The sequence below is a fragment of the Pelecanus crispus genome, chromosome 16 (assembly GCF_030463565.1).
Source record: "Pelecanus crispus isolate bPelCri1 chromosome 16, bPelCri1.pri, whole genome shotgun sequence".
Classification (NCBI taxonomy): Eukaryota; Metazoa; Chordata; class Aves; order Pelecaniformes; family Pelecanidae; genus Pelecanus; species Pelecanus crispus.
In genome coordinates, this window is record NC_134658.1 from 3,123,479 (window position 1) to 3,188,981 (window position 65,503).

Below are 65,503 nucleotides of genomic sequence, written 5' to 3' on the forward strand. Positions count from 1 at the left end.
GGGGTCCGTGCCCGCCCCACCGGGCACAGGTGGCTGCGGGGAGGGTCGGGGTGAGCAGCAGTCAGGCGCCGAGCAAGGCTTGTCCCTCTCGGGGTGGGCACTTCAGATCAACCCCCATGGTGGCACCTCTGTCTCATCCTGGCCCCCACCCCTGGCCCCCTCACCCCCTGCCCCCTCCTCCCCGGCAGCTCCTGGGGTCACCACTGGCCCCTGCACCCTCCGCCCTGCCCTGCCCCCACCTCACTACCTGGCCCCCCCGACCCCCCTGCTCCCCAAGGGAGCTCTCTCCCAAGGTGAGAGCTTCCCGGATGATTTCGGGCCTGGGGAGCTGGGGGTCCCAGGTAGCGAGAGCCCGGGGAGAGGCAGCGCGGGGCTGAGCACTGCTCCGTGCAGGAACCACGCTCATCCTGTGCCTCCTCCGGGCGGGCGGCATCCGCTCCGGAGGCAAGGGCTTCCCCAGGCACAACCCCTCCTCGCTGCCTTCAGGACAGTATTTTGGCAGGTTGCCCCTGCAGATGCTTGGATCGGGTCCCTTTGGTCCCCGGAGCTGGCTCCTGTCCCCTGGCTGGGTGGCAGTGCCACCGAGGGGGTGACAGAGGCAGGGTGTCCTGTGCACACCCTGAATACTCACAGCCCGTGACCTTGGGGCTGCCCACCAAGGGACACCTCAGCCCTTGCTGTCACGGGGGGCTGCCTGGACATCCCAGGATGTCCCCCCTTGTCACAGCCGGGCAGGAGAGGTGGGAGTTATAACCAGGAGCGGGGAATGGCCATGCCACTGTCTCCATCCTTTATCGTCTCAGCATCTCCCCCAAAAAGCAGGAGGTTTTGGAGGGGGAAGAGTGGTGGCAGAGCCAGCTTCTCCTCACTTTTTTAAACTGGGGGAGCCACAGCATTTCCTTCCAAGCTGGGCTGCCGAGGGGCTGTGCCCAGGCTGTCCCCCCCCGGGGGACCGTGCCGGGCTGGAGCAAGAGACCTCACAAGGGTCTAAACTGGACGTCGGGATTTGCAGCTCTAAAACTCTGCCATTCCCTGCCCTGCCCCTGCCAGCCACGCCAGGGGCTTCTGGGGTCTTTGGGGGCTCGCGGAGGGCTGTGCCCACCCCAGCCTGGGGACTGCGCCCGGTGTCCCCAAAGGCGGATGGCGAGCGGTGGGCCGGAGGGCAGAGGGGGAGGCGGAGGAGGTGGCTGGCAGCGGGGGATGCTTGGTGGGAGGCTGTCGATGCAGCCGCCCTCGGGGGAAGCCTCGGGGTTCAGATCCCGGTTCAGCCGGCGAAGCTCTGGTACCCGTTCCCGTCCCCGCGCTCCCTCCTGGGACGGGATGCTGCGGTGCCCGGCGGGGACATGGCACCACGAGGGATGGGGACGGGGCCGCAGCCCCGCTCCGACCTTGGGTCTTCGGGCAGGCTGTCCTAGCGCCTGGCTCAGCCAAGGGGCGATGGATCCGGCTCTGCTCCATCAGGGCTGGGGATTTCAAACCGTGCCTCTTATCCGAGGGTACCTGCACAGATTTCTTCCCTCCTCAGCTTAATGCCCCTTCCCTGCCAGCTCCCCAGGGGCTGGATGGGTGTCACTGGGTGGCAGGGAAGGTGCTGCAACACCTGCAACACATCGGGAATCCCGATGATGCTCCCAGCACCCGTGCAGGGATGGGGGAAAACATCTGGATCGCCTCCATGCAAGGCCTCGCCACGGGGGAGGGCCGTCGGTCCCTCCGAGGGGATGCTGCCCGGGGAGCAGGGCACCCTGGAAGATTTCCACCTCCCTTCTTGGATGAGTTGCAGTGGGAAGGAGAAAATCTGCCGGCTGCCGGGGAGCTGGGGGGAAGCAGATGCCGGGGGCTCCCTGGGGAGCCGGAGGTACCAGCTGCAGCACGTGGCCTGGGAAGCCGTCAGCTGGCTCCACTCCCCAAAATTAATTATCTGGGTGCCTGCACATGTCCTGCCGCTTTGGCAGAGCCGGGAGCCTCCTCCGAATTCAGTGCCACTTCCCCGGGGCACCCCGCTGCCCTCTCTGCCATACCCAGCTGGACGCGGGGCTGAGCTGGGCTCTCGGTGGTGCGACCGGTGCAGCCTTTGCGGTGGGACCAGTATCCCCCAGCATCGGTCTGCGGGGTCACCAGGCAGGTGGGGACCTGGAGGAAGGGGACCTGGAGGTGGCGAGCAGAGGGGTCCCTGCGTGGCCCCTGGATGTGGTGCAAGCACAAGCGCGGTGCCCCGGGACGGGCGGCACGGAGCGTCGCTCCCCCCGACCTGACTGCAGCAGCACAGGGTGGCAGGGAGCAGCCAAACACCCCCCAACACCGGGAGCTGGACCACGGTCCTCTCCTGGTGCCGACCAGTGGCAGACGGAGAAAAGGGACCTTGCACTGGGAGAAGAGGCTCCCACGCTGCGCGGCCGAGCCCGGGGCATTTCAGAAATGCCTGGTGCCTCCTGTCACCCAGCCCACGGCAATCCCGGCACGGCACAGCCCGGCATGCGCTTGGCAGCAGCCAGCCGGCACCCCGTGCGCCCGCACATCTCCCAGCCCTTGCCCCAGGCAGCCCAGGCCCGTGTCGCAGCATCCTCACGACTCCTCGGGTTTCCCCGCCACAAGTCCCCGTGCCACCCATGCGCTCCACACCCGCAGCCAGGAGAATCAAGGATGTCCCCGTCCCCATCCCCAGCGTCTCAGATCGGGTCCGTCGGCTCCCACCCAGGATGCTCAGGCTGGAGCAGCTGATGAAAAGCCATTTGGGGAGGGGGGAGCCTGAAACTGCTAAAGAATGAAACCAATTTAGATGTGGGTGACACATTTATTATGCAAAATTATAGTTTTTGCCGTCGTCGGAGCAGCTAACTAAAGGTTACGGTGGGAGCTGTATTACCCAGGGCTCAATCATCGTAATTGCCTCCCATTAGATCGCCTGCTTTGCAACTGAGACTCGTGGCAGGGGAAGCTCCTGTTTACCTCCCTTGGTTACGGAGCAAGCGCTGATTCACCCGCGGTGCCAGGTCCCTCTCCGTGGGGGCTGCGGGTAGGTTTCCATCATCCCCGTGTGAAAGGGGCTCTTGCGTTTGTCCCCTTGGACTCGAAAAGGACCCGAACGCAGCCGGTGGGACTGAGAGCAGACCCACGGGGTGAGGAGCGTGGTGGAGGTGGGCTCAGCCCTCCCACGCAGTGCCCAGCACCCGAACCCCCCGGGGAGATCCCTGTTCTCCTCCCACCGCACCAGCAATTAAAGGTAATAAACTGCCGGGGGTGTAGGCAGGGATGCTCAGGAGCACTGGAAGAGGTCAGAGCCCACAGGCTGGCAAACGCTGGGCTGGCCTGGGAGCAGCTGGAGCAGCCTCCATCCCTCCCAGGGATGCGGGGGGATCCCTCCCGGCGTCCCTCCCGGGGATGCCTCCATCCCTCCTGGGGATGCGGGAGATCCCTCCCGGCGTCCCTCCCAGGGATGCCTCCATCCCTCCCGGTGTCCCTCCCGGTGTCCCTCCCAGGGATGCCAGGGGATCCATCCCAGCGTCCCTCCCCGGGATGCCTCCATCCCTCCTGGGGACGTGGGGTGATCCCTCCCGGCGTCCCTCCCGGGGATGCCTCCATCCCTCCCGGGGTTGCCGGGGGATCCCTCCTGGTGTCCCTCCCGGGGATGCCTCCATCCCTCCTGCGGATGCCGGGGGATCCCTCCTGGTGTCCCTCCCGGGGATGCCTCCATCCCTCCTGGGGATGCCTCCATCCCTCCCGGGGATGCGGGGTGATCCCTCCCGGCGTCCCTCCCGGGGGTGCCTCCACCCCTCCCGGGGATGCGGGACAGCATCTCCCGTCTGGAAGGTTTGGGCAGGGGAGCACGAGCCCGTGGTCCAGGCTGCTCGTGCGTGGGCCGGGGGCCGGGTGTGAGCTGGGGGAGCTGCTGTTTAATGGCTGATCCCAATCTGCACCCACACCCACGTGCGGGCGAGGCTCTGGCTCGCTGCTGTGCTCGTGCTGGATGCGTCCTCCTGCGTGGCAGTGCCGGGCTGGGTCACGCAGCTGTCACCTCCCCGCTGTCACCAGGGAGCCAGGAGCTGCCAGCGCTGCCGGCCTGAAGGATTTGCCATGTTCCCGCAGTAAATAGCCACGACGGGAATATCACTGGTGATCTTTCGGGTGCTTTTCGTTTTCCTGATGCCAACGAGCGGGTGGGCTGGCCGGGCCGGCGGTGGCTGCAGTGCAGGGAGGGGACCTTGCTGCTGTCCCAGAGCTGCTCCCGCTCCCGTGCTTTGCCCAGCCCGTGAGTCAGACCCCAGCGAGGGAGCTGCCGGCTCCTTCCTCCAGGATGCCATATTGCAAAGCGGCTCCATCCCCGCCGGCAGCAGCTTTCCCCGAGCCCTGCCTGCATCTCTGCACAGGGACCTCGCATCTCCCAGCTGCCGGGGAACAGGAGCCCTGCTCTATAGAACGGTAAAAGCCAGAGGTTCTTGTTATTAGCACAAAGCAAAGGAAAAATTTTCCTCTCGTAATTTCCCAGGGGAGAATTGGGAACCCAGGGGAGATCAGGCGGGATGGGAAGCAGTGATGTGTGCTGGGCTGGGAGCCCCAAGCTCCAGGAGGGTGGAGAAGGGTCCTGGGATCTGGTTATTCCCTCTCCGGGTGAGCGGGGCCCGATGCACGCCCCACGGCCGGCGCAGCTGAGGTTACCCATCCCCCTCCCTCCTGCGCTGGGGTTTTGGGAGCTTTTGGGTACAGGGGAAGTCCCGGCCAAGGCTGGCAGCGATGCTGCACTGTCAGCCCAGGTCCTCGTGCCTCTGCCCGCTGAGCTTTTAGCGCTTTGCTCTTTAATAAGAGCAACTCAGGCTTGTCCAGGAATGGAATTAGGATGGTCCAGAGGCCATCGCACATTCAGGTTTCCCTGGTGCTTTCGGTATCTGCCCGGGATGCCCTGTGTGCTGCTCCCGGCGGAGAAGATGCCTCAATTTTATCCATTGATGGACTTTCAGGAGATGCTGGCTTGCAGGTGCTCAGCAGGGCTGTGTTGGGATTAAGCTGCCGAGTCCTCCGGAGCACTTTTTCCCGGCCCAATCCAGGTCTGCACGATCAAAAGGGGATTTTCTTTGTGGTCACTGCCCTTTGGGGAAGCCAAGCCATGATGTGGGGCATGGTGGTGAGCACCTCAAGGTCTGGAGGCACCCAGATTTGGGTTGGCAGCATTTGGGTTTGCCCTGCAGATGCTCGGGGAAAGATTGGGTTGGGATGTCAGCAAGCGCATGAGCTGGTTTCACTCTTACCCTCGAGCACGACTTGCTCTGATTTGTGTTTGCAGCGTTATAAACCAAAGTGACAGTTTATACAAATAGCCCAAAATCCTGTCTGGAGAGACTCAGGTTGGATTTTATTTTTTTCCTGGCTTTCGTGAGGGTATTAAACAGAGCTGAACTCGGCTGTCATCCCCGAGCACGATGCGACGGGGATTGATGCAGCAATAACGCACCCTTCCTTTGGATTTCAGCAGCAAAACCCACCTCTTGTGCTCATCTCCCTGTTGGCATCCAGGAATTATGGGGAATGAAGATTATCAGTGTCCCGTTTCGGAGTCCTTCATTCTCGCTCTTTGCCTTGAACGGGAATGTAGGTACCAATATCCGACAAGCCTGGACAAGCCCCACCGCAGAGCCAGTGCAGGGAAGCATTTGTGTTCAGTCTAGGCTGGCATTAGCTAGGACACATCTCAGGTTTCAGCGTAAAAAGAAATTTCTAAGTCCTACAGCTGGAGAACAAAAATCCTAAAAAAATAAGTCAGCCCTAAAGCATGCAAAAAGGAAACATTGGGTGAATAAAGGCAAGTGAAGAATGGTCTTTAAAAGCATCCTTGTAACCCAGGGAGAGGTTTGGGTGGAAGAATTCAGGACTGGGGTATGAGCAGGGATGGGACTGAGCCTAGACCTGGTCCTGCCCACCGGCAGGGCAGTGATGGGGACCAGGGAGGGAGAGAGCCATGGAAAGGGAGAAGAGGGATGTCAGGATGACGAGAGGGATGTCAGGATGAGGGAGTGGAAGACGAGGCACTTCAGCGTGCCCCAGGCGGATGGATGAGGCAATCCGAGTGCAAGCAGGAACTGTGGAGAAGATGGAAAGCAGGTCAGGCTGCGCGGGTGGGCGTGCAAGAGCGGGGAGGAAGGTCGAAGCGCAAAGCAGGACACAACGGGAAGGGGCTTAGAGGGTGACGAGAATTACTGCTGTAAGCACATTAGTCTAAGGAGGAAGATCCGGTGCTCAGCAACGAGGGAAGGTGGTGGGAGCCCACGTGTTGGATGCCTTTTGGGCAATGGTGTTTGCTGGAAAGCGTATCGCACGGAGGGGCCAACCCCACGGGTACCGGGATGCACTGCACCATCTCAGGCTGGGCCAGAGATCTGGGGAGCTGCCAGTGTAACCTCCTCTCTGAAAACCTGCTGGAATGATTCCTCAAAGCTCTGGGGAGGAGCCGAGGCCATGCGGTGAGGAGAAGCCAGGGGAAAATGGGAGAAAAAATAGCGTGAGACCTCGATGATGCTCTGAGCATCCAGGCGCAGGTTTGCTCGGGTCCCTGCACTGCTTCGCTCCGTGCTGCGTCGCCGTCACTTGAAAGGTGCCAGGCGGGATCTGAGCGGGCCCAGGCACCTTCCCAGCCTGCCTGGAAACCTGGCAATTTAGGGACAGAGGTACCATCCATGGTCGGAGAGGTTTTGCTGCCGAGGGCAGGCAGCAGGGTGCCAGCATCCCCCCGGGGCAGGCGCTGGCAGCTGCTTCCCTCCCAGCACCGCTTCCAGGAGGGACTGGCAGCTCCAGGCGCTCGGGCTGCGGCTTCTCCATGCTCTGGGCGTGAAGCAAAACCTGTTCTCCACGTCACTCTGCATCTCCACATTAAATATTCCTGCACCAGCCAACATCCCTGGGGCCTTTTCCCTTCTCATTTTCTCCTCCTGCCCTGGAGACCGTAAGTTTGGGACAATATTCCCATCCTTCCCTCTCGCCTGGATCCTGGGAGCTGTTTATGGGCTGCTGGCAGCTGACAAAGCCCATTTCTACGTGGCAGCGGGTGCCTGCTCAGCATCTCCCGGGCTCTGGCACCGGCAGCGCTGCCGCTACGTCGGGCAGGAACGCTGCTGCCTGCAGCCACATCCCTCGAGATGAAACCGCCGGGACCGAACCTGCTGCCTCCGTGGGAGATCTCTCGGCTCTCCAGATTTTATCCTGTGTTTAATTATTGCCATCTGCTGTTCCAGGCTCCAGGGACTGCTTGGTCTGTCTGGTGGCTGTTGGTCTCTGGTTAAATCAGCCCCGCTGGATTTTCCTCCCGTATGGACTCGTTGATTTTCCTGGATGATGCTCTCATCCCTTTCTGATCTGGGGCAGCTCTTTCCTTCCCAGCTTGCAACACTCATTTAATTCAACGTTACAGTTACGCTTTGGTAAATCCTTCCCATTTTTCATCACGTTCATCGTCTCTTAATAACATCAGCGTCGTGGGGTTGCGGGTGGATTTTCAGAGGGCTTGCGCTGGGCTGCAGCGTCTCCCAGCCTGTCATCAGCAGAGCATGGCACAGAGCCCATAACACATTGAATTAAACGAGCGTGAAGAACCCCCCTTATAAAGAAAGCCAAGAAGATTAAATGGTCCAAACCCACACTTCCAAATTAGCTAACAACCCGTCAACCACTTTAAAGCTGAAAAAGCAAATCCTTATGCCTATGGTTAAATGAATCCTTAAGAAAACTTTACAGCCATCGCTGTAACATCTTCCCAGTCCTAAACACCCCGGAGCATTTCTGGTTCGTGTGCCCTGGGAGGGGGGATGTGTTTGGCAAAGCTGGCCGGGGTTGTGTGACCACGGTGGGGACCACGAGAAGCCCCGTGGTCCCCACGCTCCAGGTGCTGGCTCCGGCAGCAGCCACAGACGCTATTTCGGGTGAGCCCGTGAGCGTGGTCTGCTCCCTCCCACCCCCCCGGCACCCCACGTTGTGTTTGAGGGGACATCCCTGCCTCGATTGCTGGGGACGGTTCATGGACATGCCGCCCGTGGAGCTGTCTGACCCCATCTGAACCCTTGGACTCTTCGGCTGCTCCGTCCCCGGGGTGGTTCACACCTTTCCCTGCTCATTCAGCCTCTTCCTTCCTCCAGGGCTTTTATATCCAGGGAAATGTGAAATTAGGTCAAGCCTTCGAGCAGGAATGATGCCACGCCAGAAGGAAGACCTCGACCTCCACACCCTGCTGCCCATCCTACCCAAATCCCTGCGGGAAGGGACCGAGCTCCTGCGGGAAGGGACCGAGCTCCTCCGAAGGCCCTTGGCTGGTTTCCTCCCATTGATGGCAAAGCCCAGCTCTGGCACGGGGCGGCTGTAGCCTGTCCCTGCCCGTCGCTGCCTGCACCCGGTGTCGCTGCCTGCACCCAGTGTCTCTGCCTGCGCCCGGTGTCCCTGCACCCAGTGTCGCTGCCTGCGCCCAGTGTCTCTGCCTGCACCCGGTGTCGCTGCCTGCGCCCAGTGTCTCTGCCTGCACCCGGTGTCTCTGCCTGTGCCCGGTGTCTCTGCCTGCGCCCGGTGTCGCTGCCTGCGGCTGGTGTCGCTGCCTGCATGCAGTGTCTCTGCCTGTGCCCGGTGTCTCTGCCTGCGCCCGGTGTCGCTGCCTGCGCCCGGTGTCGCTGCCTGCACGCAGTGTCTCTGCCTGTGCCCGGTGTCTCTGCCTGCGCCCGGTGTCACTGCCTGCGCCCGGTGTCGCTGCCTGTGCCCTGTGTCTCTGCCTGTGCCCGGTGTCGCTGCCTGCACCCAGTGTCACTGCCTGCGCCTGGTGTCGCTGCCTGCGGCTGGTGTCGCTGCCTGCATGCAGTGTCTCTGCCTGTGCCCGGTGTCTCTGCCTGCGCCCGGTGTCGCTGCCTGCGCCCGGTGTCGCTGCCTGCACGCAGTGTCTCTGCCTGTGCCCGGTGTCTCTGCCTGCGCCCGGTGTCGCTGCCTGCGCCCGGTGTCGCTGCCTGTGCCCTGTGTCACTGCCTGCGCTCGGTGTCACTGCCTGCACGCAGTGTCTCTGCCTGTGCCCGGTGTCGCTGCCTGCGCCCGGTGTCCCTGCACCCAGTGTCACTGCCTGCACCCGGTGTCACTGCCTGCGCCCGGTGTCGCTGCCTGCACGCAGTGTCTCTGCCTGTGCCCGGTGTCTCTGCCTGCGCCCGGTGTCACTGCCTGCGCCCGGTGTCGCTGCCTGTGCCCTGTGTCTCTGCCTGTGCCCGGTGTCGCTGCCTGCACCCAGTGTCACTGCCTGCGCCCGGTGTCACTGCCTGCGCCCAGTGTCGCTGCCTGCGCCCGGTGTCGCTGCCTGCACCCGGTGTCACTGCCTGCGCCCAGTGTCGCTGCCTGCACCCGGTGTCGCTGCCTGCAGGTGGCAGGGAAAGGGGTGGCCGTTTCCAACCCAGGTCAGTCCTTTGGCTGGGTCCATCCTGCAGCTTCCCTGACCCAAGGCTGGTAGAAGAGGAGGAAGAGGGGGAAGAGGAAGAGGGAGCTGGGCGCTTCTCACCCCAAAGCAGTCTCCCTCCCTCCCAGGGCTGGTGCTCTGGGTCTCAGTAAGGGTGTCCAGCTGCAGCACCTCCTTCACAACCACGGATTTGGGCTTTTTTGAGCTTGGATGAGGAGGTTTGGAGCAAAGAGCAGGCAAGCAGGGAGCAGGGGCTGGGGCAGGAGCCCTTCCTCCTGCTGCCCCCAGGTACAGGAGATCCCCAGGTTGCTCCAGGCTCCAAACACTACAGACGAGCAGTGGGGCAGCACCCAAAACAGGGCTCAGGAGCTGTTTCCTGCAGCAGGTCATCCTGCAAGGAGCTTGGATGCCGAAGGCAAGGCCGAATCCTGCACGGGCTGCGCAGGCAGCCTGCACCCTGGGCATGGGGCGGGGATCTGCAGCAGCGCGTGACAGGGAGCGGCACGTCCCGGCCGCGGTGGGATGGCAAAATCTCGCTTCTCTGCACTGTCATCTCGTGATCACTTTGCATCTCGTCCGCTGGCCTTCAGCCTGACCATCGCCTTCCCCTCTTGTGCTTTAATTGGTCATCGCCACGGCCAAATTACGTTACTGAGGATCCCCAGCCCAAACCAAGCAGCTCAGCACGCACCCATGGTTCTCACCCGTGTGGCACGAGAGCGTCAGGGCTCAGCAGCACCGCGGGGATGGAGCTCCTGTGCTGGGAGGACGGTGCACTCCATGAAGATGCCTGAGGTTTGGGGGCATCCCAGCCTGGATACGGCCTTGAAGGACATTTTCTGGTCTCCTGGTGGCCTCTGTGCCAGAGGCAGCTTTTGCCATGGCGGGGCTGGCTTGATTGCTGAGGGACTTGACCAAGGGGACACAACACGTCCCAGCGCCGTGTCCTCCCTCCACCTCTTCCCGGTATCTTCCACCACAGCTCGTCTCCAGGAAGGATTAAGGTTTATTTCTGCCCTATCCTCCTATCCCATTAGGGGCATTAAAGCAGGAGCCAGCAGCCCCGAGGACCTTCCATGTGACTCCAGGAGCTTTTTTAAGTTGAGACCATATTAAGTCTCCCAGAAATGGTCCATGCTTAAAGGGGGAAATCCCCGCTTGCCCAGTGGAGGCCGAGGGTTTATGCAACGTTATTTGCCCAGCGCTGGGTTGGATTTGCCGCCCGCGGGGCCGGGAGGACGCGGCAGCGCTCGGCATGGTGCGGGCATCGGTGCCTTGGACCCTGCTCCCAAGGGAGCCCAGGGATGCAGGGGATGGGGGACAGACCCACGGCCTCCCCGTGACAGTGACGCTGCATCCCAGCAGCGCGCAGGATTCCCCCCGCTTGCTGTGACAACCCCCGGCGGTTTCGGTCCCCTCCAGGGTCCCAGCAGCTTTTGTGTCTGTGGCAGCACGGAAGTCCTGCTCTCTCTGCACGGCTTCTCTGTGCGCGGGGTGAGCGTGCGGGGTGTAACCCCCGCCTGCGTCCCGGGCACTGCGTCCCCGGAGGTGTTCAGCTGCAGGGAGGAATGGGCAGGATGCAGCCTGGTCTTGCAGGCTCTTTGTTGCCTGGTTCTCCAGCGCCTGAGCCAGCAGGAGCCGCTGGGGCTGCCGGGAAGGCAGCTTTGATCCAGCCCTGCAGGGCTCCTGATTGCTGGGATGTGCAAAGAGTCTGTCTGTGTGCACGCGTGTGGGCAGTGTGTGTGCACGCGTGCCTTCACGTGTATGTGCATCTGTGCGCGCACGCCTGCGCAGGTGCATGCCTCTATGTGTGCGTCTGCGCGTATGCGTGGTCGCATGTGTGCATGCACGATTTAACGCATATGTGTGGGTGTGAACGTGAGTGTACACATGTGTGTGCATGTGTGTGCTTGCTCACGTGCTCACACCATCACACATGCCAGGCGTGTGAGCCCCGGCTCACCCCAGCCCCTGTTCCCAAACGGTTGCCGGGGTGACACGGCAGGTGCTCCAGTGCCGTCACGGATGCTACACGCTGCCTGCCCGTGTGCCGGTGCCCGGAGCAGGGGCTGCCGCTGGGCGAGCAGGCGTTGCTGTGGGGCGCTCGGTGCCAGATGAGGGACGTGAACTTGAACATGCGGTGTATGACAAGAAACCCCGTGACCAGGAGGTGACACGGCTCCAGCACTAAGGGGAGCTGGCAGGAGCCCTCGCACTGACACAGGGGTGCACATGTGTGCTGGCGTGCTCACAGAACACATGGCATGCCAGGGGTGCCATGCACATACATGTGCCATGGGACACCATGCATGCACACACATGTGCCAGGGGATGCCATGCATTCACACACATGTGGTACAGTGCACCATGCATGCACATTCATGTGTCAGAGGGTGCCATGCAAGCACAAACATGTGCTACAATGCATCACGCATGCACATACATATGCCAAGCATGCACATACATGTGCCATGGGACCCCATGCATGCACATGTGTACCAGAGGGCACCACGCATGCACGCCCCGGGGCTCAGCTCCAGCTGCACGTACACGTACGCTCACACGACAGCCCAGCCAGAGGGGATGCACGCAAACATGCACACGCATGCGCCAATGCACACACATGCACCAATGCAGATGCAAATGCGTGCAGCTCCAGAGTGCCATAGATGGTGCACGTGCGCAGGAACACCCGTGCAGGGAGCATCGCATGGCACGGCACAGCCACCACTCACAGGGCCACCGGCCCTGTCCTCGTCACACACCTGAGCCTCGCTCCGTGCCTCAGTTTCCCCACCTGGAAGGGCCTGGGTCCTGCCCCGTGCGAGGCAGCCGCCCCATGACCCGTCGCCTCCCGGGTTAATCATTCATTTCTCCTCCTCGCAGGCAGCCGGGGTCACTCGTCCCGCTCGGCACGGCGCCTGCGCCCAAGGACTCGGGGACCTTGGCTCGTCCTCTGCCGGAGGGTGATTCCCAGGGGGACGCAGGTGAGTCTATGCCCCCCATGGCAGGACAAGCTCCCGCCGCCACCGGTCTGGGGACACTGATCCCAGCATTGCCACCAGCGTCCAGCCTGGAGGGGACGGGGCTGCTTGGGTGATGGCGTGGGGGTCCCTGCACCCCACGAGCAGGTAGAGTGGGTTTGGGAGGGTGGAGGCCACCCCTGTCCCTGCGAGCTCCTGTGCCACCCTTGTGTCACCTCCCGCCTGCAGCTGCAAAACCCTTCTGCAAAAATGAAAAAATATTTACCAGTGCTGAGCAAACATCCCGGGCAGGTCCCGGCAGCGGTGTGCACTGGGGTGGGATCCACGTCGGTGCACGGTGCCGGGGGTTCCTGCCCGCCCGAGGGGACCCCGGCGTCGCCACTGCCTGCCCTGGCTGGGCGAGAGCCGCTCTCCGAGGGACGCAGCGGGTCCCCAGGTTGAGGATGCCGAGCCCTTGTCCCACGGCACTGGTCCCGCTGTGCCCTCTCAGCCTCCCTTGCCGTCCCAGCTCCCAGCTGGGTGCCACCTCCATGTCCCCATCCCCGCTCTCCATCCGTCCCTTGCTGCCACCACCTCCTCCCGCCTGCCCGCCGGACGAGGGGGCCCTGCCCTCCGCAGCCCGGCTCGGTGCAGCCACCCGGGGTGCTGGGTGCGAGGGGTGCCCTGCGTGGGGACGCAGCCTCCCCCACCCCCAAAAGGGCTCCCCGCTCCCTCCTTCCCACCCCGTGCCACCAGCCCCAGGAGCCATCACTCACCCCCTGCTCTGCCTCCCCCCAGGTCGGAGCCAGAGGGGACCCAGCTGGGAGCCCCCGTCTCCCGTGGGGTCCCTCCTTGGCTGGGAGACGGCCGGAGGGGGAACCGCCGGGCCGGGGAGCGGAGCGGGACCCTGGGCACGGGGGAGACGCGGCTCCAGGCCAGGCTGGAGGGTGCCCGGTAAGGCTGCTCGGGGTGGGGGGTGCTGGCGGGATCCCCGAGGACCCCCCTTCCTCCACCATGCGGTGGGCAGCGGAGGTCACGGCACCCAAAGGCGGGGGAGTCCCATGGGCAGGGTGGCCCCCGCCTTCGCTCCTGGAGAGCGGGTGGGCAGGGGGGCTGGTGGAGGGCTTAGCCCTGCTGCGGGGGGCCGCAGGCAGGGGCTGCTGGAGCATCCTGCCCGCAGCGGCCACCCATCGCGCCCAGGGGCCGAGGCCGCCTGGCCCAGCGGTGCTGATGGGCAAGGGGATGGCATCTCCCCAGGGTTAGCATGACCGAGGTGGAACCCGTGCTGGACTTCGCATCCTCCGGGAGAACGGGCCGGCGCAATGCCCTGCCCGACATCCTGGGCTCGCCGGCCGGCGTCAGCCCCTCCGACCTGCCCCTCAAGCTGGCCGAGATGTCCCTGAGCGCAGGTGGGTGACGGGGGGCCGGAGGCCGGCGCGGGGGAAGCAGGAGCCGGGGTTGCTCACGTCCTCTCTCCTCGCAGGCAGCGCCCAGGAGATGCAGTCGCCCTCGGCGGAGGTGCCCCCTCCGCAGCCCCCCAGCCCCGAGCTGAAGGACACCTCCTAAACCCGCTCCGGGGGGGCCATTGCTGACCAGCGGCGGGAAGGGGCGGCTGTGGAGCACCAGCCCGGCTCTCCTGGCGCGGCCGAGTCCGCTGAGTTTTCCTCGGTGCTACCGCGACCGCGGCGAGACCGTGGGGCGTCAGCCCCCGCCGTGGGGGGAGCATCGCGCGGCGGGGCCCTGCCGTGACGAAGGGGCGATGCCCGCCCGCGCCCCGGGCGAGGACCTGGGGAGGGGGTTTTGGGTTTGTTTTTTTTTTTGCCTCCCCAGGGGGGAGGAGGATTTTCCTTCTGGGGCATTTGGCAGAGCCGAGCGCAAGGGGGTGCCGCACGGGGGGCTGTCCCCTGGTCGCGGGAGCGGCCCGCGGGTGTTTCTGGCTGAGTGTGGTGTTCACTGTGATGTTTTGGGTACCACCGCCGTCTCCTGGCCTTTCTTCCCGGCGGATCCGGAGTCTTTTTCAAGAAGAGGGAGCACTGCACCGCCCCAGCAGCCCCCCCGGCCCTTAAGCAAAGCCACCCGGGGCAGCCAGCACCTTGCTGAGGGGTCCCCCCACGGGTCGGGGCACCCCAGGGTGGTCCCTGCCCCTGGAGCGCGGGGTCTCGGCTCCTCGTCCCGGGTGACCCCCTCCGCTGGCCCCGCGTCCCCGTGGGGGGCGGCAGCTCTGCCCCCGGGGATTCGGAGGGGTGAGCAGGGCGATGCCGTTTTGGGCATCCCCAGCCCTGGCCGTCACGCCGGCCCCCTGTGCTGGGGCCACCCATGGGTCCCCACGCCTGCTCCCCTCCTGCGGCCCTGGGATCCCCCGCCGCGTCCCTGGAGAAAACCCGGGGAGGGGGAAGCGGCGGCGAACGGGGCCAGCCGGCTCCTGCAGCGCGTCGGGGATGCGCAAGAAACGCAGCTGGGCTTTTGCAGGCCGCGGCAACGCTCCCCAAAACCTCCGCCTCTGCCGGTGGGCGGGACGGGGACCCCTCTGCCCGGGGGAGCTGAGGGGCACAGGACGCGGGTGGCCCCGGTCCTGCCCGGGCCAGGGCCCCCTCCCCGGCTGGGGGTCGCTGGCCGGAGGCCGGGGCCGGGCAGAGCGGCTGCACGCGTGGGGCCCGCTCCGCCATGGATGGTCACGCCGCTGTCGCCGTGGGACCGGCGAATCCGTCCCGAGGGCCACGTCCACTCCGGCCACCACCGCGGTGGTGACCGGGCCCCAGGGAGCTTTGGGGCCGCACCCGGGGCCCCCAGCACCCCCATTTCTCGGGCAAGGCCCCCGCTGCCGGGCCCTTGGTGCGGAGGCCGACACCCGCGCGTGGGCATCCATGCGTGTGCGTGGGCAGCCATGTGCGCGCATGGGCACCCGCGTGCATGGGCGCCTCTGTGCATGGAGCACCCACGTGTGTGGGCACCTTTGTGCATCCGTGCGCGTGGGTGCTGTGCGCGTGGGTGTCAGCGTGCACGCGTGTGCATGTGCAGGGTGGCCATGTTCATGGGTGATCCTGTGGGTGGGTGCCCGTGTGTCTGCGTGCACTCCTGTGGGTGGGTGCCCATGTCCAAGCGTGTTCCTGTGCATGGGTGTCTGTGTGCACGCGTGCTTCTGTGCACGGGCACTGGTGTGCGTGGTGGCTCTATGTCAGCATGACTGGGTGGGTGGGTGCTCCTGTGGGTGGGTGTCCGTGTGGGTGGGTGTCCGTGTGCATGTGTGTCCATGTGCATGCGTGTTCATGTGTGCATGGGTGCTCATGTGCATGGGCACCCCTGCGTGTGGCGGGTCTCTGTGAGCACAGGTGTCCACGTGCATGGGCGTTCCGGTGGGTGTCCGTGTGCATGGGTGCTCCCGTAGGTGGGTTTCTGTGTGTGAGGGTGTCCATGTGCGTGGGTGTCTGTGTGCACCTGCGCGTGGGTGTCCGTGTGCATGGGTGTCCATGTGCATGGGTGCTCCTGCGCGTGGGTGTCTGTGTGCGTGGGTGTCCATGTGCATGGGCAGCCATGTGCGTATGTTTTCATGCGTGTAGGTGTCTGCATGCACCCTTGTGGGCGGTGGGTCTCTGTAAGCACGGGTGTCCACATGCATGGGAGCTGCTGTGGGTGGGTGCTGTGTGCGTGGGTGTCCATGAGCATGGGCAGGCGCGTGCTTGCATGTTTGCGTGCACGGGTGCTTGTGTGCATTTGGACCCATGTGCGTGGTGAGTTTCGGTCAGCATGGGTGTGTCCGTGTGCGTGGGTGCTTCTGTGGGTGGGTATCCATGTGCATGGGGGCTCACCCATGTGAGTGGGTGTCCATGTGTGTGGCTGGCTGTGCATGAGCAGCCATGTGCGTGGTGGGTGTCTGTGAGCATGGGTGTCCACATGCATGGGAGCTTCTCTGGGTGCGTGGGTGCCCATGTGCGTGGGTGCTCCTGTGGGTGGGTGCCTGTGTGCATGGGCAGCCGTGTGCATGCGTGTTCAGGTGCATGGTGCTCATGTGCACTGGTACCCATGTGCGTGGTGGGTGTCTGTGTGCATGGGTGTCCACGTGCGTGGGTGCCTGTGTGCATGGGCAGCCGTGTGCATGCGTGTTCAGGTGCATGGTGCTCATGTGCACTGGTACCCATGTGCGTGGTGGGTGTCTGTGTGCACGGGTGTCCACGTGCGTGGGTGCCTGTGTGCATGGGCAGCCGTGTGCATGCGTGTTCAGGTGCATGGTGCTCATGTGCACTGGTACCCGTGTGCGTGGTGGGTGTCTGTGTGCACAGGTGTCCACATGCGTGGGTGCTCCTGTGGATGGGTGTCCACATGCGTGGGCAGTCACACGCGTGAACAGCCACAGCTCATGGTTCCGCAGTCTCGGGGGAGCCTGGGAGGGCGTGCGGGGACCAGGGCCGTGCAGATTTGGGACCCCGACACCCAGGAGTGTGAGGGGACAGGGGCAGCCCCTGCCCTCTTCGTCCCCTCCAGGGCCGCGCGGGTGGGTGTGAGCGGGGGCTCTGGCTCCCTGGGGACTCGTCCAGGGAATAAATCATGCGGCTCTCCCGGGGAGCCATGCCCTGCGGGGTGTCCCAGCCCGGGGGGGACACCCATCCCATGGGGTCTGGCGCCCATGCCCCCGCAGACATGAGGCGAGTGGGTCCCGTCGGAGGCAGTGCCGGCGGGAGGAGGCTGAACACGAGCTCTGGGCTATTTTTGGGTGTCTGCGATGACACCTTGGGGCCAGGGAGAGGGAGAAAGTGTCCCCGCGTCCCTCCTGGATCTGGTCGCTTTGACCCTGATGTCCCCAGCAAGGGGGGGGGGACGTGCTGCGGCTTCGGGGACGCCAATCCCCCCAGCTGGGACCGTCGGGGGCAGGCGGAGGCGCGTCCCCAGGGAGCGGGGGGGACAGGGGACACCGAATCCCACGGCCACAGGTGACCCCCGGCGCGCTGGGAAGGGAGCAGGGGGACGCACTGGCCCTGACCCCGCTGCCACCGGAGCCCGCAGCGAGGGGAGGCGTGGGGGGACATGCTGCGGGTCCCCCGGCCCCACCGCTGTCCCCAGCGTCCCGCACACAGAGCATCTCTGGGGGCACGCTTGTGTGTCCCGCACACTCACACGGGGCCGGGACAGGGTCACTCGTGTCCCCATGCTCCCCTGGATGCCTCACACGCACACACACACACGCACCGTGGTTCTTGCTGCTTCCCGTGCCTCAGTTTCCCCAGCTCAGCTTCCCCGTCCCCAGGACACATTACCCTGAAGGCCGCCGCCATCGCCGGTGTCCCCGCGTCCTGGCTGTGCCCCACCGCCCGCAGAGCCCGGGCAGCACCGGCCCCCCGCCCCATGGGGCTGCCACGGGGTGGGCACACGCTGCCGCGCCCCACTCTGCCCTGCCTCAGTTTCCCCACATCCCCCGCGCGGCCGGCGCAGAGGCCGCGCACAACTCGTGACACGACTGAGCCGCTCTGCTCTCCCCAGCTCGGGCCCGGCCCAACCTGACCTTCCGCGACCAGGGGGTCCGGGCAGAGGTTGGTGGCCAGTGGCGGGTGCCGGGTGGCTGGGCCGAGGTGGCCGCTGGCAGCGCTGCCGGGGAGTATTTCTGGAGCGTGGTTGTGCTCTTTCCAATCATGTGATGAGGACATTATTTAAGGCGGCTGCGAGGCCGGCAGGCAGCTGCGAGCTGGGCGGTGCGTTGCCACGCTCACAGCCGGCCGGACCCCCGGGCCCCCCACACGCGCGTGTGCCTGTGTCGTCCCCCCCCCCGCACCCCCTCGCCATGGTCGACGCCTTCGCAGGCACCTGGAAGCTGGTGGACACGGCCAATTTCGATGAGTACATGAAGGCATTGGGTGAGTGGGGGGGCTGCGGGGGGGGGCCAGGACATCACCCCCTTTTTTTCCTACCACCCCCCCCCTCCCCCCAGTTTGCCTGGCCGAGCCCCCCCGCACAGGGGGCTCTGGCTGTGGGGGGCTGCAGGCGGGGGGGGGGGGGGGGGCTGCTGCCTGGGCGGGGTGGTTTAGGGGGGGCTCTGGGGCTTTCTGCCTGGGGGCTTGGGCTGGGTGAGGGGGGGTCATCCTTCCCCTGCCCCCCCTTGGCGGGGGGGGATGCCCCCCCGGGGGCAGGGAGCCGCCCGGGACCCCTCCTGTCTTCATCCCCCACCCCGAGCCCCCCATCACCCAGCCCCAGCCCTGTGCAGCTCCTGGGTGGGGTGGGTGCCCCATCCAACAGCAGTCCGGGGTGGGGGGGGTCACACCAGTGCCCCCCACCCCGCCCAGCCCCGGAGCTGGTGGGTGCTGGTGCAGGATCCATCCCTGAACAACCGCAGCGTTCCCCAGTCCCCCCCCCCGCCTCTGCCCTGCACCCCCCAGGCACGGTGGGCACGCACAGGGCCCCCCGGGACCACAGGTGGGGAGCCGTTTGGGGGTTCACCCCCCAACATGATGGGGAGGAAGAGCTCCGGGGTGATGCCGGCAGGGACCAGAGGCTGACAGCCGCATCCTGCCCCTCCACGCACCCTCAATCCCCCCCACCTTGCACCCCACAGGCGTGGGCTTCGCCACCCGGCAGATGGCCAGCCTCACCAAGCCCACCACCATCATCGAGGTGGCGGGCGACAAGATCACGGTAAAGACCCAAAGCACCTTCAAGAGCACCGAGATCACCTTCAAGCTGGGCGAGGAGTTTGATGAGACCACGGCAGACGACAGGCACGTCAAGGTGAGCCCCCAGCGCCTGCCCCCCGCATCCGACCCCCCAAAAAGGGTTTGCGGGCTCTACCGGATCCAGCCATCAGCTCTTGGTGCTGGGGCCCCGTCCTTTTTGCCTTCGGAAGGGTAAAACAGCTTCACCCGCCGGGGCTGGTGCCCAAGCCCAGTCTCACCCAGCCAGCCGCCCCTCCTCACCCCGTTTTGCAGTGGGGTTTTCCCCCCGGCAGCAGCACGGGGCCCCGGAGCTGCTGGGAAGGTTGTGCAAGAACCAGGCTTGCAAATGCCAGCCGCCCGCCCGGGGGCTTGCTCAAGAGGCGCGAGGGGACGTGGTGGGCTGGCGGTGGGTGCTGTCCCCACTCTGGGGGGGAGAGGGACGCGAGACCCACTTTTGAGCCCCCTCTTTGCTTGTCCTACAAAGCAGGCAGCTCCGCAGGCAGAGACGGAGTGCTGGGCAATCCTGCCTGGCCAGTGCCCCCCCAGGGGCTGATGCCTCCCTGGGGTCCCTGGGGAGGCCAACACCTCCCCGGGTGGGCTGCTCCTCCCCAGAGAGCAAGGGAAAACCACCTGGAGATGGGGCAGAACTCCTTCTGTGGCCTCTCCCACCCTGCAGAGGCAGTTCCCCTTGCAGCACAGAACCAGCCCCGGCTTTTTCCTAGTTTCCCAGCTGCCGGTCCCACACAGCATTAAATACGCCGTGCATGGAGCAGCCGGCAGCCCCATGCCCCCCGCCAGGCCCGCGGGGGGAACTTGAGGGGGATCCTGGGGCTCGTTGGACACAAAACCCCTTCCTGTCCCCGAAGCAGCAAGCGCAAGGGCTGGGTGCAAAGCGGGGATGGGCCAAAACGGGACAAGCACGAGCAAGGCGGTAGTGCCGGGCAGATACGGGGCGGCACGTCCCTGCCTGCCGCGCTGCCACCGCTCGGACCCGCCGGAGCTGGGGGAAGCTGTGCTCGGAGTCCTGCCCGCAGCCAGGACGTGCCCTTCGGGTGCCCCTCGGGTGGTGGCCAGAGGGCACACGGCGGGGAGCAGGGAGCGGGGTGGCTGCCCGAGCCGTGGGATGGGGCGGGGGGGGTCTGCCACGCCGCGGGCTACGCCGAGTCGTGGGGCACCCAGGATGTGTGGGGTCCGGGGCTGTGGGGCACCCGAGCTGTGCAGGGAGCCGAGTCGCGGGGAGACCCAAGGTGTGCGGAGACGCTGGGTGAGGGGCACCCACGCCATGCGGGGACCCAAGCTATTGGGGCACCTGAGCGGTGGGGACACCCCGGCTGTGGGGGGACCTGGGTGCAGGGGGACCCCGAGCCGTGGGGGACCCCGAGCTGTGGGGGACCCCAAGCTGTGGTGACTTGGGCTGCGGGGGCACCTGAGCCATGGGGAGAGCCGAGCCATGGGGCACCCAAGCCCTGGGCTTCAGGGTCCCAACCCATGGGACCCCTGAGCCATGGGGAGACCTGAGCTGCAGAGGCACCCGAGGGGCAGCACCCGGCTCTCAGGGAGCTGGGGGGGGGCACAGGGCAGGATGGGGCCGGGCAGCCGGTGCCACCGCCTGTCCCGGCACAACCCCACGCCGCGCTGCCCCGCGGCGTGCCCAGCCGGCTGTCACGCTAACCTTGGCACCGGCCGGGCCTTCGGGGCTGAGTCAACAGCGGCGGCTGTGCAAACAGCGGCCCCGGCAAGCAGAGGCGTGTTTGCCGGAGCAGCTCCTCTGAAAACCCTTTGCCGGGCGCTCCGGTTCAAAGGAGCGATACCTGCCCCGATACCTGCCCCGATACCTGCCCCGATACCTGCCCTGCCTCTTTGATCCCTGCTGGCACCGCAGCCGCCCAGCCGTGCCTGGGAGCGGCCGGGATCAGGTCCCGGCAGCCCCGGAGCAGGATGTGGCCCTGGGCAGGGCTCCCTGCGCTGGCCCTGGGTCAGGGAGGGCAGGGTCACCGTGACGGGGCCCACGGGGGGGTTATTGGGGAGCGGCCGAGGCCGTGACCCAGCCGCGGCCAGAGCCGGACCCGGCCTGCGCCGAGCAAGGCTGACAAAGTCGGGCGGGATGCTGCCGGATGGGCGCCCCGGTGCCGGCACCCGCAGCCCATCCCTGAGCCCTGCGGGGCTGCAGGGCCAGCACAGGACACCCAGCGTCGTCCCCACCGAGGGACAAAGCCCCCCCGGAGCCGAGAAACCCCGGGGAGGAGGGTAACGGTGGGTCTTGCTCTCTCCCCGCAGTCCGTGGTCACGCTGGATGGAGGCAAACTCGTCCACGTGCAGAAGTGGGAGGGGAAGGAGACATTGCTGGTGCGGGAGCTGAAGGATGGGAAATTAATTCTGGTAAGGAAATAGAAATGGTTTGAAACTGGGGGGGGGACGGGGCAAGCCGGGAGCTGCACCGGCTCCGCACAACTTGACCTCCCCGCCGCCATTTCTGCCGCCAGACCCTCACCATGGGCAACGTCGTCTCCACCCGCACCTACGAGAAGGCGACATAGGCGCCATGCCCCGCTCCCCCACCCGTCACCCGGTGCCGCGTTCGCCCCCCGATCGCCTCCCTCCTTGCCCCGCGCCGGGCACGGCTCGCCGGGGCCTCGGAGCCCGCCGGGGCTGCCTGCTGCCCGGCCCCCATCGCCTCGCGGGGCTGCTTGGGGCTGGGGTGGTGGTTTCGTGGTTTGGATCTTTTTTTTTTATTAACAATGGGAAAACCCTCATGGAAAAATAATAAAGGCCATGTTGTTACAGCTCTGTGACCAGTTTACTTGGAAAAAGGCTTCTTTGGCATGTGCTCATCCACAGCGTTGAGCCACGCAGGTCTTGGGGTGAATCCAGCCCCGACCCCCGGCAGTGAGGGGCTGGCGTGGTTCAACGCCCACCGGCAACCAAGCCCCACGCAGCCGCTCACTCACCCCCCCGGTGAGATGGGGGAAGAGAATCAGAACGGTAAAAGTGAGAAAACTCGTGGGTCAAGACAGACAGTTTAATAGGGGATGCAAAAGCCGCGCACGCAAGCGAAGCAAACCAAGGCATCCATTCCCTGCTTCCCATGGGCCGGCGGCTGTGCAGCCATCCCCAGGAACGCCAGGCTCCATCACGCGTAGCGCTGCCTTGGGCAGCCCAACGCCATCGCTCCCAACGTGCCCCCTTCCTCCTTCTCCCCCAGCCCCGTGTGCCGAGCACGACGCCGTACGGTGTGGGGCATCCCTGGGTCAGTGGGGCTCAGCTGGCCCGGCCGTGTCTCCCCCAGCTCCCTGTGCCCCCCGGCTGCTCGCTGTGGGGTGGGGTGAGGAGCAGCAAAGGCCTTGGCGCTGTGTCAGCCCTGCTCAGCAGCGACGAAACATCCCCGTGTTACCAACAGTTTGCAGCTCAAATCCAAAACATGGCCTCATACGAGCTGCTGTGAAGAAAATTAACTCCATCCCAGCCAAACCCGGCACATTCTCCACCCCTCATTCCATACCATTTACGTCAGGCTGAGGTTCCACACTATCCAATACATCCTCATCAACCACCACCCCGCTTCCCATCCTTTGATACAACACACAGATCTCATTCCCTTCATCCAATGGCCCACCCCTGTGAAATGGCTGTAAAATGTCCACAAATGGCCACTGAGTTCACCCAGTCCATGGCTTTGGGCTCCCTCTGCCATGGCGGTCACTCAGGACGGGGGAGGTGGTGCGTGGTGCGGAGTTACCGGCACCAAAGCCCGCTCGGGTCACGTCACTGCCGCACTTGCACCGCTGCTTGTAAGGCTTCTCCTCCGCTGGCTTGGGTGGTTCCTGCTGTAGTAATTCCCGTAACATGCAACTTAAATCCTGGGTTACAACAGTTTAAAGGTATTTCCATTACAATCTCCACCCCCGGTCCCTCAGGACCAGACCGACGGGTTTAACACTGCAATGAACTCCTGCCCTTGCCCCTGCTGCGGCTTGGGCTTATCCGCAGACTGCAGTCCCTCAGGGATGCACCGGCTCCCAGCGGAGCCTTAGCCAGGAGCCACCGGCTCCACAGGGCCGTGCCTGCTGTGGCACAGACTTGCCCACAGCCACAGGCGCTTTGAGGTGCACCTGCCCCGGCGTGGCCTTCTCCATGGGCCGCGATGCCTTCAGAGACAGACCTGCCCCGGCGTGGCCTTCTCCACAGGCCACGCCATCTTCAGAGAGAGACCTGCCCCAGCGTGGTCTCCATGGGCCACGATGCCTTCAGAGAGAGACCTGCCCCGGCATGGCCTTCTCCACGGGCCACGATGCCTTCAGAGACAGACCTGCCCCGGCATGGCCTTCTCCATGGGCTGCGATGCCTTCAGAGACAGACCTGCCCCAGCGTGGCCTTCTCCATGGGCTGCGATGCCTTCAGAGACAGACCTGCCCCGGCGTGGCCTTCTCCATGGGCTGCGATGCCTTCAGAGACAGACCTGCCCCAGCGTGGCCTTCTCCATGGGCTGCGATGCCTTCAGAGACAGACCTGCCCCGGCGTGGCCTTCTCCACGGGCCACGATGCCTTCAGAGAGAGACCTGCCCCAGCGTGGCCTTCTCCATGGGCCATGATGCCTTCAGAGAGAGACCTGCCCTGGCATGGCCTTCTCCATGGGCTGCAATGCCTTCAAAGAGACCTGCCCCGGCGTGGCCTTCTCCACAGCCACGGTCCCTTCAGGAGTGACCCTGCTCCACCATGGCCTCACCCACGGCTGCAGCCCCTCCACGGGTGTACCTGCTCTGCCGTGGGCTTAATCCATGGCCACACGCCTTGAGGTGCTCCAGCACGACCTCACGCACAGCCACTGACGCTTCGGGGTGTACCTGCTGCAGCGTGGACTCATCCACGGGCACAGACGCTTCGAGGCGTACCTTCTCCAGCATGGACTCATCCTTGGGCCCCAACCCCTTCAGAGCTATACCTGCTGTGGCACAGGCGCAACCACGGCCACAGACGCTTCGAGATGGGACCTGCTCTGGCGTGGACTTATCCACGGCCACAGATGCTTCGAGATGGGACCTGCTCTGGTGTGGACTTATCCACGGCCACAGACGCTTCGAGATGGGACCTGCTCTGGCGTGGACTTATCCACGGCCACAGATGCTTCGAGATGGGACCTGCTCTGGCGTGGACTTATCCACGGCCACAGATGCTTCGAGATGGGACCTGCCTCTGGCGTGGACTTATCCACGGCCACAGACGCTTCGGGGTGTCCTGCTCCCGCATGGATGCATCCACAGGTCACAGTCCCTTCCGCTCGAGCTCACAGGGCAGTTCCAGCCTGCCCGGTGCAGCAGCACAGAAGCAGCAGCAATGTCCTGGGCCCTTGCCAGCCCGGGCACATGGCCGTCGCTGTTAGGCAAGCGTTCCCAGGCACAGCACAGGGGGATGGCCAGCACCACAGGGAGATGGCCAGCAGCACAGGGGCATGGCCAGCAGCACAGGGAGATGGCCAGCAGCACAGGGAGATGGCCAGCAGCACAGGGGCATGGCCAGCAGCACAGGGGGATGGCCAGCAGCACAGGGAGATGGCCAGCAGCACAGGGAGATGACCAGCAGCACAGAGGGATGGGCAGCAGCACAGGGAGATGACCAGCAGCATAGGGAGATGGCCAGCAGCACAGGGGCATGGCCAGCAGCACAGGGGCATGGCCAGCAGCACCGGGGGATGGCCAGCAGCACAGGGAGATGGCCAGCACCACAGGGGGATGGCCAGCACCACAGGGGGATGGCCCGCAGCACAGGGAGATGACCAGCAGCACAGGGAGATGGCCAGCAGCACAGGGAGATGGCCAGCAGCACAGGGGCATGGCCAGCAGCACAGGGGCATGGCCAGCAGCACAGGGGCATGGCCAGCAGCACAGGGAGATGACCAGCAGCACAGAGGGATGGGCAGCAGCACAGGGAGATGACCAGCAGCACAGAGGGATGGGCAGCAGCACAGGGAGATGACCAGCAGCATAGGGAGATGGCCAGCAGCACAGGGGGATGGCCAGCAGCACAGGGGCATGGCCAGCAGCACAGGGAGATGGCCAGCAGCACAGGGAGATGACCAGCAGCATAGGGAGATGGCCAGCAGCACAGGGGCATGGCCAGCAGCACAGGGAGATGGCCAGCAGCACAGGGAGATGACCAGCAGCACAGAGGGATGGGCAGCAGCACAGGGAGATGGCCAGCAGCACAGGGAGATGACCAGCAGCACAGAGGGATGGGCAGCAGCACAGGGAGATGACCAGCACCACAGGGAGATGGCCAGCAGCACAGGGAGATGGCCAGCAGCACAGGGAGATGGCCAGCAGCACAGGGGCATGGCCAGCAGCACCGGGGGATGGCCAGCAGCACAGGGAGATGGCCAGCAGCACAGGGGGATGGCCAGCAGCACAGGGGGATGGCCAGCAGCACAGCAAGCAGCGAAAGCAAAAAGCAGCCGCTGACGAGCACTGGGCTCCAATGCACAGGGAGGCAGGCACAGGAGCCTGCCCGTTAATAGCTGAACAGCAGTAACAGCTATAAATGCGATCTAGCACGTTCCAATCAAACCGTTGTTATCTCGAACCCTCCAAGCCCCACGGCGGGTATCAGAAAGGGCTGTCGAGGTTCAGCCCCAGCCAGCAACCAAGCCCCACGCAGCCGCTCGCTCACCCCCCCGGTGAGATGGGGGAAGAGAAGCGGAAGGGTAAAAGTGAGAAAACTCGTGGGTCAAGACAGACAGTTTAATAGGGGATGCAAAAGCCGCGCACGCAAGCGAAGCAAACCAAGGCATCCATTCCCTGCTTCCCATGGGCTGGCGGCTGTGCAGCCATCCCCAGGAACGCCGGGCTCCATCACGCGTAGCGCTGCCTTGGGCAGCCCAACGCCATCGCTCCCAACGTGCCCCCTTCCTCCTTCTCCCCCAGCCCCGTGTGCCGAGCACGACGCCGTACGGTGTGGGGCATCCCTGGGTCAGTGGGGCTCAGCTGGCCCGGCCGTGTCCCCCCCAGCTCCCTGTGCCCCCCGGCTGCTCGCTGTGGGGTGGGGTGAGGAGCAGCAAAGGCCTTGGCGCTGTGTCAGCCCTGCTCAGCAGCGACGAAACATCCCCGTGTTACCAACAGTTTGCAGCTCAAATCCAAAACATGGCCTCATACGAGCTGCTGTGAAGAAAATTAACTCCATCCCAGCCAAGGCCAGCACAGGGGGTTAAACCCTCAGCAACCCCCATAGCCCATCTCCGCTGGTTCTCTGAGCTGTGGAAATAGGAGAGGTCACTGTGGTTAGAAATGTGTTTTTCCAGGGGGAACGTGAGTTCGCTCCCACTGCAGCTCGGTCCCAGACCCAGGCACGCTCCACCCCGGCGCAAGCGATCTTTCTGCCACCAGTGCAGGAGGGCGGCATCTGCCAAAGCATCAGCTGATGGCACACGCCCGGCCGCGGCCAAGCCAGGAATGGAGGTCAGGAGCACTTTGTGGCTGGGTTTGGGAAGGGAACCAGCCCGGGAGGCGGGACTGGGCCATGGGGAACTGGGGCGAGAAGCACAGGGAGAAGGGGGAAGCTCCAGCAGCCCCAAGCCACCCTCCTCCTCCTCCACCCACAGGCCATCGCCAGCCCCACTCTCGCTTGCCCACAGAGCCAGAGGCACCGAGTGACTCAGTTCCCCGTTGGGCACGTTGGGACGAGCTGCTCCCCACAGACTTCCTCCGCCATCACCGCAGTCTGAAGCAACCCCAGAGGCGGCGCGGGGCAGCCCAGCCCTCTGCCATCCCTTCCCCCTGACCTTCGGCTCCAGTTACAAGATTTATGCTCCAGTTGCTCCTTACCAGAAGGCACCAGGCTTCTCGTAAGGGTCACCTCATCACACACCCCCTTCCCACCCCAGGGGACCTCTGAAAGCAGCCAAGACTTGCAAAAAAACCTTTTAGCGCAGGTCATGTCCCCTCCCACGCAGCTAGCCCTATTTTTTTCACTGCCCAAGACGAAGCGTAGAGCGTATAAAAGAAAAGACCCAGTACAAAGTACAACTGGAGATTGGAGCGATTTATTTTCCATCACTTACCAAGGCAGCAAACACACCACAGTTAATGTTTACTTAAAGTATCTCCACTCCCCCACTTGCTTCTTACTCTTCCGCTCCCAATGTTTGCAGACAAAACGAGCGAGGCTGGGGGAGGCTTTGCGGACCAAAGCCATGCGGCTCGGCGCCGTTACCGGCCGGGGGGACACTGCCCATTGCAGGGCCCAGCAGCGACCACCCCGGTGCCCAAGCGCAGTGCGGGGACGGGCAGGGAGAGCACGGCCGCGCAGCTCCAGCTCCGCCATTCCCCGGCGGCTGGAGCGGGGCTGGTGTCACGCAGGCTGGGCGCAGCTGGCCGCTCCGTCCAGGGAGCCGCCGAGCGCTGGCGGCTGACCCAGCCAAACACGAGGCTGCAGGGTGGGAGAGGTGCTGAAGGGGTGTAATTGGCCAGTTTTGGCAGGAGCGCTTACCGGTGGGAGAAAACGGCAGCCCACACCGATGGTAACAGAGGACAACTTGCATCAAAGTCAACACCTGTAACGCCACATGCCGAGCGTTACTTTTAGGAGAAGGAAACTCCTGGAGCAAGGGGCACACCGATTCAGTTCCGCTCGCTCCTCGCAGTGCGCGGCAGGGACTCACAATGCCGGTACCCCTGCCCGCCCGCCCGCTCAATCCCGGGTCTTCTTCTTGTGCTTCTTTTTCTTCTTCTTCTTCTGAGCCTTGCTGGGCTTCCCCGAATGCTTGGTCCTCTTGCTGGCCAGCTGAGCCCCATCGCTGTCTGAGTCTGAGCTGTCCAAGTCTGACTCGGAGGATTGCTTATCCCTGTGCTTCTTTTTCTTCTTCTTCTCCTAGCAAACAAAGGAAAATAAATAAAAAGCCTTGCACATGGGAAAACTGTCACTTGCGCTCACCAGGGCAGCGAGACGCTTTCTGTAACGAGTGCCTCGCAAGCTGCGCTGGGGCCAAGCCTGTTCCGACACAGAAGGTGCACACAGCTCCTGCCCCAGCGAGTCAGGATTTACCCACCGCTGCTGGTCCACAGCTGCACCGGGCAGGGCACGGCAGCTGTCAGAGCAGGGGAGCAGTGAAATGCAAATCCAAGCCTGGAAAAGGTTGGTCAGATCACAAGGAGGGAGTCCTTGCCATCCCTCCACGGCCAGAGCTTACTCCATTATTTAAGGCTATTGTTTATTAACAGAGGTTGGCAGGATGCAGCCTTTTTGCCAACGAAACGGGTTTCTAAAATGCCCAGCCAGATGCCCCCGCACCACCATCAGCCCACAGACTGCCAGGAAAAGAGCACTGATGCGCTGGAGCACACCCGACAGCGCGCCCTGCTCCTCGCAGGAAGCCCCAAGGCCGAGCAACGCCAGTCAGAGCTGCTTGCAGCCGTCTCCGGAAGGGAGCCGGGATGAGAGAAGCGCCCTTTTGCAAGCAGCAAGTCTTTGCACAGTCTCAAACCAGACCGCACGCCCTCCTGCTCTGGCAGCTCCTCGCCCTCTCCCCCCGCACACAGGCAGAGTCCAGGGGCAGCGCCAAGCCCCCTTGGGCTGCGTTTCTGCAAAGCCCTGAAGCAACAGCTACGCAGAGCTCGAGACCCAACATTTAGAGGCAGAATAAAACCAGCTGGTGCTGGAATACAGCTCGTAAAGAACTCTGAAAGGGATCTAAACCCTCAATTCTGAGGCAGTAACTGACAATAACTACCAAGACTACTCCAAGATCAGTACTGTGGTACACCTTCCCCTGGCATCGCATCAGGCAGAGCATCCCAAAGCAGATAAAGGCTATTTAATGATGCAGTACAGCAATTTATCTATATTTAATTAGCAAGCAGTACTGGGGGAGAGGATCTGATCTGCCTGCGCTGGCAGCAGGCACAGCCCAGCTGCCAGCCCCGCTCTGCCCGCTCCTTCACCCCTGTCCGGCAAGGAGCAGGAGGAGAAACACTGCCTGCAGCCCCCGGCAGCCGGCCGTGCCCGCCGAGCGCCAGGGCAGCCGTGGCTCGGCAAACCACGGGCAGCCAGCACCAGCCCAAGTGGTCCCGGGGCCAGGAAGAAGGCATCAGCCGGCACGGTCGGCTTTTGCACACAAATAAACATCCAAATCTGCTCCCAGCACAACTCGGCTTTCTAATTCTCTGAATACCCGCAAAAACATCGCGTAGACCAACTCTTGGAACAAGATGGAAGATTTTGTTTTTCAGGTATGTTTTAGGAAGATGCTTTGAAAAAGGAATGATTGTCCTGCAAGAGTGAGGTATTTTCTCTAATGCCACTTGGTTCTGGGATGTAAAGAAAAGCAGCATGCAGGTGAGAGAGCCCATAAAAAAGAAGTAATTTTAATATTTTGCACACGCTTAATATAAAGCACTTCAAGACTGTCTAGATCAGTAAGGGTTCCAGCTTCCTGTCCCAGCCCAGCAACACTGGCCTCCAAGGAGGATCCACTGATCTCATCCATGGTCACATCAACATCAAAGAGTTTCCCTGTGAAAATGGCTATCGTGAATTTTCATTCTATTCACGGACATAAAGAGGACCTAAGGAAAGAAGCAAAAGAGGGTTTCGTGAAGCGGAGATGGGCCAGCAAGGCCACCCAAGCCCGCGTGATCGCCTGCGACAGGCTGAGACACCACCAGCGAGGAATGCAACCCAGCAAGCAGAGCTCGACTGAGCCATACTCCAGCAGTTTTGCTTAAAGCGGGCTGCACCTTCCCGAGCGATCTGGAACCGGTGCACCTGTAAGACTGGGCACAACCTTCCCCAAACTCACAGCAATCCAGCATCATCTTCTCTTCCATAATTTAGCTACGCAGCCAGGTGCCAGCGATACACGTGCTGCTGCCAGCTGCGCTAGATGAGGTGTTACCCCCATCATAGCCCAGGCCTTTCCCCCTGCGCACGCTTCATCTTTACCGCGTGCTTCTCCTGCAGGCTGCTGTCACCCTGGGTTTGTAAAGACGTGCCCCGCAGTTGAGATGGCACAGCGGCATCGCAGCTGGGGTCAAAGTGAGCTCTCGAAGCAGAGCGTGAGCGAGGAGCCATGGCCATAGCCATGGCACTGCCTCCCATGCTGACCACGGACCACCGCCTTCGCGGGGCTGAGCTCTCCCTTAGCAGCGGCAACGAGTCTGCAGGGCCGACGGGTGGGAGAAGCCCAGGGCATTCACCTTAAGGCATCACTAGAGCAGTGAAAGGAATCTTGGTACGCCAGACAAAAAGCCATGTTTCCCCCCTCACCTCTAATTTAAAGAGGCTGAATGACAGCTTGTTGAGAGCACGGCTGTGCACAGGCTCTGGGGAGCAGCACAATAGGAGCCTGACAGCAGTCAAATGACAGTCCCAAACATAACACACAAACGTGTTTTACATTCCACTACGGAAGGGAGTGTAATGGGAGAAACCTGGAGCCAACAGCTCTGCTTATTTTCTTTGCCAAGAGTGTCATCAATGACCCCAAGGCCACCCTTGGGCATGCAGAGCATTTTACTGGGAGAGGTTTGCTGTAAGTCACCCCCGCCTTGGCAGGGCTGTTAGTGCCACGCACTCATCTCACGAGGAAGCAGAAAGCAGCAGCAAGCCCAAGGGCACAGCTATGCCAGGCACAGGACTACGGGCAGGACGAGCCCTCGGGGAGGCCGCCCTCCTTGGCCAGCTGCTGCGGGCACCCACAACCACCCTAGAAGCTAAGCCAAGGGAGAGAAAACGAACGCATGATTAGATGAAGGGAACAGCGGCAATCAGGCACAGGCACATGAGATACCCGTACAAAGTCAGAATGATTGGTGGGGGCAAGGATTTCCACCTGCTCCAACAGAGCCAGGCGCAGCACAGGGCTGGCTGTGGGGGCTAAAGGTGTGAAGCCAGTGCTGACACTGGTTTTGTGGGTCTGGCGTGAGATACTCCCTCCTGCCTCGGGCGCCCGCAGGCGCTGCCTTAGGCCTGTTACACACCCACCCCACCCAGGAGAAAAGAACAACCCTGGCTGGAAATGGGTTGGAAAGCATCCACGTGAAGACTTGCTTCACAGAAGGAAGCCCGAGACACAGCAGCACGTGCGTATCCACCCAGAAGACTCCAAGCTAAGAAACCAGCACTCACCTGTTTGAAAAAACAGCCAGAAGCAGCTGCTGAGGACAGCACGAAAAGTGAGGCAAAGAGGGGGTCAGGGGGAAATACCCCCTGCAATAACTCTGACTTTTACGTCCTGACTCTACTGTAGGCTTGGAGGTGCTCAGGTGGCTCACAGCAAGGCAGGCGAGCGCGTTGAAGCCAAGCCCATGCTGTATTTAGGTACCCATTAACAGCGAGAGCACAGGGTTGCTGGTAGCCCTCCAGTGCCACCCACAATCTTCCCCTGAAGGGCAAACTGTCCTAAAATTGCTTGGGGGAAAAAGCAGTGTCCCAATGCGGAGAGCGCGGAGAGGGCTGGGCTCCTCCCTCCTCCCCACAAGACGTTTCTTCCATTAGCTGCAGCCACTTCCAGACAGTTGCAGTTTCCATATGAAGATTAATATACTGGCTTACGGGAAGACAAGGCGAGTCTGTCTACATTTCATTTAAAAACAACACGTTCTCCCGTAATAGCGGGGACACAAAAGGCCCAGCTGAAGACATCAATTTAGCATGGATTGTGTGTCATAGCACCAGACACAGGCTATCAATTAGGGACAACAAAGGAAGGGAGCTAGTAGCTTATTTAATGCGAAACAGAACAATTCTTTTAGGGAGGTGGAAGAGCAAAGACAACGCATGGCTTGGAAATGAACATCGAGCAAAGAGTCCTCTGGGACTCCAGGGAAGAGAACAGATGACTGAGTTCACTTGACACCTAGCAGAGCCCTGGCAGGTATCAGTTTTTTGTAGCTCCACAACAGCACTATGGTCATCGATGTCACGCAAAATTTGACAGTCTAAATTTTCCTGTGGGACAACACCAGACTCACTACAAAGTCCCCTACCCGCAGACGAAGAGCGGAAGCAAATGGTAACAGTCTTTAGAAGAAGGGAATGGTAAAGAGTTAAATCTTCCAGAGAAAGGGATGCAGCAAGGAGAATTTTCTCAAGCTTTTCCAGCCTGTGCACATGGTGAGAAAGTTTGACAAGACCTTAACAACTAACGGAGTTTCATTCCAGAGCTTGGGAAACTTTCTCAGCATGTGAAGGCTGAAGACAGAACAGGATGTCACACCAGTCCGCTCAGGATTACAGGGGAAATAAAAGTACACACGTGGATATTGTGCTGGCTGAAAAAAAACAAACAAAAAACCCACCTCAGTTTCCCCTTTTTAGGGGGTTTCTAACAGCAAAACCACTCACAAGACCACAGAAAAAGTTCTTCCAGTGCAGTAACGCAAGCACCACAGCATAAGCACACACTGGACTGCAAATACTGCAGGGAGCAAGCCAGCGACAGAAGAGCTTAGCATTTTCTGTAGCAGGAGGCAGTGCTGCTGTGAAATCACTCTGCACAGGCAGCATCCTTCTATTAGACCACAGATTTCTTTCAACTCCAGCATCCCCGTACTGGGAGAAGAGCCCTCCACCGTTACCAGTCGGCTCACCGTTGCGCAAAGGGGAGCGTTTCTCTGGTTTACGCGGAGAGAGGGCACTGCCAGAGCAAAGGCCAGATTTCTGCCTCCAGCAACAGCAGAAAAGCCCTGCCGCACCCTGAGCTTCAAACTGGTCTCCAGAACCAATGGCTGCTGACAGATGAAGCTCAACTCGGCTCTCAGGCACACCCAGGCACTCCCCCAGAACTGCAAACACCGCATTTGTGTCAACATTTTGAGTGGATTTTGCCCAAGCAGACTCCCCATGTAAAGACGCAGAGGGCCAACAAGTATGAAGACCTGCACGTTACAATTCCTTGCTCGTCCTGTCCAATTTATGTAACGATTACAATTCTACCAAAACAGAACAAATGTGCTTCAAAATCTCTCATCTATAAAACCCGCGTTGGGAGCTGGCACGCAGAAGAGCCACAGGCTGGGCTGCAGCCTGATAGCGCTGGTTCTCCTCCCGCTCTAGTTATTTTTAAAGAGCTGGCACTAAGAGGGGACCACATTAGCACAACACGCTCCCTCCTGTCCTTTGTAAGGAAACTTGCTCGGGGCTATGCTTTAAGCATGTTACAACAGTCCATTCCTTCCAAAGGTATTTGATTTTGAGATAAGAGGGGAGTGTCCAGAACTCTCCAAGAAGTTTAAATATTTTTCGCCAGACCCTTTTGTGGAGTTACAGTCTCATTTGGAGACTTTATGTCTGTCCTTGTGAAAAATTAGAATGGATTTCCAGATTATATCTTTCTGCACCTCCAGAGAGGTGCCAGCATTCGTTCTAGGGTTTTTGAATTCTTTAAAAGGGGAAAAAAAAGAAAAAAGTGAAATTCCACCACCCAATTTAATTCCAAACAAGACCCATTATGTACATCTGAAGGTATTATTGCATCCCTTGTTTGAGGGTCAGTCAGAATTAATCTGAGAAGAATCCAGTCTATGGTCATTAAATAAATACAGCAAAGTTCAGAAAAGCCCAGATAAGGACAGTAAGTGTGTGAAGAGCTGTGCCCTAAGCTCATGCCATTGAAGAACTAGTAAAGCAAGTACCAGCTGCAGGTGAGGATGGACTAAGGCTTGATGCACTACAGGTCACTGAACAAACAACAATTAAGAAGGTGTGGTTTTTACATGAAGAGACAACATCTGCAAGCAGATTGCCTGGAAATCTTCTACAGGGTGGGAGAAAGAGGAGCAAAACCTGCCGAGAAGCCATCACGGGTCACATTTACTACGCAATTCCAATGACCGTTGCAAAACTACTCCAGGGATAAGTTAATCAACGTGCCTGGGCAGAAGATAGGACACTTTGTACAATTCTACTTTAAGGGGTTACATCTAGTGTTGAAACAGCAGATCTTTGCTTGAAAGACAGCCAGGAGAGAAGAATCGGAAGGGTTAATTTCTTCTCAGCACGCCTCCGTCCCACGCAGGCTCAGCACAGGCACGCTGCCGCGTTCCCATAGGAGCTCCTTCACCCCGCGACCCAAAGAGTAAAAGCGAAAGGGATGCAGCCACGTCCCTGCGCAGCTGTCAGCGACTCCTTGGAGATGGATGATCTCCGGTACTTCCTTCCGCACAGCGCTGCGACAGCAGCATCTCCGCTTCTCCCCCAAGTCACTCGTTTTCTCAGGGACAGTGCTCTCGTGCAGAGTACTAACAGGGTGACCTGCGCTAGAGAGACTTGTGCCCTCGGTCACACCAGAAACCTGGGCCAGTGCAGAGACCTGAAGCCTCCAGCTGCCTCTTACTCCCGTAAATGCTGTGGGGCTCAGGCAGAACAGTGAGGAACTGAGGAACCATTGGGAAGGCAAGCCAAGAAAAAGGGAGTGAGGACCCCGGCATATCTCTGTAGGGACAGAAGTCTCTGGGGAGAGCAAAGAGCACCTGGGACTGCAAGGAAGCATCAGATCAAGGAAACAGAAAGCGTTGATCATGAACAACCACAAATGTTAATACCATTGCTATGACACTAAATGGATGCTTGGTAGATAGCAGTTCCCTATCTACTCATTTAAAAATACAAGCTCTACGTTTATGTTACAAACATCCCATGGGATGGGGTTAGCAAGGCAACTGTTACTAGGTAGACAGAGCTATTTCTACTTTGTGTAAATCCCCTGGGGCTCCAGGCAAGCAGGGAAGCACATGGTGGCTCCCAGACAAGATCACAGCAGGCACTCGAGACAACAAGGGAGCTATTCATTTCGAGGATCCCACATCCTGCCTCCAAAAAGCTCAAAGTTTTATTTTCCAGCACTGGAAAACATCTGAACACTTTTGATCTCCTCCTTGAGAAGGGAGGAAGATCAAAGGAACAAGCAAGATTTAAAGGAAGGCTGTTAATCCACAGACCCAAAAAAACTAGTAACAAATTCAGGACAGTGACCCACATACCCTGTAGCCTCAGCAGGGCAAGGCTCCACAGGGATTCCCCACCCCAATGGACGGGCACTGGTAGGATAACGAGCTATTTGCACACCTCAGTGTAATTTTTCTCCCATAGCATTTGAATAGCAGTTACACAAGCCTTTACCAGACAAACCATCATCGCTGCTAGAGAGAACAGAACCCAGGGCAGGAGAAGCCAGCCCTGTGGAGGCATTACCGCTCCGCGGCAAGAGAGAAGCCCAACGTCTGGAGCCTGGAAAGGTCAGAGTCGCCGTTAGCCTGGGATCCGAGAGACGACTCTGTTCAACTGCACGCTTCCAAGATCAGAACAGAAAGAAGAGTATGTGTATCTTCTATCACAGCACAATGACACTCCGCAGACAAGTCCAAGACATTCTTGAATAAGAGCCTACGTAGTGGGGAAGCAAAGCACATCTCAGGATGGAACCAGGCAACAAGATCTACAGTCAAGAGAGATCCTGTTCCCACTACTGGATCAGATACCCACAGCGCTACTGAACAAACAAGAACTGCAAGTTAGGCGTCAAATTAACGCTAACTTCGTTTTGTACTGACTGCAGGGCAGAAACAGGTATGCAACAGGGCAGGGGCTGACACGAGGAAAGTCACGACACAGCTGGCTCTTCTACTCTGGTGCCGTCACCACCTACAATCCCAGAAAGAGCCCCAGCTATCCTCTCTCAAATAAGGGTGTACCGAAGCGCCAGCAGCCACGTTACCAGTGAAAAACATGACTGGAAGCAGGACTTCAGCTACCCGTGTCAGTCACTCTGGACTGGTCTGAGTGTTGCCATCAAAACAGACTCCTCCGTTGCCTACCGCCAGCACCTGCAGTCTCTCCGGCTGGCACCAGTACTCGTTCAACTCCACAGTGAGCCTGCGAGAACTAAGACCTCAGAAGTTAGCTCTCGCCATGCAATTGCTAACACTGTCCTTGACCCTCTCCTGTAAAAACAAAATCCACCACTTTTTTTGCCTGTTGCCTGTCTCCAGGGATACAGACAATGCACAGGGCTGGAAAGTGAAAGAAAGAAAGAAAGAAAGAAAGAAAGAATAAGGGGAGGAAAAGAAAGGGCTTTGGAAGTGTAATTAAAAGTTGGACGCCAGTTGTGAAGGGGCTGATGAAACAGTTTATTTACTGAAGTCTGGAACTGGAATACTTATTGCTGTATAAACAGACTGACCACCAAACGCTCCTCTTCTGGGCTCAGGTCTCCCCCATGTTTTATACCAGCACGCTCTGAAGCCAGAGTTCAAACACTGGACATGAAAGGCCTCTTACCTCTTGACATTTTCACATAGACAAAAATTACTTTAGAGCCTGGGAAATGGAGTACGCTCCCTGTGCAAACACACCCAGCAATCTTCCCCCGGTATGTGCAGATAAGTTCACATCGCACTGGCTGGGTCAGGATCCCCGCTGAAGCAAGGCAGCGGGGCATTTCGTTCAGACTAAGGAAAGGTGTTAGGGCGAGAGCAGTGAGAAGGGAGGGGAAACAGGGTTATTGGCAAGAATCACAGAAATTCAGGAAATTGAAGCAACTCCTATAGAGCCTTACAAAGACCAAGAAAAAAAAATAACAATCCTTTTCTCACTGTAAGAAATCTCTATTGAGGACTGTGCATTATAGCACAAAACCATCTTAAAGACAGTTTAACAAGAACAAAGGGAGAAAGTATAAGAATTACTAAAAAGTCTGCAGAGGAGATTCCTGTTTTGCTACGGAGTCTGCACAGAACTGAGCCACCTTCTCAGCCCAGAACCGGCAACTCGTAACCATGCTGCTCTAGTAAAACACGGATGTCACAGATGTACAGAACAAATTATCTGGCTCACTTTTCCAGGCCAGCAGTAGGGCACCTCGTACCTTTTTCCTTTTTTTTGAAGAATCATCAGCCAGGTTGGTCTTTTTATCTCTTTCATGTCCTGCTGCTGCCACCTCCTCTTCCTCCTCTTCTGGAATGAGGCTATATTTGGTACCTCCAGGCTGCACAAAACACTCCTTGGCAAAATGACCTGTAAAATAGTGTTTGAAGGAGCAACCCCCCTACCTTTTTTCTTTTTTTTTTTTTTTAAACAACTGCATTTCAGACACCTGAAGTGCCACCAATGATCTTTTTATTATTAGTCACAATAAGAGAATCTACACTGTACATGTTTTGTCCTAGCATTTCAGCTAGTTTAACATGCCCTGATTAAACAAGCCAGGGGAGCAAACGCAACCCAGGTCATTCTGGAAAGATTAGTCAGGCAACAACTATGACACTCGTGTCTGAACAGGGCAATTGGTAGAAACATGTCTGCGCAAGGCCTTAAGCAGCATGGAAAAGTGTATGGCAAAGGGAGTAAACTGGTGTGATAGGCACCTGGTAAATGAGACCCCAAAGCCACATGCAGAGGAAATCAGCTCATTCCGGTTCTACCCTTCCCACTTGGGAGACATCAAAGTTGCCCTACTAACAGTTGTAGTGGAAACTGCAGATAGACAGCATCTGCCTGCCTGTTAGGAGTAGACATCATCATTAAAAAGCAGACTGGAAATATGCAGAATCCAGTTTAAAGTTTTGGGAGTTCTTTAAAACAGTATTTTAAAGATAGTTATCTACCACTACAGAGAACCATATTCATTATTAGCCTTCTCCAGAACAGCATGAACTCCAGCTTAACTATTCACTCTATGGCTAAGTAACATAAGACAAGTAGGGTGCAGCAAAAACTCCATGTACAAAAAAACTACTTTATGCCTCGGCAACTTGCAAAAAGCTACTGAAAAGGCATCATAAAAGCCAACTTCCCATTGCTGTACTAGGCAAAACACAAAAATTCCACCAGGTTAAAAAAAAAAACAAACCCAAACTCTTGTTTTCAGCTCTAAGACGGTGCTCACAAGCTAGCACTGTGTTCCAAACCACTGATCAGTAATTTCCACTGATCGTTCTTCCTAAGAAATGACCTGGTGAAGGCATATGTTTATTTCTTAAAGTGCAAAACTGGACCAAGACCTCAGCTGTAAGACACAGTAACACAAACACTGCAGGAAGGGAACCTGTACTCTGTAGGAAGGGCCTTCACAGGAAGCTCAAAGGGATGCAATTTTAAGAAAGAAACCTGTATAAAAAGGAGTTCAGCTAAGTCTTTCCTTTTCGTAACAAGTGATAGAAAATGTAGTTCTCTAAAGGGACACATGGAAGCAGAATTCAGTCCCTATACACAAGCATGAGACAGACGTCAATACAGTCCTACCTACAGGTCACTACCTGGTTAGAACAAGGCTACATAAAAAAAGTAACAAGACAACGCTGCGCGAGCGTACCTTTGCAACCGCATTTCTTGCACACAGTGTTCAAGACAGCTTCAAGTGTGATCTTCTGACTAGTATAGTCTCTGAACGTGCGTTTTTTCCTCTCATCCTGACTGGAAAGAGAAGAAGAGTTCCATTTTCAATCGACTCTCATCTTTAACCCTGTATATTTATGTGGACACGATCTAAACACAAGTTTTTTCCAGTGTTGCTCTAAAAGCACCACTTAATCAGCTAAACCAAAGAACGGAGCTGACCAACTGCTCATTAGGATAAACCATATTGTTAACAGCATATTACCTGTCATCATCTACTTTTGAGATAAACTGAGCACTCTCTACACAAAGCAGACAAATGTGGGGAGCTGCAGTTACACCCTTTATACTAACATCTGTATTATGTATGTGAATATACACACACGTATGAACTTGTGCAGTATGAAAATAAAGCGATTTTATTTGACCTGCAAGAGATGTTGCAAACAAAGGCAGACAAGGAAGCTCTGAAACATCTGAGCAGTTAAGATTTGATTTCGTAGCATGTGAAAGCGACACAAATCCCCAGCTGGAATGAAGAGTCCTTCCAGTTCAAGCGCATGGCCATCACAACACCGGAACAAAAGTGCTGCTGCGGTGTGAAGGGCTGGAACCCACTGCAGGCTCCTGCAGCTCCTGCCTGCCTCTAGGCAGCATAACCCAGGGAGTGCCCTCAGCCAGCCCCCCAGCCAGCCAGCGCGTCACTGGGGGCTCAGGAAAAGCCCCCCCGCACCCTCCAAAGGAGGAGGGACCTAGAGAATAAGTATGGCAGGAAAGCCAGCAACGAAAGGCAGGGAAAAGCAGGCAGCAGCGACCTGTCTGATCTGTTGTATTCCGCTCAGCAGATTTACCTACTCAAGAGAAACATTGTTGGGATCGAGGTCTTTTCCCGTGCCTTGGTTAACAACCTTCATGGAGAGGGAGAGTTTCAGTTTGTCATCTTTCATCTGAAAGGGGAAGATATGGAACGAGAAGAGTAAATGACGGTAATTAATACCCTGGGTCTGGAGGCCTACAGAGAAGGAAGGAAACTGGTAGTTAGCAAAGAGCGGCACCACACAGGATACTACACGAAAGTGCTTTTGTTCTATTATTTTGTAGCTGCATTTAGAGTGTTCTAGCTACTAAAACAGCTTCTGTTAAGCAGCTATCTCAGTAATAAGACAAGATCAAACTATAGGTCCGTTCAGATTAACATTCTGCTTTCAATATGACCAAACCCAAGAGCTGTAGACAAAAGTGCATATTTGGAAGCTTTGCTGTAATTCTCAAATCATCCACCCCCAGGGCAGTTCCCCCTGGAACAGTACTTTGGCTGACTTGTATCCTGAAAAATAAAACTTTGTATCTTTTTTTCCCATTTTGATCCTCTTCAGAGACTAAAAAAATGGTTTAGGTATCTCTGTTAGGGGCTTACTCTTCTCTGAATCCTAGTAAGTCCTTGATTGACACATTATCACTTTAGAAGCAAGAGCAAAAGTTGTATGTTTAGGGTTTTTTCAAGCCTTTCTTACAACTTTCTGCACTTTCACCAATGCTGCTATTCAAGTTACTCCTGTTTTGTTTATGACATCTATGCAGTTATTTGCAGGCAATCTAACAGTGACCTCTTCCGCTGTCCACCTCTCCAACACGCTTCTGCCCCTTGCCTCTACAGCAAAGAAGGCAGGAACCAAACAACTGCATTCCAGATAAAGAAAAGTGGCTTAAAAATTTATACAAACAAACAAAATTTTAAAAAAGCACACCACAGATGGCTAAAAAGAAGCTGTATAGTCTTTCACATGGTTTTTCTATACTGTGTAAACAAGACCAAGTTTCTCAATCCGTTTCCCTTATCTCACACAAAAGTAAGTCCTTGTTTTGTACATCAGCCCGATTATCTTCTTTCGAAAAATTGCAAAGCATTTATGGCCAAATCTTGTGCAACTTTGAACTGAACGCTTCCACCTTGATCCCAACAAAACAGTCAGCTTGTTTTGTTTCCATGGCTCAGCAAAGCATCTCTAGTTTTTGTTCCAAGTAATCTTTAAACACAGACGATACGCCTATTGTCCCATCTTCTGCAGAAGAAAAAGCAATGTAGGTTGGGGGGGGGGCGGGGAGGAATGTATCATGCTCTTACTTCAAAAGAAACAAACAAAAAGCTTCTGTATTTTCTCTTGGGCACAATTCACTGCCACGGATACTTTCTTGAAAACAAACAAACAAACAAACAAAATCTCCGCTTCTTCTAAGAACATGCCTGTCTCTCAAAACAGTTAATGAACTGTGTTTATATCTGCTCTTATCTTGGGATCCTCTCAAATTGCTCATTTAGCCACCAAATCACACAGTTGTGACGCAAGCTGTGAAGGGGCACACAGGGGAAGAAAGGCAAGCGTTTTGTTGCTTTTAAGCCGAAAGCTTTTACGAAATCCCTTTTTCTGAACCGCATTGTTGCAAGTCACAGAAGCAATGTGCCCGAAGTCACATCTGGAGGCAAAGAGAATTCACCTGTCGGTAAAACAGAGCCCATCAAACCCCGACACAGCGACAAGAACATGCAGCCCCTGTGTGCAGAAGTTCTCAGTGGTTTTGCAGTGTATTTTATCTACACTGCACTAAAGAAACAAGAATTCACGTTACCTCTTTTCCGATAAGCTTCACCCATACTTTGTCTCCAACATCTACTATCTCTGAGGGTTTATCCACACGGCAGCAGGACATGTGAGTCTTATGGACAAGGCCTGGTCGTGGTTTTAGAAGAGAAGAAAGGGAAAAAATAAAGACAAGTCTCCACTGAATCTTATTTTTGCCCTCTAGAACAGCAGTCTCCAAAGTGGGGTGGATGCGAGACAATCCTTTGGGGTGTGGGAAGAAAATATTTTTGTACGATTAATACATCAAATTTAAAAAAAAAATTGATAGTGCTTATTTCATTTTTAGCTCATCCTTTTTTAATTTCTATTTTTGAGTATGTTTTATAATGTACATAACATTAGTAGAGGAGTACATGTATATAATTTATAAATAAATATACGTATATTGAGGACCATGTGCTCAAAAATTTTTTAACTGATAGGGTTAACTGATTTTCACTGATGGTGCACCGGGGGTTCACAACCAAAACCGTTTGGAGACCACTGCTCTGGGAGACAGGGAACATATTCAGAGGCTGCCCTAAGCAAAACTAACTATTTCTTTCCTCCCGTACATTATGCAGGTGAGAATCAACTGGTTGCATCAATCAAACATAGAAAAGCTCAAGATCTGCTCCAAATTAACTCAGAGAAGCAGGGCCCCACCCCAAAGCAACGCCTTTGTGCTCAAAATACCAGGCGCCCGTAGGGAGAACTGTAGCAGGCACTGACGCCTCTCCCCTCCCGCCTGTCCTCTGAGGCCACCCCAAGGAGCGGAGAATAAAGAGCCCATTTCACGCATCAGCAACACAATACTTTGCTGGCAAAGTCAAAAGCATGAAACACCACGGCTGCCCTGATCTCGTGCACTTGCAAGGTCACACAGCCCCAAAACTGTATTTTTAATTTGCGCGAATGACACGTGGGCTACAGGGTTATACAAGGGAGGATAAATATGGCAACACACCTTGCTGTCCAAGCTCGTATTTCAGAGCCCGTTTGCGTCTCAAAGCGACTTTCCCCCAGCAGCCACATTTCTGTCCAAAAACTTTTATTAGAACTGGCACTACAGCGGCTGGGCGCTTCAAGAGGAGAGTGGAGAAGGGGTTATTTGTGGCCTACCAGCACCTGACAGAACATCCACCGTAAGCTGCTGCTTCTGTAAAATGAGTTTGTTTGACTTCGCAAGTTTCCCACAAAAGTAGCCAGAGCTTTCAGTCAGCTTTTCCGGTTTATTTTTTATTTGAGCTTCATTTCAGTCTTTTTTATTTAACTCATTCATATTGGCTAGGAAAGAAATAAGTTGGGAAAACTATCTAATTGTAGAAAGTTTCTATAGTTTGTCCAATACCTTAAAATGATTCTCTAAAATATCCTGAAGTTACCAAAAAGCCCTCTGAATCTTTTTGGTATTCATGCAAAAATACCATCTTATTCTAAATACTTTCCAAGAACCTCAATTTCTTCCTAATTTATTAAAAAAACCCACCTTTTCCAAGCTTTTTCTAAAAGCTAGCAAGCTCTTCAGTCAGAGGACAACTGCTTGCTCGAACACGCCGACATGATGCTACATCTAAACAAAATAGGAGAAACAAACCTTGTTTCCTGCAGCCTGGAATTTTTATAAACGCCCCATATTCTGTCACTGTAGCAACCTGTGAAGAAAGTCAATACAACACCTAAGGCAAAGCCCTTCACGGAACACCTGCCTGCAAAGCACAGGCTGGAAAATGCACAAAAAGTCTACATGGTTCTCCTGCTTTACTTCAGTTTTAGATTTCAAGGCAGGTTAGACACTGCAATGCCTGGTAACTCCGGAGCAAGTGTGATCAGCCAGCCACTCCTGCGTTATTCAGACAAGCATCTTGTATGTATATGCATGTATACATCTATATTGTGTTCAAAAAACGGGTAGATGTAGCACTTGGGGACATGGTTTAGTCTAGTCTACCCTTGATTGGCTTAGAGTAGACTTGGTAGTGTAGGTTAATGGTTGGACTGGATGATCTTAAAGGTCTTTTCCAACCTAAACGATTCTATGATTCTATATGTACGCACATAAGCACACAGAAACACATACGTAACTGTGTGTATATGCAGAATAGAACCATCAGTTACCCAAACCGCCACCGAGCCAGCGCTTAGAACAACCAAATTGAGAGCAGAGCACGCCACGGCCACGGTGTCTCCCGGGCCCCGGGGTGCGCACCTCTCCCTGGAAGATGGCGTAGAGCTCAGGCAGCACCTCCATCGCCGCAGGCCCCCCGGGCTCCAGGCCAGAGACGCTCGGGCGGTCCCGCCGACGCCAGCTGAATTCACGGCGGCCTACTGCACGGTCACCAGCGAATTCTGAGAGATGCCTTGGAAAGAAACATTGCATGAACGCCTGAGCCCACCCGCGGACAGACCCCTTGGCAGCCAAGGGCGACCATACCGCCCTGCCTTAGGCCACAACCCGGCACGGCCCCCGAGCGCCCCGGGGTGCCGGTCCCAGCGCGCCCCGACGCCCTCAGCGCTCACCCGGCTCGGGGCAGCCGCTGGTCCCGGCGCGCTCGACCGGGCCGGCCCCTCTGGGGCAGCCGTGGCCCGTCAGCGCCCGGCGCGGCACCACCCAGCCGCCGCCATCACTCGCGCCCCCCAGGCCGCCACCATTTTGCTCCCCCCCGCACTCCACCTCTTCACTCCGCCAATCGCCGCGCGCAATGATGGCGGGTGGCAGCGTCCAGCCAATCGGCGTTACTCGTGTTAGACGGCGCCCTCCCTCCGGCGCCAACGGCCAATCCGCGCAGGGACCGCCCGGCAGCGCCCGGCGCCTCTCTTTCGTCACCGGCGCGCCGGAAGTAAGGCGGAGAAGGGCGGGACATCCGGCCGAGCTCCGCCAGTCGGCGCGGCGGGAAGCGGCGCGGCTGACCAATGGGGGAGCGGGAGGGCGGGGCGCCGCGGGCGGGCGCGCGCGGCCGGCGGCGATGATCGAGCAGCACAAGCGGAAGGTCCCGGGCGGCGGCCCCGGCCCCAGCCCCGCTCCCGGCCCCGCTCCCGCCCCCGGCGCCGCCCCTGGCGCCGCCCCCGGCCCCGACCTCCCGCTCGTGCCCGTTGCGGCCAAGCGGCCCCGCCATGAGCTGCCGGGGGCGCCGGGTGGCGGCGGGGGCGGGCAGCCCCCTCCCGGGGCCCTGCTGCAGGCGGTACGGCGGGGGAGGGCCCGTGAGGGGATAGGGGGCCCGTGAGGGGATAGGGGGCCCGTGAGGGGATAGGGGGCATGGGGAGGGTTAAGGGGTGAGGGGAGAAGGCTCATGAGGGGATGGGGGGGCTGGGGAGGGCCCGGGGGAGGTGGGGGGGGCTGGGGAGGGTTAAGGGGCGAGGGGAGAAGGCCCGTGAGGGGATGGGGAGGGCCCGGGGGAGGTGGGGGGACTGGAGGGGGCGAAGGGGTGAGGGCAGAAGGCCCGTGAGGGGATGGGGGGGGCCCGTGAGGGGATGGGGGGCTCCCGGCCTCCTGGCCCTGCCCCGGGGGTGCCCCTTGCCCCCCTCCGTGGCATCCCCTCACCTGGCGCCCCGCTTACCTCCCGCAGGGCCCGCCGCGCTGCTCCTCCCTGCAGGCCCCCATCATGCTGCTCTCGGGGCACGAAGGAGAGGTGTACTGCTGCAAGTTCCACCCCAACGGCAACACCCTCGCCTCCGCCGGCTTCGACCGGCTCATCCGTGAGTACCGGGCACCGCTGTCCCTGCAGCGCTGCGCAGGACCAGGGCTTGCGTGGTGTCAGGTCGTGGTGCTGTGATGGGTTTGAGCTCAGCCATCGAGCGTACTGGGTCCTGAGCGTGAAGTGCTTCACAAGGAGGGGAGCGCGAAACTTCTTCAGCACGTCTGGCAGTCACCGTCCTGCTGGTCCTCAGGTGGGGCTGGTGACACACCCTGCTCGTCACAGCCCTGTGTTCCCCGGTCCCTTGTGCAGGGTACCAGTGGGCTGTGTTGGACTGCAGCAGTCTGCAGAAATGCAATCTTTAACACTTTGGCTTGCTGAAGATGATTATTTTTCTTAACAAATTTGGCTTGATCTAAAGCCATAAATCAGCTCGAACCAGCTGCCTGTCTTTCTGGGGTTCACACGATGTGTCTACACATCATCCCGGATCAGAGACGATGATGCTGACAGCACGTAGTTTGTTCTGTTGAATTCCCAGAGCGTTGCCCCATCCACAGCAGGGAGGTGTTTCCGTGTTTCCTGTGCTCACCTCTCCCTTCCTTTCCCCCAGTGCTGTGGAACGTCTACGGGGACTGCGATAACTACGCCACCCTGAAGGGACACAGCGGGGCGGTTATGGAGCTGCACTATAACACAGACGGCAGGTAAGTGGCGTGCGGATGCCTTTTGGCCTCAGGCCTGGCTCTTGCTGAAGGAAGACGCTTTCTCCTGGCCGGAGTCCCTCAGCGCCTCGTTGTCGCCCCTGCTCAGTCCCCGTAGAGTGAATGCTTGTGGTGTGGCTTCCCCAGACAAGGAGTCACCTGTGACCCACCGGTGCCCTTGATTTCAATTTTGAGGAACAGAGGAAGGTTGGTGTTGGTCATCTGGGAGACACTGGGGAGGGAAAGAAAACAAGTGAGAGATCTGTGAATTTAAAAGGCCGTTCCTCTATTGCCTCTGAGCTATTGCCACAGAGCTTTCCTTCCTGTGCTCATCCCAGGTAGTGTTTGAGGAGGCAGAAAACCAATTTCCGTGTATCTAGAAAGGGGGGTTAATGGGAGCGCCTCAGGTGTAGCTGTCCCTCTCTTAGCCAGCCTCTGAAACCCCCACCTTTGTCTTGGCACATGGGGGAGATTCTTCTCCGTGGTGTATTCCTACTGACTGTTTCCAGCTTTGATGACAGAACTTGAGAGTAAAAAAGGTGGGAGGGGAGAAATGTTTCCGAAATTGAGAATCTCACAGCAATTCTTCTCCGCAGCATGCTCTTCTCAGCATCCACAGACAAAACTGTGGCTGTGTGGGATAGTGAGACTGGAGAGAGAGTGAAGAGACTGAAGGGCCATACCTCCTTCGTTAACTCCTGTTACCCAGCGAGGCGAGGACCCCAGCTTGTCTGTACAGGCAGTGATGATGGGACAGTGAAGGTCAGTATATTGTGTAAGGGAATAGTCTGGAGTGAAAGTAAGATGGGATCTCTGAAAGAATTTTGGAGGGTCTTCCCACTTAAATGGGCTAAATTCAGCATTTCATTACTCTTATAATTTCATTATCTAATAACTTTGATTTCAGAAATAAAAAATTTGAAATAGAATTTGACTGCTCCCTTTTTTCTGTAATTCGTGGGGAGAGGGTGAGAAGATTCATCCACTCAGTTGTACTTTTTCCACTGATCTGTATTAACCAAAGAGGAGACAGGCGAGCTGTTACTGAAATCTTGCATGCTAGCCCCTTCTCCCTGCCCCGTGCCATGATCCTGTGCTCCAACCACACCGGACTTTTATTACATTTTTTGTAGAGATCTGAGATCTGAAAGAGGGAATTTCATGAGAGCAGTCTGAGTCTTTGCCAAATATCTGTGCGACTTCCTGTAATTTTGTTGTTAAATGTCTACATGCAACTTTTACAACTGCCATGTCTTTTCAGCTGTGGGATATCAGGAAAAAAGCTGCTGTCCAGACATTTCAGAACACATACCAGGTCTTGGCTGTAACTTTCAATGACACCAGTGATCAGATCATATCTGGAGGCATCGACAACGATATTAAGGTAGGCTGCCTGTGTCCTCATGTGCCTTTCCAACCACGCACGCCTTTTCCATCCCATCACATCTTGCTTGTAGCAGCGTGCGAGACACTGCGTTGGTCAAGGGCAAATGCGGAAGCCTGTTGGTTAATTTTACAGTCACAAGAACCACGCAGACCTGCTGTGTCCGACCTCGCTGTTGATATAGGGCCAATAAACTCGGAGGGAGTTGCTCCAGGGCTGTTTGCCATGTGACAGCCTGGGCAGCCGTGGCATTCCTGGCCAGGTGTCCCAGCACTGCTGTCACCCGCTGGAGCCGATACGGTATGCTGGCTCTTCTGGCAGCCTGTGCTCGTCTCGGAGGCTCTAGAGCCATATATGAGGTAAACTAAAGAAAATGTGGTGACACATTCACACTCTCTGCCCTCTGCTCCAGTTTGCAAATTACTTTGTCACCTGCTAGTGTGGAAAGTTCTTATTTAAGAGCGAGCTCAGTGCTTCATTCAGCTGGTAACTGAGATTTTCCTGATAGCTGTACGGTTCAGTCTGTCTTACTGTCCTTTTAGCCTCAGGCTCCAGCTTTACCTGGGTGTGGGGACGTGCTTGTCAGAGGCCGATCGCTAAGTGTAGCACTGGCATGAGATCTGTTCTGACTGCCCCTTGAAAGGCAGTAACTGGGAAAGAAGAGCATGAAGTTTTGGGGATTGGACAACTGCTGCTCTGTGCCATCAGTCAGTGGAATTTGGGAGCTGGGGGAGCTATAGACAGGTAGAGAGGGGTTCCTGCATGTGTGGGGCTGCTGACATTTAACTCCTTGCTTGTGAGACACATTCAGTAAGGAGTATTCTAAGGGCCAAATTCCATTTTCCCTACAAGACATATAAAATTCTAGATGTACATTTTAGCCATTCAGACCCCACCAACCAAAACTGAAATCTGATGGCATCAGCTGACTGATCACTGCCAGCGTGAAACGCTGTGGAAAGGGCAGTTCCAACAGCCTTGGCTGTCTTTTTGTTAAACTGCAATGTTGTGTCTGAAAGGTGTGGGACCTTCGCCAGAACAAGCTCACTTACACGATGAGAGGACACGCGGACTCGGTGACAGGCCTCAGTCTGAGCTCGGAAGGCTCCTACCTGCTCTCCAACGCAATGGACAACACAGGTGCGTCCTGCCTGATGCGAGAGCTCCGCTGTGCAGACAGCTGTCAGGCGCTGCTCTCTTAGGCTAGCTTTGCGTGGCGCTATGAAAGGAACAGCTGAAACTGTTCGATGTAGAAAAAGAAGAGCCAGATGTGGGGGTGGGCTGAAGGGAGTTTGGCTCCGGAGATAAAGCTCAAATTCTTGTTACACCGGTGACAGTCGCGTCCTTTGCGGGGAGGGAGCAGCTGCATCGGAAGGGTTTGTTGCATCTCCCGACGGGCGGTGAGGACAGGAGCTATGGCACGCGTTATTTGCACAGACAGTTGAACACAGTCTCGGTCTGGCTCTTGTCAGGGTGGCTTGTTTGGCTGTTTCCCCGCAGCGGGGAATGACAGCGCAGTTTCCAAACTGCCTGTCTCCTGTGTGGGGGTGCTCAGCGAAGCTGATCTGATTAGAAGCGTGATCATAGAGTGTGTTAGAGTAAAGCAAATGCTCGTGTAAGGAGATGGCGGCTCATTTATGTAATAGTTGTTTTGGATTTTTCCCCTCCTGTTGGCAGTGGTCTGGGTGTAATTATAAATTTCTGCATTTGACCTTTCACATCAAAGCTTTCTGCAGGGGAAAGCTGCTGGTTTCCTTTTGCTTCTGGGGAAACCTAGGCATGAGGAGAACAAGGAGCATGACCAGGTCTTTGCCTGTTAGCAGCATGTCTTAGGAAAAGGAACGTTTCCAGAAGCTGACCTTGCCCCCGTGTCTCTGACATCTTCAGCTAATTACTGTGAGCTCTCTGTTGCAGTTCGCATCTGGGACGTGCGACCGTTTGCCCCTAAAGAGAGATGTGTAAAGATTTTCCAGGGGAACGTGCATAATTTTGAAAAGGTGAGTGTACTGCAGACCAAAACATGATTGTTTGTAAAATGCTGCTGCTATTAACTTTTCTGTAAATTGTTTTTTAAATTCAAGTTTAAACCGGAAAGGCTTTAATAAGAACTCAGAGAAAGATTAATGTACAAAGTGGGATTCCAATTAAAGCGGCAGTAACAAGATTTCTTTGCTTGGTTCAGCTATAATTAGCTGTAAATTAAGTATTTTCTACATTTACTATCCACTTTTTGTAAAATAACAAGGCACTGGATGTTTCCAGCAATAAAATAAAATCTGTAATTACCATCTCATCTTCCGAAGGGAGATCGTTAAAGTGGCACTCATGATATTTTAAGTCTTGTGGTGATTTTAGTTCAAGTAGAACGGGAAAACTAAATCTTCCCCTGGAAATAGATCTGTGCATGTTCTTTTATTTTAGAATCTTCTGAGGTGCTCTTGGTCCCCGGATGGGAGTAAAATAGCAGGGGGTTCGGCCGACAGGTGAGTTACCGCTGCATTCCTCTCTTACCATCAAATCGTTTTGTAGCACTCCTGAAATGAGTTGGATCATGTCTAAAATGAATCTGAAGACTCGGAGTTGTGCATAGAGATGTGAAGACCCAAACAAACCCCTGCGGTCTTCTGTGGGCATTGTCTGCCCTAATTACAGTAGCGATGCCTTTAAATCGCCTTTGCGTCAGTGGAGGAGCACCTTATAGTTGTACAATCTTCTTATTCTCGAAAGCTGACTGGAGAACTGCATTACTGCTCACGATCAGCTGCAGGATCCAACACCAGGGCCAGCAGATGACGGGAGCGTGGTTGTACTGCGTCCCTTGCCGTCGTACCGGCAGATGCTTGAGAGTCTTGGAGAAGCAGGGAGTCTGGGGCAGCGCGTGTAGTGTGGGGTTACACCGATAAGGACCACAAATCCCAGCGAAAGTGGTGCTTGGTGGCTCGCAGGAGCTACCAGTGGTGTTCCATGGATCATTCGTGATCCATAATTTAATTAATGAGTTAGAAGAAACAAAGATCTGACTAAATTAGCACATACTGGACTTTTAAATGAGATATTCTATAAACTAAGGCAACTGAGGAGTAAAACGGGCAGAGGGAGGGAGCTGGCAGAGGGTCCGTGCCAGACGCTGAAGGTCACCGTGAAGGATACTGACCTCCGCTGGAGCAAATCCAGACGCACTCTCAGTGACATCGAGACAGGAATTCCTGCAGGCTGGAGTCCAGGGCATGGGGCAGTAGTAATCAGCAAATTAATGAGTTTGTGATAGAGGATAGGGAGAACTTTAGCTCTCACTGTGCAGATACAGTGGGGCCCGCTGTCACGGCGAGCGGCTGAGATGCGACTCTCCTTTCCAGTCCTGCCAGGCAGTAGCGGCGGTGCACGTGGTAGAGGAACGCTGGCGTGCGAGCCTGCCGAGGCTGCGGCTGGTCCGGTCGGCGGCGAGGTGCGGCTGGAAGTCTTCGGCCGTCGGGTTAGCTCTGCAGATGCCGATGTAGCTCTGAGGTCTGACAGCAGCTTTGTTGTGAGATTCGTGGGGAAAGGCACACAGCCAGGTCCCGGGGCAGGTTAGATAAGGCCGCTCAAATCTTTCTGCTATCTCTGAGCTTTTAAATTTTTTTTTTTTTTTTTTTTTTTGAGGAGGAGTATCTTCTGGGAAAGCAAAGCGAGATTAAACCAACGTTTCATTTGTCTGAGTACAAAATAGTTCCCCGATGATTACTCTCTTCCTCTGCATTGCGTGGAGTGTGTGTGTATGTTGGAGGGACAGCTACCTGAATATTTTTTTTTTGCTGTTGAGCCCTTCGGAAGGGTTACAGTAAAATCAACTACTTAAAGTGCTTGCCTGCTTTGCAATATCAAATTAAAAACACAGCAGCAGAGTGCTTTGAGAAAGCATTTGATACAGTTCTTGCCTGCTAAATAAAATAGTTGTGCTTGAAGAAATGCTGCTTTAAGTAACATTCATGACTTAAGTTGCAGGCTTGAATTTTTCCCTTTTATGTGTTTAAAGAAAATGAGTCAAAGAATAACACCAGCCTGAAAATGAGTGCTCCTGACAAAGCAGATCCGCCCTATGTCAGTGTCCAGTGTCCTCTCTTCCTAGGCAGCAAGTGTTATAAATGATTCAGTGCTTCTGGCGGGGGGAAAGAAGCTCACTTCTATTTCAGCTAAAAGACAGGCTGATTGTAAAAGCAAACCTTGTTCTTCGTCCAGTCTGCAAAGCCCTGACAAATGGAAAGGAACAGGTGAAACTGAGGAACCCGTCGTTGGTAGCATTGCGTAAGCCTGAAACGGTCCAGCCTTGGCGTTCAGAGCTGGGGCTGGTGCGGGGCCGATGAAAGGGCTGTCGATCCCGGCACGCTTGAATTCACGCGGGCGAGACGTGGGGATGCGCAGTGGCATTTGCAGCGACCTTCCTTTGGAGGAGTGTGATGCCATAGATTGCTTTCACGTGTGTTTTACGGGCTGTCCCCTGTGCCCTCACCCTCTGCAGCCCCCTGTAAACAGCCGTAGTGATGCCTCGGGGGTGTGCGGGCAGCAGAGCTGCCCTTTGCGCCAAACCCGACCAATTACTGCCCTGCCGTGTCCCTTTTCTGCCCCGGCGGGTTTCGTTTTAGCTGCCAGGTCACCTCCCTAAAGAGCAAAACGAGAAGGCAGAGTGAGTGTAATCCAGAACTGGCAATTTTCCCGAGCCACCGATTTTTTTGCAGAGCTGTGAACCTTTAACAAATGCCATTTCACGTGGCGAGGCCGTTGCGTTTGGGAGGGAAGGATGCGGCATTCCCGTGCAGGTGGGATGCAGTGTCGTTTACCTGGGTTGTAGGGTATAGCTCAGGGCTCTTCTCGTTTTGATGTGTTAAAAACCCCGCTCGCTCCTACGGATGCTGACCATAACCGGGGGCAGAGCATCGTTCTGCTTCCCAGGGGAGCTTGTATGTGGCCACTGCACCGCGCAGGCAGCAATCAACACCCGGGGGGGCACAAGCGGTGATCTGTACAGTGTGATTTGCAGCAAGGCACTGTATCCCCCGCTCTCTGAGACCATTTATAAGAGTGATTTGAAAGCTGATCCATGCCTGGTGCCCGCAGTTTCTTTCTGACCTCCTGCCCAAAGGATCCCGGTGGCTTCTGCGCTGCCCTTCAGCCAAGGTGCGGTGCGCGGGCAGTGGTGGGAGCCCGCAGCGAGGCCCGCAGGAGGTTGATCAAAGGGTTCGGCGCAATCTGATCGGCCCCCTAATAAATGCTGGGAAGGGAATCGTGCCTTTAATGGCACAGCAGGAAGAAATCCCTATATAGAGCTGTTGGCTGTGAGGGACTACACTGTAGCAGGGGCTGAGGGAGCACCCGAGCTCCTCCTCGCCGCTTGCCTGCCAGGCTTGCAGGCAGGTATTTGCGAGGGTGAGAACCATCCTCCCCACTCCCAGTGCTCATTTTCTGCCTTAGCTCACTGTGTTGTTGCTATATTGAGGGTCTCAACAGCCTCACACTTTCAAATCTGTCTCCGTGCCCCGAGGGGTGAGATGGGGCTGCTGTGCCGTGACGGTGGTGAGGCTTTTAAACACCAAGTTGACACGTTAGCTCCTAGCTGCTCAGACCTCTGCTCCTTGGATTTGGCAGTGCAGTGTTTTGCTCCTGAGAAGCTCCTTGTTTTTCCACACTAAGAGCTGCATCTATTTCAGCTCAGGTGGTGAAACGCTGCAGGAAGAAGCCGTTGGTATGGGAGGCAGCTGCTTTCCCTTCTCAAATGCCTGCGCTCATAATGACTCTCTTGTAGGTTTGTCTACGTGTGGGACACCACATCCAGGAGGATTCTGTACAAGCTGCCAGGCCACGCCGGGTCGGTGAATGAACTGGCTTTCCATCCGGAGGAACCCATTAGTAAGTGCTCCCCACCTCAGGTCGGCTGGGGAAATAGTTTCAGGGCTGGCTGCACTGTTGATCCTCTGGAAAACAGCCCCAAAATTGCCTGTGGCCCAGGGGCCCAAGTATCAGAGGCAAATTTAGGGCTAGCAAGCTCCCACCCGCTCCTCTCCTGCAGACAAGAGCTGGGCTGGGTGTGCGCCAGGGTCCTGGGCTGAGCATGGGGGCTCTGCTGCTGCGTCCTGCGCAGGGGGAGGCCTGGGGGAGGGCACCCATCCAGCAGCAGGGTGGCTGGGGGTCTGGGCTGGTGGCCACCTGTGGGTGCCTGTGAGCCGTGGCTTGGCTGCCGCTGCCTGGGGCTTGTCCAGACTTCCCGAGGGCCATGCAAAAAGGTTTTGGGGTACCTGGGTGTTGTGGTTTAACCCCAGCCAGCAACTGAGCACCACGCAGCCGGTCGCTCACTCCCCCTGCCCCAGTGGGATGGGGGAGAGAATCGGAAGAGTGAGAAAACTCCTGGGTCGAGATAAGAACAGTTTAGTAATTGAAACAAAATAAAGTAAAATAGTAGTAGTAGTGATAACAATGTAATAATAATACTACTAATAATAATATACAAAGCAAGTGATGCACAATACAATTGCTCACCACCTGCTGACTGATGCCCAGCCTGTCCCCGAGCAGCGATTGCTGCTCCCCGGCCAACCCCCCCAGATTCTGTACTGCCCATGACGCCGTATGGTATGGAATGGCCCTTGGGGCAGTTTGGATCAACTGTTCTGGCTGTGCCCCCTCCCAGTTTCTTGTGCACCTGGCAGAGCATGGGAAGCTGAAAAGTCCTTGACTGGCATAAGCAGCACTGAGCAACAACTCAAACATCAGTGTGTTATCAACATTCTTCTCATCCTAAATCCAAAACACAGCACTGTGCCTGCTACTAGGAAGAAAATTAACTCTATCCCAGCCAAAACCAGGACACTGGGTTTAGACAGCAGGCATATGACTGTACATATGGTGATCACATGAGGACAGCGATCGCCTGGGAGCATCTCTCCAGCCTGGGGTCTCTTAACTTACCCAAAAGCTGTAGGAAGCAAAGCAAGCTCTTTGTGCAGCGGGTTTTGTCCCCGTTGTAGAGGTGTCCCGCACGTGACACCACGTATCAGCGCTGGTGGCTTTTTCGGAACCATTTTAACCACCATGCGTTAGCTGAGACCAGGTTTCTTGGCGCAGTACGCGGCCCAGGCAGGACCGCAGGGTGCTGCTTGTTTCTATGGAAACACTCACACCATCGGCCAGGTCACCGCATTGCTCCAGCCAAAAACTGACAAGAGTCAACCCCGAAGTGAAGCCAAGGGCTCGGCTGTGCCGAGGATGACAGTCTCTGCAGCAAGGCAGTGAGTTATGGGTTTGTTCCCTGGTTATTCATTGCCCTGTCTTCAGATCGGAGACTGTGCTGGAAGAGCAGAGCGATCTCTCCTCTCCAGTTTGGAGGGGATTGTTTGCAATTGTATTCTGCTGAGCTCTTCTTTGTAAATCAATCACTCGGCTTAAAATAAAAATTAAAAACCTATCCAGGCGTTGCATGTGAGTTATGCAATTGATTTCTATTAACATCTGGAAACGTTAATCTTGTAAATCGCTGCACCCGCTCCACGATACTCATCTGCACAGGAGGGTGCATGGGGAGCCAAAATGCGGCACGATGACAGACACCAGTCTGAGTTCATGCAGAAATCCTGCAAATCTCTCCTGGACTCGAATGAAACTGTCAGTGCCCAGAACAGGGCTTCTGGAGTGGGACTGTCATATTCCTTCAATGCCTGTGTCTTGAATCCCCTGAGCAGCCTTTTCTGGGGGAAGGGGGTTCGGTGGCGTGTTGCAGTTGGGTGCCAGCTGCATTTTGCCTGTTCTGATGAAACACCAACACCCCGGCGAGGCTTTCCTGGCCAGCCTGTGCCCTCTAGCGGCATGCAGTCCCGGCGGCAGTGCCAGGTTTGCGATCCGGATGCTCCTCGCAATGAAAACGCTTCAGGATGCTTGAGAGCGTTAACAGCACGTTTATACGCCTCTCTTTACCATTTTAATGCTTAGACATTACATGCGGCACGCCGTTAATGCCTGCCTTGGGACAGGGGAATGGCAGCCACGACGCACGGCGTGTGATTAGGTATCAGAGTAGTAATTCCGTGAAGCGTTTTTGGGGAGCAAATGAAATTTGGCTTTCTAGATCGCTTACAGCAAGCGAAATGAGTAGTTCGATTCAAACGGTGTGTCGTTAGCGGAGGTCTCAAACTGTTGTGTTTAATTTTCATATTCCTCCCCTCCCTCTCTCCTGCAGTACTCTCCGCATCCAGCGACAAAAGACTGTATATGGGGGAGATCCAGTGAAGCCGACGAGGAGCTGGTGGGATTCGTGCCCTCGCGATCCTTGTTTCACAGAAGTCGGGTTGGCTCACTTCTCACCAGTGCCAGCCCCCGCCACGCTTGTGGCAGTGGGAAAACGTTGAAGCAGCTTGATGTGACAAGCTGCCCTCTCACAGGCTGTAATGTCTGCGTGGTCTCGCTGTACAGCTTTTTCCCACCCCACCCCCTTCTTTGGGGAGGAAGGAAAATTTGGAATTGAAAGGAATTTGGTTTTGGCTGTACCACCGACTATTAAACCCTTACCCAGATCGCTTGAAATTGGTAAAATTTGTTTAAATTCCATATGTGGCTTGTATATTCCCTGTCCAGTTTCTCTTGTTGTTTTTTTATACGGTCAAAACTGAAATAGAGAGCTTTTTACAAGAACTGTGTGAATGGGATTTATTGTTCTGTTTTACTTTTCTATTGTACAATACTAAATCAAGGCCCTCACTCGTATATAACCCGGGGAAACCATAGATGTTAACTTTAGAAGAGCAGCTTTATTTTTTATTCATGGCAATAAAAATGACCACCCTTGAAATAATTATTGGGCTACTGCTGAATCCTATTTTCATGTTTTGAGTAAAATCCAGCCTCCTGCTATAAATAAATGTAAAGGGAGTGAGTTTTCTGTGACAGGCGCAGTGTATTCAGAGCTCAGCAGCGGGGGAACTGGGCTGGCTGCGTGTCCCCTCTCCCTAAGCAGGCTGGCAGGAGCGGGGTACGAGATGGTGGCAGGTACGAGATGATGGTGGTAGGTACGTGATGGCGGCATGTACGAGATGGTGGCAGGTACGAGATGATGGTGGCAGGTAATGAGATGATGGTGGCAGGTACGAGATGGTGGTGGTAGGTACAAGATGATGGTGGCAGGTACGAGATGATGGTGGCAGGTATGAGATGATGGTGGCAGGTACAAGATGGTGGCAGATATGAGGTGGCAGCAGGTATGAGATGGTGGCAGGTATGAGATGATGGTGGCAGGTACGAGATGGTGGCAGGTACGAGATGGCAGCAGGTACGAGATGATGGCGGCAGGTACGAGATGATGGCGGCACGTACGAGATGGCGGCACGTACGAGATGGTGGTGGCAAGTATGAGATGGCGGTAGGTATGACATGGTGGTGGCAGGTACGAGGTGGTGTTGGCAGTTACAAGATGGTGGCAGGTACAAGATGGTGGCAGGTACGAGATGGTGGCAGCAGGTACGAGATGGCGGCAGGTATGAGATGGCGGCAGGTACGAGATGGTGGTGGCAGGTACGAGATGGTGGCAGGTACGAGATGGCAGCAGGTACGAGATGGTGGCGGCAGGTACGAGATGGCGGCAGGTACGAGATGGTGGTGGCAGGTATGAGATGGTGGTGGCAGGTACGAGATGGTGGCAGGTACGAGATGGCGGCAGGTACGAGATGGTGGTGGCAGGTACGAGATGGTGGCAGGTACAAGATGGTGGCGGGTATGAGATGGTGGCGGGTACGAGATGGCGGCAGGTATGAGATGGTGGCAGCAGGTACGAGATGGCGGCAGGTACGAGATGGCGGCAGGTACGAGATGGTGGCGGCAGGTACGAGATGGTGGCGGCAGGTACGAGATGGCGGCAGGTACGAGATGGTGGTGGCAGGTACGAGATGGTGGCGGGTACGAGATGGCAGCAGGTACGAGATGGTGGCGGCAGGTACGAGATGGTGGTGGCAGGTACGAGATGGTGGCGGGTACGAGATGGCAGCAGGTACGAGATGGTGGTGGCAGGTACGAGATGGTGGTGGCAGGTACGAGATGGCAGCAGGTATGAGATGGTGGTGGCAGGTACGAGATGGTGGCGGGTATGAGATGGCGGCAGGTATGAGATGGCGGTGGCGGGTATGAGATGGTGGCGGCTATGAGATGGTGGCGGCTATGAGATGGTGGCAGGTCCTCGAGCAGGTTAGATCCGTACCTCGTGTACCTGTGGCTGACCGCTGGGACAACGCAAGGCTGCCTGCACCCTGCCTCAGCGTCACGGGGGGACCTCAGCTGCTGCCAGATCTTGCCCTACAGCCACGGACTGGCTGACTCTGCTTGCTGCGCCCCAGCCCCAGGGTTTAGGCCGGCAGGGAATGTTCTGTCCTGACTTTTTGCCAAGGCTGAAACCGGCCTCGAGCCCTTGACTCAGGGCTGAGCCTCCACTGGTCTTTGTGAGAACACGCAAGGGGGGTTCCCCATGCCCCAGGTCATTGTTTGATGTTAATTAACTTGCCATGAAGAGTACGTGCTGCATTTCTCTTCTGAATGTGTCAGCTTTCATCCTTTTTTCCCCCCGTTTTTTGCCCCTGTTTGCTGCCCTGGCTCAGGTTGCATCAGGCGTTGCTCACCTCTCGCTGCCTTTCTGCCCCATCCCGGAGGAGGCTGCCTGAGGGCTGCAGTTCAGCCGGGACAACGGAGCGTGGACACGCGGTGCTCCCACCCCAGCGGTGCCGTGCCATAGGACTGTCCCATGCAGTCTTGGCCAGCGTCTGACCAGGAGGAATCTGCTGCAGCTGCCAGGTATTTAAGAGCTGGGAAATCGGAACAGTTTGTGCAGTGAAAAGGGAAGAAGCCCAGGGTCCCCTTGAGAGCATGTCTTGCCCTGCTTTTCTGCCATGGGCATAAGAGAAGAGCCGGAGGATGGCACACTTGAGGCCAAACCAGGCCCATCAGCTTTCAAGGAGGCAGGGAAACGTGGCCGCATGTTCCCTAGGAGGGGAGATGATGTCTCCTGGGCATGGGGTGTGTGGCACAGTCGCTGGTCCCCGTCACCTGGGGTGGTTCCTGCCCCGGCGCCGTGTCCTTCTGTCAGCAGATGCTGCAGGCTGCCCCATCCCGCGGGGCTGCGGGACTGCGCTCACCAGTGTTCCCCTTGAAGCCCTTGGGGCTGGAGCAGAGCTGGTCTCAGCTCCTGGTTCCGAAATCATCGCAGTCAAAGTGACTTTGGGTGCAGATGGGGGTGGGCTGGAGAGCACAGATGGGTTTAACTGTCGGGAAACCAGCGACCCCTCCTTCACTGACCCTCTTCGTCCCTGGGTTGATGGACTTGAGCATCAGGTCTCAATGATGAGACGCAGCAGAGCTCCAGGTTCAAATCCAGGGAAGATCAGCTTCACTGGAGCCGGTCTGGTCCCTGTCGGCTGCCGACACCCGCTTCCTGCCATTGCCCCAGCTCCCAGCAGGAATGGCAGGCAGGAGCCTGCAGGAGCGGCTGCTGCAGCCCCGGGGCCCCGTGGTCGTCCCTGTGCCGCTGCCCTCCACGGTCGTCCATCCCCGCGGTCAGCCCTGTGCCGCTGCCCTCCACGGCCATCCATCCCCGTGGTCGTCCCTGTGCCGCTGCCCTCCACGGCCGTCTGTCCCTGCGGTCGTCCCTGTGCCGCTGCCCTCCACGGCCGGCCGTCCCCACGGTCAGCCCTGTGCCGCTGCCCTCCACAGCTGTCCGTCCCCGCGGTCAGCCCTGTGCCGCTGCCCTCCACGGCCGTCCGTCCCCGCGGTCAGCCCTGTGCCGCTGCCCTCCATGGCTGTCTGTCCCCGTGGTCGTCCCTGTGCCGCTGCCCTCCACGGCCGTCTGTCCCCATGGTCGTCCCTGTGCCGCTGCCCTCCACAGCCGTCTGTCCCCATGGTCGTCCCTGTGCCGCTGCCCTCCACGGCCGTCTGTCCCCATGGTCGTCCCTGTGCCACTGCCCTCCACGGCCGTCTGTCCCCATGGTCGTCCCTGTGCCGCTGCCCTCCACGGCCGTCTGTCCCCATGGTCGTCCCTGTGCTGCTGCCCTCCACGGCCGTCTGTCCCACCGGGCAGCCGTGCATGGCTCGAGCCAGGCGTCGGGCAGGCGATGGTGCAGGCACAGGAAGCCCCATCGCCAGGTCACAGGGAATGAACGTACCCGAATGCAAACAAATCACCCTTTAGCTGAAGAGGCGGGCAGAGAGAGCTGGAGGCAGGGGGAAGATTTATTTTTAACTCTGCAGAGTATTAAATAACGTGCCCTGAAACGCATGTAAATGAGAGCTGGGACTCCAGCCGGGAGCGCCGCGTTTCAGGATGGAGCTCCCCAGAGCCACCGGCATGGGAGCCCTGCGCCCCGGGGCCGACACCGTGCCTGCGTCCCCTCACCCAGGGCTGTCGGGCAAGGAGGGTGCCGGCACGTGGATTTAGTGCTTTATTAGACCCTGTTATGATCCTCGAGGGTTTATGGTTTTATTTGAATATATGCCCAAGGGTCAGAGGGAAGAGAGACTCTCGGGGCTGAGCCAGCAGTGCCAGGATGATAACCCTGCAGTTTAATGAATCTTGCTTGTTTAAAAGAAGAAAAAAAAAAGGTTTGGGGTTGTTTTTTCGTAATTAATTCCCAAGCCAGGAACCTGCAGGGAAGCGAGGGAGGCACGTCACTCCACCCCTGCCCTAAGTCCTGGAGGGTTTTGCTGGGCAGGGGTTGCTGCGCCCGGAGTCCCGCAGAGCCTGGGGGTCCCGTGCAGGGTGCTGAGCAGACGGCAGCTCCCGGCACGGGGCAGCGGGGGCTGGACGGGTCCGCACCCCACCCAGGGGCGAGCGGGTGCCACCCCCTCTGCCCCCAGACCCCTCCACCGTGTCGGCACAGGCGTCCACGGAGCCGTGACCCAGATCGGGGAAATGATCCAGATTAACGCTAAATCCCCCGGCCCCGAGGGAGCAGCCGGGCAGATCGGGGCAGGCGCCGGGGCAGGCGGCTGGTTTGCTTCACGGGCATCTCCCTGCTGCGGGCACCGCTGCCGCCTGAGCACGAGCAAACTCGCCGCAGCAGTGAGCGCCCAGCCCAGCTTCCCAGGCAGGTTCTTGCGCCCGTCCCAGGGCTGCAAGATAAATCTGTGTTCCCCAGCACTGGGGAACTTGGGGATCAAAGAAATGTGCGACGGCAATGGAGGGTGAGGAGGGAGACGCGGGTGGTGGCAGCTCCGAGTGACCGCTGCCCGTTACCGTCCACGGTTAGGGCCGGATCCGTGCCCACACACGCGCTGGTGATGGATCGGACCACGTGCCGACGTCCCAGCCCCTGGGCAGAGCCTGCAAGTTGATTTAGGAGAGGGACCTACCTGTCCCGACACGTGTTCCGTGGATTGTAACTATGTCGGGACAATTTGTGGATTTAATGGCATTCGCTCTCAGTGGTACTTGGAGCTCAGCGGATTTAATGCTCTGCAGAGCCCCTCCGGGCATCGGTGAGCGCGGCTGGCCCCGTGCCGCCCTTCCCCGGGCTCAGCCTTCCCCAGGCTCACTGCCGGGCTGTGGAGGCTGCCAGGAGAGCCAGGCACCCACCGAGGGGCTGGTACCCACCGAGGGGCTGGCACCCGCTGTGGGGCTGGGACCAGCTGTGGGGCTGGCACCCACCAAGGGGCTGGCACCCACCGAGGGGCTGCACCCACCGTGGGGCTGGCACCCACCGAGGGGCTGGCACCCACCAAGGGGCTGCACCCACTGAGGGGCTGGCACCCACCGAGGGGCTGGCACCCACCATGGGGCTGGCACCCACCGAGGGGCTGCACCCACCGAGGGGCTGGCACCCACCGTGGGGCTGGGACCCCCTGTGGGGCTGGCTGGCACGGGACCACGGCAAATCCTTGCTGTGCGAAGTGAGTACTGCGAGGCTGCGCCCTGCGTGTACGTACGTGCACATGCGCATCCACGTACACGTGCATCCGTACACACACGCACAGTTGTGCACGTGCATGCACGTACATGTACACATGTGCGTGCACTCACATGCGCACAGGTGGACACAGGCATGTACATAGGCGCGCACGCATGCACATACACAGGCACACCTGCACGCTCACAGCCACGGGACGTGCACAGGCGCACGTGCACCCGCACACCTGCACCCACGTACACCCGCACCCACGCGTACCCACGCACCCCCCGCCACTGCCAGGGCCAGCACCGGCGCCAGGTCTGGGGTCAGGGCGATGCCCCGCGGGGCAGCAGAGCATCCGGGGGGATTTGGGGCCGGGCAGCCCCAGGGGCCGGTTTCCCTCCGGTTGCCGGCTGCTGCCGGCTGCACGTGGGCGAGCGCGGGCCCCTCTTGGCTCCCGTCCCACGCCGGAGCCGCGCCAGCTCCCGGGCACCGCAGCAGCAAACCGTTAACGGCATAATCCAAGCCCAGAGAAAACTGTTTTCTTAAACAGGTTTATTCCTCCAAGGGAGGTATTTGCTCGAGAGGTTTCCACTATAAATCAAATCTGCCCCGCGTTCCAGATAAAGGGCCTCTGTGCGATAGAGCTGCTCCGCCGCGGGTGCTGGCTGCTCCCCAGCCTTGTGCCGGGACCGGGGGGACTGGCAGTGACCCCCGACATGGCCCCGCGTGGCTGTCCCCATCCTCATCCCCATCCCCATCCCGGTCCTTGACCCTTCGCTGACGCCAGCATCAGCACGCGATCCCGGCCGGAGGCAGGCGCGGGGTCCGGAGCCCCCCGGCACGGTGCAGCGGGCCGCATCCTGCGCCGGGTGCCGGCAATCCCGGTGCTGGGCGCAATGGGGGCATCGCCGGGCGGCCCCAGCTCAGCCGAGGGCAGCCCCGGCCCCGCCAGCCCCCGCCGTTGCCCCCGGCCGTCCTCCGGCGCTCGGCCCGCCTCGCCCCGCCGCTGCTCGCAGGCTTCTAATGAATTTTGATAGTTACAATAAGCAAGTGATAATTTCTAAAAGAATGGAAAACAATTATTTGCTCTGTTGGGGGATTAGATGATATTTAGTCTCTATTTAATGGAAAACTAATTAAATTACATGAGCAAGTGAATAGAAATTTTTTTGTTAATTATGAATTTTGCGAGCTACAAAGGCTAAATGAAGATGGATTCTGTAATCTGCCGCGCTTCCCGCTAGACACTGAGATAAGGTGACAACTGAGGAAGAACGGCGTGAATGCATTTTAATTTCTGTATCGATTCAATAACAGCCAGCTGAACGGCGATCCATTAGCGGCGATCCGCGGGAGCTGACGTTGATTGGCAGGCTGGTGGCTAATGATGTGAAAATCGGGCGAGTTGGTTAAACAGACGTGCGTTTATGGCTGGAGCGGGGCGGGGAAGTCGCTTTGGTTCGGTTTGCGCCGCCGTGGCCCTGCCCGTGGTCCCTGTGGGGCCGGGCGGGCGGAGGGGGCCCTGCGTGGGGTGACAGGAGGGGTCCCCGGGGCCCCGAGTCGCGGGGGTGCGGGGCTGTTCCCAGGTGAAGCGAGGAGGGAGGGGTTCGGGGTCAAGGTCAGCAGCAGAGGTGCTGGGGGTGGGCTGGTGTCCGGCACCCCCAGCAACAGCCTGATGCCCAAATCTGGGCTGCCCGTCACAGGGAGCATCCCTGACCCCAGGGCCGGGGTGTCCTTGACCCCGGGGCCAGGACATCCCTGACCCCAGGGCCGGGGTGTCCTTGACCCCAGGGCCACAGCATCCCTGACCCCAGGGCCGGGGTGTCCTTGACCCCAGGGCCACAGTGTCCCTGATCCCAGGGCCGGGGTGTCCCTGACCCCAGGGCCAGGGTGTCCTTGGCCCCAGGGCCGGGGTGTCCTTGACCCCAGGGCCAGGACATCCCTGGTGCCACGGCTGGGGTGTCCTTGGCTGCAGGACCAGGGCACCCCTGACCCCAGGGCCACAGCATCCCTGATCCCAGAGCCAGAGTGTCCTTAACCCCAGGACCACAGCACCCCAATCCCAGGGCTGGAGTGTCCTTGACCCCAGCGCCAGGACATCCCTGACCCCAGGGCTGGGGTGTCCTTGGCCCCAGGGCCACAGCACCCTGATCCCAGGGCTGGGGTGTCCCTGACCCCAGGGCCACAGCACCCTGACCCCAGGGCTGGGGTGTCCTTGACCCCAGGGCCACAGCACCCTGATCCCAGGGCTGGGGTGTCCCTGACCGCAGGACCAGGACATCCCTGACCCCAGGGCCACAGTGTCCCTGACCCCAGGGCTGGAGTGTCCTTGACCCCAGGGCCAGGACATCCCTGACCCCAGGGCTGGGGTGTCCTTGACCCCAGGGCCACAGCACCCCGATCCCAGGGCTGGGGTGTCCCTGACCGCAGGACCAGGACATCCCTGACCCCAGGGCCACAGTGTCCCTGACCCCAGGGCTGGAGTGTCCTTGACCCCAGGGCCAGGACATCCCTGACCCCAGGGCCGGGGTGTCCTTGACCTCAGGGCCACAGCATCCCTGACCCCAGGGTCAGGGTGTCCTTGACCCCGGGGCCAGGACATCCCTGATGCCAGGGCTGGGGTGTCCCTGACCCCAGTGCCACAGCACCCTGACCCCAGTGCCAGGGTGTCCCTGACCTCAGGGCCACAGTGTCCCTAATCCCAGGGCTGGGGTGTCCCTGACCGCAGGACCAGGACACTCCTGACCCCAGGGCCGGGGTGTCCCTGACCCCAGTGCCACAGCACCCTGACCCCAGGGCCACAGTGTCCCTAATCCCAGGGCTGGGGTGTCCCTGACCCCAGTGCCACAGCACCCTGACCCCAGGGCCACAGTGTCCCTAATCCCAGGGCTGGGGTGTCCCTGACCGCAAGACCAGGACACTCCTGACCCCAGGGCCGGGGTGTCCCTGACCCCAGTGCCACAGCACCCTGACCCCAGGGCCACAGTGTCCCTAATCCCAGCGCTGGGGTGTCCCTGACCGCAGGACCAGGACACTCCTGACCCCAGGGCCGGGGTGTCCCTGACCCCAGTGCCACAGCACCATGACCCCAGGGCCACAGTGTCCCTAATCCCAGGGCCGGGGTGTCCCTGACCGCAGGACCATGGCACCCCTGACCCCAGAGCCGGAGCACCCCTGGCCCTGGGACCGGGACGCCCCTGCCCCAGGCTGCTCTGTCCCAGCACCGCCCAGCGGAGCCGCGTCCAGCCCCGGTGCCGGCCGCCTTTCCCTCGCCCTGCCAGAGCTGCCCTGCCGCGACGGCCGCCGCTCCTCAGGGGCTCACAGCAAGAACCCCAGCGGCCTTCGTCCCCTGAGCAGCAGAGGTGCGCGCGTCAGGGCTCCGCAGCCGAAACCCGGCCGCCGGCAGCCTCTGGAGCGGTTTGGCTTGAGCCACGCGCGTAAGGGGAATAAGGGGAATTACCCGACCGGCTTCATCACGTGTGACCTGTGCCGGTGATTTGCACGTGTTTACCCCGCACTGATTTACGTAACGCATCGGAACAAAGATCTTTTCCCTGCCACCGTAAACCCAGATAGATGGGGCCCCTTCGAAGATTTCTTTGCCAATAAACACGCCAAAAATCATTATTTTGTCTTGTTCTGACGACATATGCCCTTAATTACTGCCTGAGTGGGTAAAAGATGCTTGTGAGTCCCCTTGGCTTTGTCTCCGCAGGCAGCTCGCTCCGAATCATCGCCAAGCCCAGACAACAGTTTCAGCCGAAAAGAAGGAAAAAAAAAATCAACCTCAAGACCCCAGGAGGAAAAGAAGGGGGAAGAAAAAAACCCCAACCAAACCAACCCCAGTGCCAGTGCTTGGGGCTGCAAAACCGTGATGTCCCTTGTGTGTTTTCTATTAACCTAAAACCTCCTTTTTTTCCTGGTTTTGCTTTATTCCAGGTGGCAAACGGCATCCCCCGCCTGGCTTGCCCTGCAGCCGCTTTGCACCCGCGTCTTCCCCCAAAGAACTGTTTGCTGGCTGCACTGGGAGCGTTGCTGATGCTCGTCCTGGGCGGGCGTTTTTTATTTTTGGCGCCGTTTGGAAATACTGAATAATTCTGGTGTCGGATACAAGTGCCCAAAGTCGGGGTGTCCCGGCAGGTACCCGGCTCTCCACAGCGCATCCCTGCCTGTGGCCGAGGAAGGGGAGCAGGAGCTGGTGGCCCCCGGGGCTGGTGACCTCCGCGGTGGCCGTGGAGGATGTCTCCTGTGATGCCTCCCTGCGATGGGGGTGGCAGCGAAGCGGAGGCTCAGCCCCACGGGGAGACGGCTCCTCTCCCATCTCCATCCCAAAGAGCCGGCATGGGGGCCGAAGCCGTGCCCAGGCTCCTGGAGGGCGGGGACGCAGGATTTGGGATGAGGCTCCAGCATCACAGTGGGTGCTGGGGAAACTGAGACCCACCAGGCCTTGGTGGCAGCTCCAGGCGCACATCAACGCACGCGTCTTCACGGCTTCCTCCCATTCCCACGAGTGAGTAATGTGCCCCTGATTTAATTTCCTCCTAATATTTCCTCCATAATTTTGGTCATCTGAGTTTTTTCTTGGAAAAAAAAAAAAAAAAGCCAAGGGTTGTGGGGTCTGGAGGGTGGCAGGTTATGAGCGGAGCAAAAGACAAAATGCTGGGCTCCTTTCCCACCCGCTCGCAAATGAAGTTATCTCCTCGCCTTCTAGGGAAGCACCTTGACATGCTATATTGACCTTTTTTAATCTAAAATTGATTCTTTGCGAAACTCCACCTGGTCGAGAGCCAGGCAGGATCTTGGCGCCATTGGACTGGTTTTCACGATTTTACATCAGGGCGTTTTGCCTTTCTCCGGTACTTTTTGGAGCTGACGGGGAGGGTTGAGCCGGGCGGATTTGCCTGGCCATTGCCAAGGAGATGCTATGGGGCGGCAGAGCTTTTCTTGACCCATGGGGTGAA

The 65,503-nt window shown here is 58.1% G+C and overlaps 4 protein-coding genes across 12 annotated transcripts; 3 read left to right on the forward strand and 1 right to left on the reverse strand.

The window, feature by feature from the left end:
• The first annotated feature begins 13,627 nt into the window (after positions 1-13,627).
• On the forward strand, positions 13,628-13,929 carry LOC142595028 (cAMP-dependent protein kinase inhibitor beta-like). Its single transcript, XM_075722077.1, has 2 exons — positions 13,628-13,772; positions 13,847-13,929. The coding sequence occupies exons 1-2, from the start codon at positions 13,628-13,630 to the stop codon at positions 13,927-13,929; spliced, it is 228 nt and encodes a 75-aa protein (XP_075578192.1).
• A 4,060-nt stretch (positions 13,930-17,989) lies between these two features.
• On the forward strand, positions 17,990-21,535 carry FABP3 (fatty acid binding protein 3). Of its 2 annotated transcripts, none has more exons than XM_075721858.1 (4): positions 17,990-18,206; positions 18,902-19,074; positions 21,276-21,377; positions 21,482-21,535. In XM_075721858.1, exons 1-4 carry the CDS (start codon positions 17,990-17,992, stop codon positions 21,533-21,535), a joined length of 546 nt encoding a protein of 181 aa, XP_075577973.1. The 2 variants fall into 2 exon arrangements, with proteins under 2 accessions (XP_075577973.1, XP_075577974.1); XM_075721859.1 differs by having other exon boundaries at positions 18,134-18,210; positions 18,849-19,074.
• Positions 21,536-27,346: 5,811 nt separating this feature from the next.
• ZCCHC17 (zinc finger CCHC-type containing 17) lies at positions 27,347-43,220 on the reverse strand. Of its 8 annotated transcripts, none has more exons than XM_075721902.1 (8): positions 42,534-42,571; positions 42,065-42,223; positions 41,904-41,973; positions 40,944-41,044; positions 39,171-39,262; positions 38,293-38,393; positions 36,847-36,995; positions 27,347-27,854 (listed from the first exon to the last, which is right to left on the reverse strand). In XM_075721902.1, exons 2-8 carry the CDS (start codon positions 42,074-42,076, stop codon positions 27,675-27,677), a joined length of 705 nt encoding a protein of 234 aa, XP_075578017.1. In that variant the 5' UTR covers positions 42,077-42,223; positions 42,534-42,571; the 3' UTR covers positions 27,347-27,674. The 8 variants fall into 8 exon arrangements, with proteins under 8 accessions (XP_075578017.1, XP_075578016.1, XP_075578021.1 ...); XM_075721901.1 differs by having other exon boundaries at positions 42,059-42,223; XM_075721906.1 differs by lacking the exons at positions 41,904-41,973; positions 42,065-42,223 and adding an exon at positions 43,146-43,220 and having other exon boundaries at positions 27,347-27,719; positions 42,534-42,591.
• A 682-nt stretch (positions 43,221-43,902) lies between these two features.
• SNRNP40 (small nuclear ribonucleoprotein U5 subunit 40) lies at positions 43,903-55,421 on the forward strand. Its single transcript, XM_075721891.1, has 11 exons — positions 43,903-43,926; positions 44,005-44,118; positions 44,503-44,632; positions 45,185-45,278; positions 45,872-46,037; positions 46,537-46,659; positions 47,679-47,799; positions 48,574-48,656; positions 49,081-49,142; positions 52,436-52,539; positions 54,860-55,421. The coding sequence occupies exons 1-11, from the start codon at positions 43,903-43,905 to the stop codon at positions 54,907-54,909; spliced, it is 1,071 nt and encodes a 356-aa protein (XP_075578006.1). The 3' UTR covers positions 54,910-55,421.
• Positions 55,422-65,503: the final 10,082 nt, after the last annotated feature.

Excerpts from the sequence above, each read along its gene's own strand:
- SNRNP40 (XM_075721891.1), top strand. The coding sequence starts at position 43,903 with ATGATCGAGCAGCACAAGCGGAAG. Across the intron at positions 46,038-46,536 it reads GTGATGATGGGACAGTGAAG|CTGTGGGATATCAGGAAAAA; the intron begins GTCAGTATATTG and ends ATGTCTTTTCAG. Across the intron at positions 52,540-54,859 it reads CCATCCGGAGGAACCCATTA|TACTCTCCGCATCCAGCGAC; the intron begins GTAAGTGCTCCC and ends TCTCTCCTGCAG.
- LOC142595028 (XM_075722077.1), top strand. The coding sequence starts at position 13,628 with ATGACCGAGGTGGAACCCGTGCTGGACTTCGCATCCTCCGGGAGAACG. Across the intron at positions 13,773-13,846 it reads CGAGATGTCCCTGAGCGCAG|GCAGCGCCCAGGAGATGCAG; the intron begins GTGGGTGACGGG and ends CTCTCCTCGCAG.
- ZCCHC17 (XM_075721900.1), bottom strand. The coding sequence starts at position 43,187 with ATGGAGGTGCTGCCTGAGCTCTACGCCATCTTCCAGGGAGAG. Across the intron at positions 39,263-40,943 it reads TGAAGCTTATCGGAAAAGAG|ATGAAAGATGACAAACTGAA; the intron begins GTAACGTGAATT and ends TTCCCCTTTCAG. Across the intron at positions 38,394-39,170 it reads CCCAACAATGTTTCTCTTGA|TCAGGATGAGAGGAAAAAAC; the intron begins GTAGGTAAATCT and ends TTCTCTTTCCAG.
- FABP3 (XM_075721858.1), top strand. The coding sequence starts at position 17,990 with ATGAGGACATTATTTAAGGCGGCTGCGAGGCCGGCAGGCAGCTGCGAG. Across the intron at positions 19,075-21,275 it reads CAGACGACAGGCACGTCAAG|TCCGTGGTCACGCTGGATGG; the intron begins GTGAGCCCCCAG and ends CTCTCCCCGCAG. Across the intron at positions 21,378-21,481 it reads AGGATGGGAAATTAATTCTG|ACCCTCACCATGGGCAACGT; the intron begins GTAAGGAAATAG and ends TTCTGCCGCCAG.